General features: G+C 42.2%; 2 protein-coding genes, 2 non-coding genes and 1 pseudogene across 4 annotated transcripts; 1 reads left to right on the top strand and 4 right to left on the bottom strand.

Annotated features, from left to right (window-relative positions):
- Positions 1-12,395: 12,395 nt before the first annotated feature.
- panx1a (pannexin 1a) lies at positions 12,396-38,047 on the top strand. The gene is made up of 6 exons (XM_039694382.2): positions 12,396-12,889; positions 17,662-17,786; positions 21,157-21,365; positions 21,606-22,107; positions 26,368-26,524; positions 36,837-38,047. Exons 1-6 carry the CDS (start codon positions 12,706-12,708, stop codon positions 36,911-36,913), a joined length of 1,254 nt encoding a protein of 417 aa, XP_039550316.2. The 5' UTR covers positions 12,396-12,705; the 3' UTR covers positions 36,914-38,047.
- Positions 38,048-45,146: 7,099 nt separating this feature from the next.
- Positions 45,147-45,749, bottom strand: LOC148973288 (uncharacterized). The gene has a single exon (XM_089120859.1). The coding sequence runs from the start codon at positions 45,747-45,749 to the stop codon at positions 45,147-45,149; it is 603 nt and encodes a 200-aa protein (XP_088976985.1).
- A 3,351-nt stretch (positions 45,750-49,100) lies between these two features.
- On the bottom strand, positions 49,101-50,026 carry LOC148973287 (uncharacterized; annotated as a pseudogene).
- Positions 50,027-57,124: 7,098 nt separating this feature from the next.
- On the bottom strand, positions 57,125-57,198 carry trnat-ugu (transfer RNA threonine (anticodon UGU)). The gene has a single exon. It is a non-coding gene; the product is annotated as a tRNA-Thr (tRNA).
- Positions 57,199-57,371: 173 nt separating this feature from the next.
- trnat-agu (transfer RNA threonine (anticodon AGU)) lies at positions 57,372-57,445 on the bottom strand. The gene has a single exon. It is a non-coding gene; the product is annotated as a tRNA-Thr (tRNA).
- Positions 57,446-71,233: the final 13,788 nt, after the last annotated feature.

Here is a 71,233-nt window from a genome sequence, read left to right as displayed (position 1 = left end):
TGGCACCTTGGTTATCTTCAAAGATTTGTCCTGGCTCAAACAGACAATCATTTTCCATGCATTCCATGCATTCTATGTACTTGGGGGCAAAAACAAAAGTGTTGCGTTTATAATTTTATTCTGTGTATTTATCAGAATCCCAGAAACGTTCAATGTGTTGGACCTTCTTGACGTGCATGACCCCCTTGCCCCCACCCCCACCCAAAATTGAAAGTGACTGTGATAGTGATGGCTCAGATAGGGAGTCCCAAGGTGAAACGGCCCATTTGCCAGGTAGACTATTGAATGGCGATGCAGAGGTGAACTCTGGAGGATTGTGCAGATGTTCATGAGAACCAAATGGTGTGCCCCACACATGACCACAAACAACCCTTTCTACAACATTCAGCCCATGTTCAATGCACTGAAAGAGTGCGCACACACATCGACCTGAAACTGGCCTAGGACAGGGCCCAAGTGTAGACATGGTCTAGCCCATAGGGGTCTAGCCGAACAAGCAGAGGTTCCTCCAGGATGTAACTTTGTACATGACAACCTTTTCACCTCACTAAGCCTTCTTCACGAAATGACAAAACGAGATATTGGAGGTCTTGTAATGAATTGTGTCAATAGGTCTAATTGAAGAATTTGAATGAATTCTGACTATGTTGTTTCCCACCGGTCACTATTGTGACCAGGTATAAAACCTAATATTTCACTAACTTAAACAATATGCCTTTTTTGATTTTATGTTGGTTGAGTGTTAGGGAGGTCGAAGGAGTAAAATGCATGTACTCAAGTTGCAAGAAAAAAATGGTGTTGATTGTGTTATAACATAATGAATAATTGGCCTGAAGCACTGAGAATGTAAATTCAGAGTTAAGCATTATATCTTATTGCAGCACTGTTGTTGAGGAATATGTCTTTTCTATTAAATCCAAATTATCAAATCAATTACAAAAAAACCCAACTTAAAAATATTTCAGATACAGACATCAAGAATAAGGCTATGATTCTCAACAATGGTGACAAAAAGATTAACTCTGAACATAAGCTCATTAGTTATTCATACAGAAATGCATGATGGGAGCCATGAATGAGGTTTGATTTAGGGCTGGGCGATTTATCGCACGATATTGTTATGCGCATCTAATCAGTAAAGCAGGTTCCTTGATTAGTAGTAAATCACCTTCACCTGCTTTCAGATGGAGCGGCATTTACTACAAAGAGCCGTAGTTCACTGACAAGCTTATATAATATAATAATATCGAGGATGTATCCCAGCGATAATTAATGCGATATGGCTCAGCTTGTCAGTTAACTACGGCTCTTTGTCACGATAAAATCTCCCGTGTTAAACTAACACACCTGGGAGGATGGCTAGAGGCCAGGGTGATTAAATCATGGGGTAATTTAAATTTTTGGGTTAACTATCCCTTTAAAGGTATAGTTCACCCACAAATTATATTTGTCATCACTTACTCACCCTCATGTTGTTCCCAACCTGTATGAGTTTCATACCGTTTTTATTCTGCTGAACACAAAATAGGTCTTTTAAAGAATGTCGGTAACAAAACAGCTGACAGTAGCCATTGACTTCAATAGTATTTTGTTTTCCTATATATTTTCCAAATAACTATATGATACTATTATAATATAAAATTATCATTATTAGTTACTATTTAGAAAATTACAATAATATTTAGCAGTAATGTATCAATATATATTACAGCACAATGCCGTATAATTGATTACAGTAGTAATCAAATTGCGAAATTATGAAATACAGTAAAAATACAGTAAAGTACTATTTTGTAGTTTGCATTACTGATCGTGTGCACTGTAAATTGAATTACACTAGTTACTGGAAATCGAAATACAGTGACTTGCTGGCAACCATCCTGCCAGTACTGTAAAAATACAAGAAAACACAGGATGCACACCGGAAATGACTCTAACATGAATGCATTGATTGATTCCTAGGTTTATTTTGTTATGAATAAACAAATGTGCAATATATAAAGGAAAAACCTTACGATTAAAGTTGTAATGTTATAATGTTCAAGTTTTTGATCTAAAAAAAGAAAGATGCACACAGAAAATGACTCCAATATGACCAGATTGATTGATTCGAAGATATTTAGTTTGTTACAATGTGCAATCTGTAAAACAAAAACCTCAAAATTATAGTTGAAATGGGATACTGCTGGAATTTTTTTGACCTTGAGAAAAAGCTTAAAGTATAGACCAACCAATTTTATGTTTATTAATTTATTTTATGTTGGTACATTTTTGGGAAGTACACCTGTTTTGACCTGATGTCCATTGGAATGGACAAAAAAAATCACAATGAAAGCCATCATATATAAAAAAAAAATTCATTTGTTTTCATTTATAGAAGCCTCATGAGCTGGGAAAATGTACTTTTATATTTTTCAGAAACTTGAAACATAATTCAGGTCTGAAGGGGTTAAACACATTTGTCTTATGGGTTTAACAATCCCTCTGACCATGTGCCGCCTATCTGTCTCTCCTGGTCTCTCTTAGATTTGGTCTGGCCTTGTCCCAAGGTAATTGAAATGTCCATGAACTGTGCTGCTGAAGTGGTGGAGGAAACTGTGAGTCCGAAAAGCCTTCTAATGCAGACACTGGTGTCAGAGTCAATGTGATCATGTCGGACGCTACAGAGTCCCTTTCCTCATTGTTCCGTTGCCCTGTATTATCTAAATTAAATTAAAGAAAAAACCCACAAAAGTACAGCCCTTCCACAGACAACTAAGGAAGCGTGGTGAAGTAACTATAACTTTCGATTTCATTACAATAACACCATTTAGTACATTTATATCTATTTGTATCTATATCTAGCCATTATCATATTTAAAGAATGCTTTGTCTGCCGGCTGCAGAGCATGGGTGGTGTGTGGAGGGTAACACATGATGTGGACGATAAGGCTGAGGAATTGTAGATTATAAACATTACCTCTGTGCTCAACACCTTGACTTTGTGTGCCAAAACTTTGACAGAAGGTGGGGCCAGGGATCGTCATTTGGGAGTACCTGGAGGAACATCTGACCCCACTCCAAAAAAGGTCAGCATTTATTCATCCATTCTCAGATAGAAAGCGTATATGTGAAGGGTTGTCCTCGATGTCGACTTCCTTCAATAATATTTCACATTGATGTAACCATTAGCTCAACACTTGCTCATTTAGTCCTGCAGCTCTTGCAGCTGAAAGCGCTTCTGGCTTTCTCAAGCTTAGATTTGCATTGTGTTTCAAGAAGTTTTGGAAGCAATAGTAACCTGCCTTGCTGGTTTTCTGTAAAAACCCACTGATGTTATTCTCTTTGGCGTACTGGAAGGCTAGCTACTGGACATCCTTTTTGGTACATATATGAACACTCTCTCGGACATTAGCTTCAGCATTGTGGCAAGCTCTTTTTCAGTTGGTTCTAGGAGAATTGGTTTTTGACGAAAAGCATGGTCTATGCTAGCGATATTTCAGCGATATACTGTACGCCTTTGCAGCGTGGCTTGTGGGATATCCCAAGGTCCCGCAAGAAAGCGTACATTTGCTAAATGTCAAGTACTGTTAACAGTTTGAAATTCTTTGCATGCATTGGCTGTTAACATTTAAAGAGATAAGACACTCAAAACTTAAAGGTGCTCTAAGTGATGTCACGTGACGTGGCTTCTTGTTGACAAAATGGAGGCTAGCTTGACCCTCCCCCCTCCTCATCCGCGCACTAACCCCCCAAATCCTTCTTGTCGGTTATTGACTGGAACAGTTTGTTATGTTTCGTGGTGCGGGTTAGCCCAGTTTGTTTTTGTGTCCGTTTGTGGAGCCTGGGGTGTCTGTAGAGCCCGCGTTTTTTTTTTTTTTTTTTTTTTTACAGTGTTCAGGGGACAGCAGCTAGCGGATAGTGAGGAGATGTTTTCTGTATGTGACAAAAAAATGTTTTGGAAAAAATTAAATAATGTTCCTATAAAAACACGTAACATCGCTTAGAGCACCTTTAAATTGCCAATTTTACTTGATGGCCCAATTTCCCTTAAATCACCCCATATCTTTCCACCTGTAGTCCCCAATTGTATAATATGTTTGGCATTGCAGAAAACCATGCCAAGAACATTTTGACTAAATTTTTATTAGTTTCAGTGACATTTTTTCATTTATTGTCAGGTTTTAATTAATATTACTTGTTTTTCTGAAGGTTACAACTTTGGCGTTCAACACATTGTTTCAGAAATGCAAACAATTAAAGATATTGAAATGACAACTTAATTTGGTTTTATGTTGTTTAAGTTAAGTACTTCCGGCTATGTCGCCCGTGTCCTTTTGAACGTAATTACGTTCGTTTTAACCGAACGAAATAACCGATCGTTTTGTATGATAAGACCCTTATTCATCGTCTGGTGTCGTTTAAAGACATTTGAAGCTGCATCTGAAACTGTTATTAACTGTCGTTTGGACCTTGGACCGTCTGGTTCCCATGTAAGTCCATTATATGGAGAAAAATCCTGGAATGTTTTCATCAAAAACCTTAATTTCTTTTCGACTGAGGAAAGAAAGACATGGACATCTTGGATGACATGGGGGTGAGTAAATTATCAGCAAAAGTTTTTTCAAAAGTGAACTAGTCCTTTAAGAAAAGAAATATGCCTTCCGTATTTGTAAAAGGAAATTTGATTATTAAATTAGTTTTTAAAAGAGGTCAATAATCTTTAAAATTTCACATTGAATCAGATTCATTTGTATAGTCAGTTTACACCCAGATGGTACAACTTACCCACTGACTCGGAGCAACTTACCCCTAACCTGGGGTAAATTGAGCCAAACAAAAACTTTTTTAAATAATAACGAATCGGTTACCTAACGTAACCTCGGTTCTCTCTAGATGAGGGAACGAGTATTGCGTAAGCTAGCTTACGCTACGGGAAAGATTCATCTTTGCTGAGAAGTTGAAGCCAAAAAATTATTCCATAATTTTGTAATCATTGTCAACGCAGTCTCTTCTGAGGCAGACCATGAGCGGGCTAGCTAGCGGCTCATTGGTTCGCTCAGAGAGAATACACGAACCTATGGGAGAGCGCCGCTGAGTCCGCGCCCAATGAGCGGACGGCGCTCACTCACTGCGTCACAGCCCGCCAAAAGGGGCGTGGCTACAGTGTATAAAGGTCGCTCTCCCAGCTAGTTCGTCGATTTTGTAGCATGAAGCGAAACGCTAGTGGCGCAAGCACGGCCGGGAACGCAATACTCGTTCCCTCATCTAGAGAGAACCGAGGTTACGTTAGGTAACCGATTCGTTCTCTTACGAGAGGTTCTCTCGTATTGCGTAAGCTAGCTTACGCTACGGGAACACCTGGTCAACGCCGTGCGCACTAAGTAACCACTAAGCATCCCAGGGGGGAAACACCGGGGGAATCTTTAAGTGGATGAAGATAATAAGGCGGCCAGCATAGCGGCCGTTATCATCTAGTGCAAAACGCCCTAAGGCGGCCGGCGAAGCGGGCCGTGATGTGTAATGCATAAGCACATAGGGGAACACAAGGGGTGAGCCGGTTGTGATAGAACTCCCAATAGTGCGGCTTTCTATAGGAGAACTGTGAGTACTAGACCGCCAGAATTTTAGCCTGTAAGGCTGGAACTTCCAAGTTATAAAATCTGACAAATGTGGAGGGGGAGGCCCATCCCGCAGCCACGCAAATGTCGTGAATGGAAATTCCGCAGGACCATGCCCACGATGAGGCCATGCCTCTGGTGGAATGAGCCCTGATGCCCAGAGGGCAAGGCAGGTCTTTAGCGGCATAAGCAGAGGCAATCGCGTCTACTATCCACCTGGATAGAGTCTGTTTCGAGGCGGCTAATCCCTTGGTGCGGCCACCGAACGACACAAACAGCTGCTCTGAGCGTCTGAACGCGGCAACGCTTGTAGTATACACTCTGAGAGCCCGAACCGGGCAGAGGCGGTCAGCGTCACGTTCGCTATCGGATGCAGGCAGCGCCGATAGAGAGATGACTTGCGCCCTGAAAGGGGTACCAATCGCTTTCGGAACATAACCGTGTCTAGGTTTCAGAATGACTATGGAGTCAGTTGGTCCAAACTCCAGGCACGCGGCGCTCGAAGAAAGCGCGTGAATGTCCCCCACTCGTTTTACTGAGGCGAGTGCCGTCAGAAGAACGCTTTTTAGCGAGAGGTATTTTAGCTCCACGGACTCAAGTGGTTCAAACGGTGGGGCTTTCAGAGCTTCTAGAACTATAGAAAGATCCCAGACCGGCACCGTAGGGGGGCGAGGGGGGTTCATCCTTCTGGCTCCCCTGAGGAAGTGGATGATAAGCTCGTCTTTGCCCAGAGACTGGGCGCGCCGGGGTTCAACGAACGCCGCGACGGCTGCCACGTAAACCTTAAGAGTGGATGGGGACCTGCCCTTATCCAGCATCTCCTGAAGGAACACGAGCAAAGACGAAACCTCGCACGTCCGTGGGTCCAAATTTTTGTCGGTGCACCATTTGGAGAACACAGACCATTTTGCAGCATAGAGCTTTCTGGTAGAATCCGCTCTGGCGTGTTTGATCGTGTTCAGAACCCCTTCTGGCAATTCGACGCGTAGTCGTTGGTCACCCATGCATGAAGCGCCCAGCGCTGTGGATGGGGATGCCAGATCGAGCCGCGGGCTTGAGTGAGGAGATCTGCTCTGCTCTGATTAGAATGGGCCACGGGGCTGTCTGTGACAGCCGCGAAAGCTCCGGGAACCAAATCTGATTCTCCCAGCGCGGGGCTATGAGGAGCACCGAGTGGCGTGAGTCCCTGATTCTCTGAATGACCTGCGGTAGCAGAGAAATCGGGGGAAAAGCATAGAGCGGGCGGCGGGGCCAATCCTGGGCTAGCGCGTCCTCGCTCTTTGAGAAGAATATTGGGCAGTGAGCGTTCTCTTCTGACGCGAAAAGATCTATCTCCGCTCTGCCGAATAGGCGCCACAGCGTTTGGACTGTTTGAGTGTGCAGAGACCATTCTCCGGGGGAGACCTGGTTCCTGGACAGCATGTCTGGGCCGTCGTTCAAATGGCCCGGTACGTGCGTCGCTCTGAGCGAGAGCAGGTGACTCTGGGACCACAATAGGATGCGGCGTGTCAGATGAAAGAGATTCTTGGATCTGACGCCGCCCTGACGGTTGATGTATGATACCACGGCCATATTGTCGGAGCGAATCAGGACGTGGTGACCGTGTATGCGCGGGAGGAAAAACAGCAGCACGTTCTCGACCGCGATCATTTCCAGACAGTTTATGTGTAGGGAACTCTCGTGGCCCCAACCCGAGTTGGATGCGTCTGTCGAGATGACTTTCCGGCGAGAAAAAGTCCCCATGGTAACGCCCCTCTAAAAACCACTCGATTACTGACCATGGCTGCAGTGCAGTGATACATGTCTGAGTAATCTTGATCATCTGGCGACCCGTCGTCCACTCGCGGTGGGATACGCGGCTCTTTAGCCAGAGTTGAAGGGGGCGCATGTGCAGAAGACCCAGCTGTAGCACAGCGGAGGCTGAAGCCATATAACCCAGCATCCTCTAAAACGATTTCAGGGATGTATGGGTACCCATCTGAAAAGAGGCGGCTAGGCGCTGAACACGGCGCGCGCGCTGTGTGGATAAGCGAGCCGTCATAGTGACAGAGTTCAAATCTATTCAATCTATCAATCGTCCAGATAATTCAGTATGCGCAGCCCCTGACTTCGCAGGGGGGCGAGCGCTGTATCCATGCACTTCGTGAATGTACGGGGTGCTAAGGATAGTCCGAACGGGAGAACGGCATACTGGTAAACTTGACCCTCGAAGGCGAAACGTAGGAATGGCCTGTGATGAGGGTGTATCTGGATCTGAAAATAGGCGTCTTTCAGGTCTAGAGAGATGAACCAGTCCCCCTGGCGGACGTGCGCGAGGAGTTTCTTGACTGTGAGCATTTTGAACGGTCTCTTCATGAGCGCTTTGTTCAAAGCCCTGAGATCTAAGATCGGCCTGAGCCCGCCGTCTTTCTTGGGAACCAGAAAATAACGGCCGTAAAACCCCGACTCGGTCATAGATGGCGGGACTCTCTCTATAGCGCCCTTCTGCAGTAGCTTGGCTATTTCTAAGCGAAGCGTGTTCATAGCAGCCGGGCTGACAGCGGATTCGAGCTGCACGCGCGAGAGTGGCGGGCGGCGACGAAACTGTAATCGATAGCCATTCTTTATTATGCTTAAAACCCACGGGGAGATGCCGGGGATGGCTTCCCACGCTTCGAAGCGAGCGGCTAGCGGCTGAATGGCGATTTCGCCCTGATTGCTGCACATAGCGGGACTTACACTCAGAGAGGAGTTTATGGGCCGTGTGACAGAGCGGGCAGAGGGGGGACACGCGCACGGGCTCGTGGGCGTGCTTATGTTCTCTGCTACTGGAGCGGATAGAGCTCGCTCCGCGGGAATGGGCTCTGTGAAAGACCCTGGGCATGTGGTGCTTGTGTGTGTAAGTGAGCACATGCTTGTGGGCACATTTTTTACACTTGAGGCTTTTATGCTCTTTTTGTGAACTCTCTGGGTAGCCGTGAAAACGGCTTTTAGTCGCTCGCAAGCGGGCAGGGAAACCGGCTTGATTATGGCGTTGAACACTACTGTAGTCGGCGGTGAGACGGGGACTAACAGTGGGCGAAACTTTGACGGCGGTCCGGCCGCGGCGGGAGAGAGCCGTCTCTTTCTCAGCTGTGCTAGGCAGACTTCTGCTGATCGGGCTTCAGCGCGATCTTGGGTCGTGGCCCCCGGGGAGGAGGCTGTCTGCGGCGGCTGTCAGAGCGAGAGCGAGGGCGGCCGCCCTGTCTACGCTGGGGCTGCTGAGCTTGCTGAGGCGGGCGCTGCTGTGGGGTTCTGGCAGGAGGCTCCTGAGAGCGGCCTGTCGAAGAACTAGAGCGGCGGGGCAGGAACAGATTCATGGCCTGAGTCGCTTTCTGTACCTCGGAGAAGCGGTCAACGATGCCCGTGACGGCAGATCTGAAGAGCCCGGTAGGAGATATAGGCGCGTTGAGGAACACGGCGCGTTCTGAATCTCCCATCTCAGTGAGCGTGAGCCACAAGTGTCTCTCAGCGACAACGAGGGCGGCCATGCATTTCCCCAGGGCTTGTGCGGCGGCTTTAGTGGCGCGAAGGGAAAGATCCGTAGCGCTTCTCGGATCCGAAAGGATGGGCGGGTTCCTACCGCTGTTCGCCATCTCGCACAAGATATCGGTCTGGAGCACCTGGAGGACTGACATGGAATGCAGCGCTGAGGCGGCCTGTCCGGCGGCGGCATAGGCGCGGGCATGGAAGTTGGAGGTCGCTCTGCACGCTTTCGAAGGAAGCGTATGAGAAGACCGCCATCTGGCAGAGGGCGGGCAAAGATGAGCGGCGACCGAGTCCTCGACGGGCGGCATGGCGGTGTATCCCTTCTTGGCGGCTCCGTCCACTGAGCGCAGCGAAGCGGACACATCGGAGCGGTTACGAGCCGAAAGAGGGGCATTCTAGGATTTCGTGAGCTCGTTGTGGAGCTCAGGCAGGAATGGTGCAGCCCGGCTGCAGGCGGGGGTCGGGCGCCGGTGCAGGAACTTCCCGTCCATGCGGTTCGGTGGTTGCTCGGGGGGAGGAGACCACTCGAGACCCAGGCGGTTGACGGCCTGCGAAAGGAGGCGCGTTAGTTCCTCCTCGATGCCGGCGCGGGTCCCCGCAGACTCTCTCGTCGATGAGCCGATCGACGACCAATCCTCGCTGTCAGAAGCGTGTAGCGACCAAGAGTCCTTCTCATCCGCGGTGTCATCGGAGGCGACAGAGCGGCCACTCGGCGGCAACTGTAAGTCCGGCAGGGGCGGAGAGGGAGAGCGGTCGGTGGGCGGCGGCGGCGGCCCACATGGATCCGCAGGGGGCTCCGGCGGCCTCTGGGAGCGGCGTTTCTTTTTCCGCGGCGAAGTGAGAGGCGGCGCGGGAGCAGTTTTGACTGCCTGCAGTCGAGCCCGCAGGGAAGACAGAGGCAGGTCTTCGCAGTGGTCACATCCTCCGTTGGCGAGGGCGAGCTCTGCTTGTTCCACTCCGAGACAGAGAACGCAGATGGGGTGGCGGTCTCCTTCCTCGAGTGAAGAGCGGCAAGAGCCGCAGGAAATTCGAGGCATCTTTAAAAAGACGCTCGGCTCTTTTAGGGAATGGAATAAAAGGATACGCGTCGGATGGCGCTAGCTTGCTGGGCGGCTGAAGGTGGCAGACGGCCGGCTTCCTCAGACTCCGGAGCTCGCTAGAAGGTGCCTTCTCGACGACGGCGGCTTCTTCCCAGGACAGCGGATGCGTGTAGCTCGCTGAATGAAAAAGAATCGACGAACTAGCTGGGAGAGCGACCTTTATGCACTGTAGCCACGCCCCTTTTGGCGGGCTGTGACGCAGTGAGTGAGCGCCGTCCGCTCATTGGGCGCGGACTCAGCGCCGCTCTCCCATAGGTTCGTGCATTCTCTCTGAGCGAACCAATGAGCCGCTAGCTAGCCCGCTCATGGTCTGCCTCAGAAGAGACTGCGTTGACAATGATTACAAAATTATGGAATAATTTTTTGGCTTCAACTTCTCAGCAAAGATGAATCTTTCCTGTAGCGTAAGCTAGCTTACGCATTACGAGAGAACCTCTCGTAAGAGAACCCATATTTTTAGCACCCTTTGTCATAGATGCATTCTCATCATTTAAAATGATACAAAACATCCTGAAATTACTTCTTGTAAGTTGTACTTCTGCCTAATTTTCTCTTATCTTGAGGACCACATAAGTAAAAAATGGCTCATCTTACCCCACTCTTCCATACTAAATGACCGCGAAAAACTACCACACACCACCTCAAGCAACAGCTCTCGGTAACAGACTCATCATGAAGATGAACGCCCACATAAGTATGGTAGGTTATCTTTTTTTTTTTTTGTGGACTTTTTAAATTGCTTTATATATTTTATTCTGACGTTATTTGCAATATCTAAAGCTATGTTTTAGTTAATACGTGTCATGTGCAAGTGTTTATTTTCTGGCGTTTTCCTCCCGCAGTGTCGTGAAGATAATCCTTTAATCCCCTAATTTGTTTTATACAAATGTCATTTGCAAGGTACACATCGGTTTGTGTTAATATATCTGTAAGAACATTGGAGCGGTATTTGGTAGCCTGAATACACATACTTTTATTACGTTTAGAGACTTTCCGCGGTCGAAAAACACTGATTGGTCGATATTACAGTATTCATACATTTCGACTGCATCTCTCAACACACTCCTATTGATCATTTGAGTTTATTTACTAACTAGGCTAGTAAAGAGAGATGATCGGATCACGTGCCATTTGAACTGAGGTGCTATTTACAGCCTTATTTTTGTTAGAATTTCGTAATAAAATTGACAGAATCTGAGAGCTGGGAATTTGTTCCATATCATATTCTCTGTCTAGACTGTCGTGTCCTCTTTGCTCCGCAATTTTTCTCTGCGTGGCGTGAGCCTGTGTGAAAAGGGTCAATGTTGGCACCTCGCATTATGTAGCTGTAAAATTAATAAAATAATAACAGTATAATGCTGTACTTTATTTTAACAATAGGCCTATGCTTAAAAGTACAGTAGTTAGTTTTACAGTAACTTTATGTGGGTATAAAATACAGAAGCTTGCTGGCTATTTGTTGCCAGTAATCATAGACCAAAGAAGACCAAACTCAAATAAAAATATTTTATAAATAAAAATTAAAATATTCAATTAAAATATTTTGTATAATATTCAAAGCTCTGTTGGTTTTGAAAGGGAAATGAAGAAAGGGTTATCTATCTTGTCAGAAAAAATAGGACACACAGGAGACTTCACACACAAGACACTTTATTTAGCCTATTAAGATAGACTAGACATACACATGTCATGTGCATACATAGCAACTACAATCAAACAGAGGAATTAAAGTGATTCGTTTAAAGTGAAAACTAAACTTCACTTCAAAAAAACATCCTTGGAGCAGCATTGAGAAAATACACATTTAATTAAACTTTTGAAAGAAACAGGCATGATGGAGCAAGTATAAAAGTTTATGGTTAACAATTGTTATTATTTTAATTATTATTATTTCCCCCTATCCCGCTCCGGCCAGTCGCGTGTAGGTGTAGAGCGCTGCCAGCCAATAGGAACGCAGGAAATTTCAGGGAGGCGGGCCAGAAAAAAATACACAAAATTAAAGGTTCGAGTCCAGTCTCGTCTCGACCACAAATATCATATATTGTATCTAGATTAAAAAATGATTACAAATTCATGTCAAGTACGATTTACATATAATAAACTAAATTTTTGCTGAAAACAGAATAAAACTTTTTCCCATCTTCTGATCCACACTCCTGTCCAGTAGATGACAGTAAAGCGCCTTTAAGCTGGTTTGCCATCCGCCAAGAAAACCCAAGAAGATAAAGAGGAAGAAATAGAAAACGAAGAACAACAACAACACGAAAACAACAAAGAAATGCTTTCGGAAATAGTAGTGTCGTTGTTTGCGTTTTCACATCTAAGTTAAATCCAATTACTGTATCCGTTCATACAACTTAAAGCTTTTTACCATTCAATTCCGGTTCAGGGGATGATTACCTTTTGAACAGTGACCCGCTTTCTTCTTCAGTCAATCGAAAGTTTGGCTCCTTATGTATGTTTGTGATTAGCTGGATGGATGATAACAGAGGGAAGTCATGGCTATAGCGCACGCCGCCACAGAGTACGTGTTCTCGGATTTCGTGCTAAAGGAGCCCGCGTCCGAGAACAAGTATAAAGGCATCAGGTTAGAGCTGGCTCTGGATAAGATGGTCACCTGTATCGCGGTGGGTCTTCCCCTGCTTCTCATCTCTCTAGCCTTCGCTCAGGAAGTGTCTGTCGGTAAGTGATTCCCAAACAATCATCAGAGATCGTATGCCATGTTTTGCTAGTTGTCTTCTGAGTTTCTTTTTGAAACTGTTACAATTTCCAACTGTTGATGCCGATCTATCAGTGTTAAGTGCCGTAAATATGACCTAAACTGCATTTTGTATTTTTTCCCATATTTTATCCTATGCTTTTGTTTTATACAATGTTGTAGGCTATAGCATAAGTAATGACATGTGTTTCCACATTGACTAAATTGAACTGCAAAGGTAAACACCCCATTCCTGAGGGTAAAGTTAAAGAAAAACAGGTTAAGTGACTTGTATGAATCTGAATAAGTATAATAAAACTGTTCTTTAGAGGTATTTGGCACATACATTTTGTTATGTTATAACAGCAAGTCATCTCACACATCTGTATTCAAAAGTTTTAACGTATTTTTATATAATCTCTAATATGTCAAGTTCTGAAAGTATGGAATGAAGATTAAACATTGATTGAAATTTACAGCCCAGAACAGCCCAGCAGGTGATGTACACATGTAAATCTTAAAAATGCAAATGCTGCTGTTAAAGGGATACTCCACCTTTTTGGGAAATAGGCTCAATTTACAACTCCCCCAGAGTTAAACAGTTGGGTTTTACCATTTTCAAACGCACTTAACCAATTTTCTGATATTTAGAAGAATATCAATAACCGGACAGTTTCTGGTCCCATTGACTTCCATAGTACATATTTTTCCTAATATGGAAGTCAATGGGACCAGTGAGACCAAACCCTCACTGGTTTTTATGGGAGCTCAAGCGGGTTTGCGTCACATCAAAACAAAGTGTCATGCACCTAAAGTTACAATTGAATACAGTTTTTACAAAGCTTTTTATTAACACTCACGCAATAAGTGACACAATTCAAATCTAAAGTTTAGTTGTCATTTTATTACCAATTTTATTTCTCAGTTTTAGTTTTCGTTTTCAATTTCAAAGACAACCTGTATGCAAAGTATATGTTAATTAGTGGGCATTGGCCAAACATCAGATTTGAAATATCTGACATGTAACATCATCTGAAATTGCCAATTACATCTAATTCTAGCCATTATGTTGTGTGAAAGTAGATCAATTTGATTCATTACATGTACAATCTCCATAATTTAATGGAGCCTACATCCAATTATTCCTCACAAGCACGACCTTTTTCATGCAAATGATCAGTGCATCGCATTAAAAGCAAAAGAAACCATTATAAATTGATGATACTATAGGTGTTGAGCTTCGGTCAACAATTGGTCAATCAATTTTTAAGTGTAAATAATTTGCCTTAATTAAATATGTTCATTATATAAAGCAACTGTTTACTTAATTGTATTACTATCTAACAAGAGCACAGAAATAGCACCCGCCCGAGTAAAGCGCACAAGTGCACTATTTTGAGAAATCAAGATTAATTACAAAACTACTCAAAAGACGATACCTAGAAAACCCAAAAGTGTATGTATTTTCTACTCTGAGGTGAATATCTCCGGACCGTAACTACAATTACAGTAGATGACATTCAGAATAACAGTTGTGAATGCAGGAACCTTTTGTTATTGTGACAAGCGGAACAAAATACAGATATTTATCTTGATTTCTTGAAATTGTGCTCTTGTGCTGTGTAATTGTCTCATGAATGCGCAGCTGTGCACAACAGACAGATAATAATACTAATGTAATACAAATGCTATTATTACTAGGGCTGTCACAGTGACTAAAAATGCAGACGGATAGGGTTGGGTATCGAGAATCGAGTATCGATTGGAACCGGGACTAACTTTTCGTTTTTCCCGGAATCGTTCAAAAGTTCAAATTTCGATTCCTAGTTTCAATATTCACAGTCCGCCGAGTGGAAGAAGAAACCGCTGAACAACACCAACGAAGAAGCGTCTACCGGAAGTGTTGGTATAACCGCGCGAGTCGAACATGAGTAGCTTACGTCGGCGGTCCAAAGTGTGGCTTCACTTTTCTAAAAATAACGAAATCTCGGCAAAATGCAAAATTTGTGACAAAATAAATATTTGTGACAGAAGGAGTATTTCCTTCAGAAAGGCCGTTGGTTAGCATGGTTAGCTAAACTTTTTTGACCCTGCCTCTTAAAAAAATCGGAATCGAGAATCGTTAGGAACCGGAATCGAAACAAGGAATCGGAATCAGAATCGTTCAAATTCAATTGATACCCAACCCTAGTGACGGAATTTCGATATACGATATTATTACCATTTTTTATTTGTTTTAAGCTTTTTTTTCCTATATAAATAAGTATTTCGATGTGGTCGATGGGGGGGATTTATCAACAAGAGAAGCTTTATTAATTATCCAAACACTATCCAGACGCAAGAGAACAACGCAAACCACACAGTGCATAAACGAGAACTGACTCCGAACAACTGAAACACAGGGCAATATGAAAAGGCAAGAACAAAGGAAAGTAAACTAGACTAAACAAACAACGACCTAATCAGTAACCAGTGAAACCAAAACTAAACAGAGCGAGGAAACAACTGATGGTCAAAATAAGGTTCCTCATAACGGAACATAAACCTGACAATAGGCTTGTTGGGCTATTGTTTGTGTAACAGTCAGGCTATTTCACCAGGCTGTCAGGAATTGCATTGTTACACCACTTAGTGGCGGTAAGGGATTGGCTTTGAGTGTGTCCTTAACCATTCCTTCAATAATACATATATTCAAAAATGCTGATTCATTCATGAATGTGCAGTTTTTTTTACAATCACTTTTACTATTTTCAGATCCTTGATGTCATTTTTCACAACTCTAGACACAAAACTCACAACCAATGATCAAAATGCACATTTTCAAAACTCTAACCCTTTTCTCAATTGCTTGGATATACAATACACATAAAACTTAGATCATTTGTTCATTCAACAAAAATCACCTGTTCCATATGGCACAACATCAAAGTACGACTATTTCAAATGGCAATTCACACATTAAATTTCAATTCATTTCCTTACAATGATCTAACTATCAATTGATACAACTGCTCAAAAATGATAAGTAACTGTTGCATTACTCTTAATGCATAGACATAACCCAGACAGCAAACTGACATTGAATCAACTTGGAAACGACGTCTCTCATGACATTGAAACAACGTTGATTTTGCTCATCAAATTAACGTTGAACCAACGTCAGACGCGGCATTCTTCAAAGCTAAATGAAAATCGAAAATTGGTTTGCTTTCATAACGTTGAAACAACGCGTTGATTTCAAGTTGATTTTCCGTTAGTTTTGAAAGAATGACGCGTCTGACGTTGGTTCAACGTTAATTCCATGAGCAAAACAATGTCAGATCAACGTTGTTTCGATGTCATTCTGCTATCTGGGAATCTTCCATGTTTACTGTAAATCATGAAAGTGTCAAGATAAGAGATTCATTGTCACCAATATTAGCGTGGAGCATGAACCAATTAGACTACAATATCCATGGATGTAGCATAATATTATATATTTTTGCTTTGATTCCAATAAACCTCTGTTGTGATTGTACTGTAGTGTTTTACATCAATATATCACACACTTTGTTCAATGATTCCACTATGTCTGCCTTCTCTCTAATACTGCAGTTTACAGATATGTATATTTACTGTACATGTAGTACCATAATGAAACTTGTATCACCTATTTTGTTCTACAATATTTAATTGTACGAACAATGACAGAGAAACTATCGGTTGCTTGTGTGTGATCTATAGTTACTGTATGTTTCAATGGTATTTCACAGTAAATTTGTTTTTTTGAACCAATGATTGTGCAAGACAAGTGCAAGATTTCTTTATAGATGTGAATGCACAATTTTAGACAGCCTGTGTTAAAAGTGATAACCGTTTTGTCTCTAGAGTTTTGAAAAATGACATCAAGGTTCTGGAAATAGTAGCAAACTGCTTGTAAAAAAACTGTAAAAAATTGTTGAAATGATTTTAACATTGAGCTATTTTTATAAGATAAAAGGATGTTTGCATGAGAAATGCTAAGCGTATAGTGATTAGGTTATTCTAAATGCTACAAACAACACTAATCATATGACCAAAATCTACATTAGATTACAATCGTAAGTTATTACAAGCACAGTTTTGAGTATGGGTTGTATTAATATCATAAATTGTCACGAGTAGCTTGATTCTAACTGTAGCTATAATAAGAAAAAAAAAAGTTTTCTAGAAGGATTTTTGATAATAGGTGTGTACGTATATAGGAATGTGGATGGTCAAACCGTGTAATCCCAGAGTGAAGTAATGCCACAACTTGCATTTGACAATGATGACCCAGATCTATTCTCCTTTCATAATCAAAGTAATGGCAATAAATCCAGCTGCTAAATGTAAGCTTTTCTAGGGGTCAAGCTAGTCTGCTGCAATGGTGACGTCACATGCACGCACAAGTCTTGAATGTTACGAAAATGAATCTATGTATTGGTGGATTTCAAATCAGTAGGGGTTGAGGCAACAACAATAATGTTGTACTTGTAACAAGCTATTTTATGGATGGTAACTGTAGTATTATTACTGAAATCGTAATTGTTTATACTACTTGTTACTGCAAAAAGTAATATTATCACTGTAATGTGTTACTATTAACACATTACTGCCTAACACTGATGAAGATCAATATTTCATATTGAGCTCCTGCTGATAATGCACCCAATGCGTTTCTGTCTCACTCTCAAAACACAAACACACACACTTAGTCTCCATCTACTGTAAAACCGTTGATTCTCTTTTTTTCTAGGTACTCAGATTAGTTGTTTCCCCCCTACAAAGTTCTCGTGGCGTCAGGCTGGTTATGTGGATTCATACTGCTGGGCGGCGGTGCAAACGCAGGACACGGGAGGCCTGCCACTGTGGCTGCACAAGGTAAAGCCAGAAGAACATGTTCTCACAGCTTTTACCAAGTTGTCCTTAGTGTTGTAGTCTACGGCGGTCATGATTAATCGAAAAAAAAAAATCCTACATTACCTGTGTGGAGTAATCGTAAAATTCCATAAGCGATGTATTTCACTGGCATTTATGGCTCGTTTCCACTGAGCGGTACAGTACAGTACGGGTTGGGTCGGTAAACCATGATCCGGCTTGCATTTCCACCGCCAACTGTACCCTTACTTGGTAGGCCTGGTGTTTGCCGGAAAGAAGCGATCAACATCATTTTCGCGTGGAAAAAGCGTACTAAACAACAATGGATGACATACAGCAAATCTTGTTCTTGCTTCCCGGCATGTTTGTCACAAGAAACAAGCGCTGACATTAGGCGTTTCTCAATAATACCAAGTAGCCTATGCAAAGCCCGACTCAGGAGAATGATCCCGAGGATGCGAGTCCAGTAATTCTGCTAATTGAACAGCGCGTTCTTGAATGTGCCACTCAGCTTGCACTGCTACTCCGGTTATCTCTGTATGTACATTTTAGGCAGCAATAAAATGAAGTATGTTATAAAACACCACTCTGCTTCTTTTCAATTTCAATTCAATCAATTCAGTTGAGCTTTATTGGCATGACTGTGTAAAATAGCACAATATTGCCAAAGCAATAGTAATATACAAACAAATATGTAGATAAATAAAAGTGAAAAAAAATAAATAAACAACAACAACAAAAAAAACATTTCAATATTATGCATAAATATATCACAATAAAAAAATTAAAAAAGATGTATACAATAAGTACAGAGAGCAGTTAAAGGGTTAGTTCACCCAAAAATGAAAATTAAGTCATAAATTACTCACCCCCATGCTGTCCCAACCCTGTAAGACCTTCGTTCATCTTCGGAACACAAATAAAGATATATTTTTGATTGAATCTGAGGGCTGGATCAGTCCTACATAGACTGGCTCTTGACGGCCCATAAAGTCATTAAAGAAAAGGTTTAAATATTCCATGTGCCTACAGCGGCTCAATTATAAGTTTATCAAGCGACGAGACTACTTTTTGTGCGAAAAAACATAAATAACGACTTTATTCATGCGCGAGAACTGAGACGAGGACGTTCTCATTCGTCTACTTCTTGTTACCGGCTGCTCCGCTTAGGAGTTTTACCGCCACCTACCGTATAAAATGATGATCCATATATAAGGCGCTCCGGATTATAAGGAACACTGTCGTTTTTTGAGAAGATTAAAGGCTTTTAAATGCACCTTGTAGTGCGGAAAATACGCTAATTGAAAAGCGTATGTACAGCGCGCATCTTCCTCTGCTTGTAAACGGAAAGTTTTGCGCTTCCAGCTATATCAGCACATCATCTTATACGGTAGGGGGCGGTAAAACTCCTAAGCGGAGAGCAGCCGGTAACAAGAAGTAGACGAATGAGAACGTCCTCGTCTCAGTTCTCGCGCATGCGCCCATAAGGAAGTAATAGAATAGTTGAATAAAGTCGTTATTTATGTTTTTTTCGCACAAAAAGTATTCTCGTCGCTTGATAAACTTATAATTGAGCCGCTGTAGGCTCATGGAATATTTAAACCTTTTCTTTAATGACTTTATGGGCCGTCAAGACAAGAGCCAGTCCCTTAGGCAGTCTATGTAGGACTGATCTAGCCCTCAGATTCAATCAAAAATATCTTTATTTGTGTTCCGAAGATGAACGAAGGTCTTACGGGGTTGGAACAGCATGGGGGTGAGTAATTAATGACTTAATTTTCATTTTTGGGTGAACTAACCCTTTAATGGAAAAGAGGGTTCAGCCCTTCTCCCTCAAATGATGGCCGGAGGACACGTACTGTGCTGCCAGGTGAATACACTCTTCTTTCTCTCCCAAAATGTAAGACAGTTTGTTTATGGGGCTCGCTTGTTGGAATTGAGGTACAATCGATTTCATTTAAATACATTTTTAACGCATAGTCTATTGATTATATTCACTGCATGTATGTACGGTATATATTTATAACAAAACTACATATAATTCCCAACCCTGCCTCTTTTCGTTTAAATTTAAAAATATTCAACATATTCCAGGCAAAACTGCATATTGCATTGGTACAAATGTTGCAATAAACAACATTACAGATGATCTTGTGATAAAATGAAAAATGACAAAACTATCTCTTTTTGTTGAATTTCAGTTTTATCAATAATGGCCATAATAAAAGTATAAGTAAAGGTACAAAAAGATATACAGTAAAGCTTTAATAACATAAAGCAAACAATTCAGTCAAATATACAAATTCATCGCACAAATATATGAAACTTCACTTAGCCTTCTGCCAAAACTATTGGCCAGGGAACGAATTATAGATTCACAAGATCAAAGATCGCCTGTTGGGTTTATACAAGACGAATTACATCTCATGTTTAACCACTACAGAGACGTCAAGAGTCAGCGGCAAACATCAGAACGACTCGCCGAGGAAAGGCTGTTACAGGAGGGGGACACGAGGGCCGATTGATCGCCCAGTGATTGCTTGGAATGGATCTCAGTCAAATTATCATAAATCGATAAATAAACCACAGATTTAAGCTTTAAAAAAAACTACATTCTCGCCCGAAAACTCTTAAAACTACATTTTGTGACACAATAACGGTAGTATTATATTTCAACCGTATGCTTCTAATGCCCTTGTAGCACGCGCGAGTGACGATACTCTGTCAACCAATTACCGTTCTGCAGTGAGTCTAGCTTCACCTTTTAGTACTGAACCACTGTGCTAGGTACTTCAACGGAGGGGTACCCAAAAACTTTTGACTGTGGAAACGCAAATAATTGCGTACTGTACCATACCGTACCGCTCAGTGGAAATGAGCCATTACATGCAGTGATTAATGTGATTGTGAAATCAGAATGGCTGTGGTTTAATTCAAAATATATGCTGCGTGTTTGAGAGTGAAGTGCAGCACTGTGTTCATTTACACTTGTACAACACACTGTGCATTTGGACATGCAACTAATGAGAAGCATTTATAAGTTTTCCATTAAAAAAGAAGCTTGATTGTTTAACATAAAAAAGAAGAAATTTTTATGGTAACGCTTTATTTTGATGTTCCCCTTAAAAACAATCCTTCATTTTTCTTGTTGATTTGGAATTTGTGCGTTACTCGAGTAAATTGATAAAATAAGGGTTTTCTCAACATACAGAAGTATAAAGAGATTAGTCATAAAATCCACCTTCACCTCATAATAATAATAAGTATTCACATTATAATAAAGAAAAATGAAATCATGATGATCAAAATGATCATTAATGTGTTTTAGGACAAATGAGCTTTTCAAATGTAACCCCTCTCCCTCTCTCTGCAGTTTTTTCCTTATATCCTGTTGCTGGTGGCAATATCAGTTTACTTGCCAGCGTTGTTCTGGCGGTTCACAGGAGCCCCTGTGCTTTCTTCTGATCTGACCTTTATAATGGAAGAACTGGACCGTTCCTACAACAGAGCCATTAAACTGGCCAAAGGCCTTCACACTGCAGGAAAGCAGGACTCGCTGTCAGCCCGTGTGGGCTCATACAGGTGAAAGAGCAGAGAAAATGCCTGGTGGTCCGTCGTGACGGTTCAGGGTGTTGGGTTTACACTGACAGGTGTCACACGGCTTCACTCCGCGAGAGTTATCGGCACGCATACACAAACTAACCTTCTATCAGTAACTTTCTATAAATATCTCTGCCACTAACATAACCCCTCACCAATCATTCCTCTTACATTCCTGTAACATTTAAACACTGTAATGCTTGCATGTTTTTTTGTCTTTAGCTCCGTGATAGACGTTACCGAGAGCTGCTTTAAATATCCTCTGGTGGAACAATACTTGAGGACCAAACGCTTCTCTCGAGGATTACTGATCCGATACCTCCTCTGCCGCGCCATCACTTTCTTGGCCCTCATGTTAGCCTGCGTCTACCTTTGCTATTACATCCGTCTGTCCATCACAGATGAGTTTCAATGTGACATTCGATCCGGCGTGATGATCAACGACTCCTCGGTCCCTCCGGCCATGCAGTGCAAGCTGGTTGCCGTGGGCATCTTTCAGCTCCTGAGCTACATAAATCTGTGTGTGTATTTGCTGCTGTTGCCCTTGTGCTTGTACGCCATGTTGGTTCCATTCAGGAGGACCATGGGGTTCTTGAAGCCTTACGAGATGTTGCCCACATTAGGGGTAATGCAGTTTGGACAGGCGACCTGGGATGATCTTGCGTTATACCTGCTGTTTCTGGAAGAGAACCTCAGTGAGCTGAAGAGCTATAAGTGCCTGAAGGTGTGTCGATCAGTTTTGCTCTATTGTGTAGACTCTGGATACGGGCTGTTCATTTAAATGAACTTTTAATTGATCGATTAATCTCAGACTCATTTTTATTAAAGGATTAGTTCACTTTTGAAAAAACTTTTGCTGATAATTTACTCACCCCCATGTCATCCAAGATGTCCATGTCTTTCTTTCCTCGGTCGAAAAGATATTAAGGTTTTTTGATGAAAACATTCCAGGATTTTTCTCCATATAATGGACTTGCATGGGAGCCAGACGGTCCAAGGTCCAAAAGACAGTTAATAACAGTTTCAGATGCAGCTTCAAATGTCTTTAAACGACACCAGACGATGAATAAGGGTCTTATCATGCGAAACGATCGGTTATTTCAAAGCTTATTCCAAAAATGTAACTTTTCTAAGGACAAATGCTAGCTTTGCTCCATTCTGTGAGGCGCGTTTGTAACGTCACGTAATACGTAATTACGTTCAAAAAGTCACGGGCGACGTAGCCGGAAGTACAGAGTCAGTGTTTACAAGTTGAACGTGCAAACTAACTCAAACGGCGTTTACAAAAAAACGAATTAAAAGGTAAAACAACGATGTCGGACGATTTTGATTCTGTACTTTTGGCTACGTCGCCCGTGACCTTTTGAACGTAATTACGTATTATGTGACTTTACAAATGCGCCTCACAGAATAGAGCAAGGCTAGCATTTGTCCTTAGAAAAGTTACACTTTGGAATAAGTTTTGAAATAACCGATCGTTTCGCATGATAAGACCCTTATTCATCGTCTGGTGTCGTTTAAAGACATTTGAAGCTGCACTGATACTCTCATTTGGACCTTGGACCGTCTGGTTCCCATGTAAGTCCACTATATGGAGAAAAATCCTGGAATGTTTTCATCAAAAACCTTCATTTCTTTTCGACTGAGGAAAGAAAGACATGGACATCTTGGATGACATGGGGGTGAGTAAATTATCAGCAAAAGTTTTCTCAAAAGTGAACTAGTCCTTTAAGTCATTTGTTTCAAATTTGTAATAATTACATAGAAAAGTGTCAGGCTAAAGGGCCTTTCACACTGAGCACGATTAAGCGATGCAAATGTACGTCATGATGATGCCCTTGAATCAAAGCAATAGTTCCCTATGAAGCTGTTCACGCTGGCCCGGATCATTCGCAGCGTGACCAGTGTTGACAACTGTTTTCAAAGAAAAGTAGCTAAAGCCTGCCCAAAAAGTCGCTAAATGTCGCTAGATGGCATTATGTGTCAATTAGCATATTGATGACGTCATCACGCAACTCTTGCGTTCGGCCTGCCTAATCTGTTTTCTTGCCTAATCCTAGCTCACATACTGTATTTTAATGTAATACAATATGTAAGGAATAATTGACTTCAGGCCGTTGAATTATTAGAAAGAAAAAAAAAAGCGGAGTGGCCGTTACACCTTGGGTGTGCATTATTTTTCGAATAATTCAACGGCCTGAAGTCAATTATTCCGCTTATACTACAGTTACCACACCTCAAAACATTGTTCAGATGATGCATTTCTAGACATTGGTCAAGTTTTTGTCATTAAAACGCTCTAAGGACTAATTTCTTACGCCTATGATCCAATGCCTCTGTTGCTAATCCCAAAATGTCATTTTAGAGGTAGTAACGGAGGTTTGAGCCACTGATAGCAGACTAATGATGGGGACACACTTACGACTCGCTGAAATATTCGAAGACCGACTGTTTCCATCGACTGAAGCAGGTCTTGAACACCAACTGTGAACACAGACTTAACACGCTGAACACGCGTTTGGGCATGATCAGTCAAGTATCAAATTACATTCATAATTGGCCTTAGTCGACCTAAGTGTGTCCTGGCTTTATGCAGTTATTAATGCAGTTAATAGAGAGGAAGAGAGAGAGATGTTGATGTTGACAGAAAAGCATGTGCGTCAATATTATTATTTATATATTAATTAAATTAGTTTTAATAATTCGCTCATTAATATTTTCTATAATTGACAGTAGATAACCCAATAAATGAAACACACAAAGCCCTTTTAACAAAGTAGGCCTATCAATAATTATTTATTTGTTATATTATCTGGAATAATTACGAAAATCCGTGCAGCAGGACTATCAGTTTATTTTATAGGCTATTCAGTTTAATTTTCTATTTAGCCTATTATAGATAGGACTACATACTTTATTTATTAAAATTAAACTGTATGCCCATTGATTGTGAAGATAGACGTCGAAAATTTTCAAACCTGTCTGAAACTACTTTAGCCGTGCGTTTCCCTGAAAAATAATTGCACACCTTTAGAACGTTCTCAACCAATCAGAATCAAGCATTCAACGGCCCTGTAGTATAACATAATATAATATAGCCAAATGTCCAATAAAGCTGTTCTCATTTCCTATATGTTTTATTTGTACAATAGAACAAGGATGAAGAGAATGACTGACTACGTTTTGTATGTGTAAATTTATCTGAATTGAGAGAGTTTTCAAACTGGATGAACTAAAGCTCTTTGATAGTGGGTAATACAAGAGAAGAATGGAAATTTTAGAATTTTATTTGAATATAAAACAAAGGAGAAGCAAATAAGTCCATCACATCTGCCAGCACTGTCAGCTAGATTTGCCGCCAGGCGCTTTTTTTGAGAAAAAAAAAAAAAATTCAAATTCAAATTAGCTTTATTGGCATGAATGTGTAAAATAGCACAATATTGCCATAGCAATAGACACATACAAACATATAGATAAATACAAGTGAACAGTAATAATAATAATAAAAAGCAAACAATCAAAATAATTATTATTTGAAAATTTGTACAATTATTTATCCATCTGAGGTTCCACTGGTTGTCCTCATTTCATGTCATGAGGAGATATATTTTGCAGCAATTATTTCACATTTGCGCTTTTCTCCCAGTAAATACAGTCAAGCAAGATTTTTTTGACCAGTGTGTCTATTCTTTTCTTCATCACCCCACAATGAAATGAATCGTGCAATTCGATTTGAGCTTTCCAGATTGTAATTGGTGTCTGAGAACAGATTTAATCTTACATGCTCTTAATACAAAATATCATTTTCTGTTCATTTTTCACGAGTCAGAGAGCTCATTTGCTTCATATTATGTGATCATAACTCCTACCCTTCCGAAAGACCAGGCTGTGTTCATTTCTGATTCCCGCACGGTTCATAAACAACTGAGAAAAACGTTTCTGAACTTGAAACATAAAGGCAGATAATGTTCTGTATGTGTTTTTCATGCGGTGTTTTTATACCAATAAAGAACGAGAAATGCTTCCATAAGAAATGCTAAGGATGTGTGGCATTCAGTTTGTTGTAAACCACTACAATGAATGTACTTCTGCCCATTATCAGAAGTACATTGTGATTACACACACTCAGTGATGGTTTCTGTGTAGTACCAAACTTGATCTTAATTTACTGTTATATGTTGTGCAGCGGACGAGGTTAAAGCCAAATGGGGAAACCTACGAGATAAATACATGAGGACACATGTATTCTCGGTCAGCGCCCTCTATCGTGAAGGCAATCGGTCGGTTCACGTTCAGTGAGAAAGCTCTGTTCTCTGTTCTGTCTGCGATTCGCTTAGCTTTATCGCATCGTGCTCAGTGTGACTATCAGCTCTGAACATCTGCATAATTGAAACTTCGGTAACACTTTATTTTGATGGTCCCTTTTGAACATTTTGTTGACTGTACATGTCAACTAACTCTTATTAGAGTATTAGTAGACTGTCTAAATATCTGCCAACTCTTTATTGTGATGGCCCTCAACATTATACTGACTAAAGTAACTACATTAGTCAACTTATTCTATCCCTAACCCTACCAGTCTACTAATACTCTACTAACACTCTAATGAGACATGTATGTGCAACGTTATATAGTCAACAGAAGGGACCATCGAAATAAAATGAAACTGAAACCTCAAATTGAGCTCCATTTAGCGAGGAGGTCAAATGCTTCATCAATTTGCACATTTGTTCAACTGTTACTTAATTTACAGATTTATTATAGTGCATTTGTGTTCCTGGATTTATAAGTAATTTCAACTTGAAGTGAATATAGTTAAGAAGTTAATTAAAGCATTGGTAAATTGTATTAATGCATTTGTTAATTTATATCGACTATTATTCTGGATATTTTAAAAGCTGACTGAATGAATCTGATTGTTTGACTATCAGAATTTTTGGTTTCCTAGAGAACGTCTTGTAATATGTGTGCTCTATGTTTGCAGGTGTTAGAGCTGTTAAAAGAAGGGGGAGACGAGTCTTTTGACACCATGCTGCTGTTGCAGACGCTGGGACAGGTAAAAACAGATGTGGTGGACGGCAGATTGCAAGAAAAGGACAGGAAAATCTCCAGCACCAACAATGGTGACACAGAGATGAAAGGTATGTGTTTTTGCTGATTACTGTTACTTTTCGATTTACATATAAATTCACTAATTTAGACAGGCATTGTCTCTCTGAAGATGCTTGCGTTACCGAAAAAGGAGCGCTTAGGAACTGTTTCTTATGTGGCAAAAAAAAAAATAGGGCTCACAAGGCATTTAAGAGGGCAGCACATACTAGTGAAGTGTTCTCAAAGAAAATAGAAAGTGTATTATATATTAATTAACTGTCACTGTCCCACAGGTGGGACGTTTGCCACTATATTTTTAAAACAATAATATCTTAGAAAATACCTTAAATAATATTGACAAACTATATATCATTTGAAAGCTTACAATCTCTAGTTTCCATATTTGGTGAGTGACTGATTTTCAAAATATATTACAGAGGAGCCATAATTTATCAATACGCAACAAGAATATTTTCATACTCATAAGGCGTGTTCAGACCTTTATTTTAAAATAGTAGTAAACATGAAAAATCATGAACAAAATGCAGTTTGTTTTCATGCCAAAAGTTCAAAAGATAGAATCCATTCGATTATTTTGGGGAAAAAAAAAGGTCTGAAAAGTTTGAAATATCAAGAAAAAAATAATAAATTCACCATTTGTGACGTGGCAGCTAGCTATGACTTACATGCGTGTTCTTTGTATGTGTTTCTTAGAGGTTCAATTCATTTCAAAATCTGCCAAACTTCCCATACTACTTCTGAATAGGATCTTTACTTCAGAAATTGTATGAAAATTGTGAAAATAATGGTTCAGATCACTCAAAACACGAATGGAAATGCAGGCGCCCTTATATGGGCAGTAATGGAGTCTGATTGTGCCCTAGTGAAAAAGTTGGGTACTGCACCCAAACAAAATCTTACTGAAAGCTCATTTTTTGAGATATCAACCTAAAATTTGAAACACAACTTGTTCAGATTTTTGGCTTTGATCTTTCTGCCGTTTTAGAGTAGCCCAGGTTTTGAAAATATATATTTTATGTAAAATATGAATAATTAATATTTTTACATTGTACATTTCCATAAACTCAAACTTCTATAACTTTTTTTCTGTCTCACTTTCTTAATTTATTTCACTTCTACAAAAATCTGCCAAATGTCTTCTTTAAAACAAGACCAATCATATGTCTATATTCCAAAGCATTCTTGAATTACAACCATTTAAGTTCGAAATGTGCATTTTCATGTCTATTCAAAAAAGGGGGGGGGGGTGACAGTTAAGAGGTTAAAGTGCAATCAATGTTGGATGTCCACTTTGTATGCTCTTTTGCTTCAAATCACGCTCTTTCAGTCAAATACTTTAAATTTAAAATGAAAAGACAATTTATTAGGATTTTTGCTGTTAATCTGGTCAGGTTTATTGCTGTGTATTATTGTGATTATGGTGTTGTTTGTCCACTGAATTAAGTATATGCTACAGCAGCTTCTCAAACCCCCCACTACTGCACACTTTGTAGGTCTCCCTCATTGGTCACACACTATTGTGAGATGGAGACATCCAACATGTGGTGGTGGGGGATTTGAGAAGCACTGTGCTACAGGAAGATGATGCCCTGAGAGATGTAGCCAAAACAATGTTGTTTCATTCACCTTGAAAATATTTTAATGAATTATGTGAGATTTCTAACCGTCCAAGCAACTACCACTGACTCTTCAAAAAGTTCATTAAAGGTGCTCTTTGCACTTTTTAGCGGCCTCTAGTGGTGATGTTACTTTCAACGCAAGACTTTCAACGCAACGGCGAAATAATCACACAACATGCTGGAAACTAATGTAAACTCCCACTGCAGTTACAATAATAGCCTACTTTTATCAGCTTGTGCTCGTACCATGATAACGTTCCAATAAACTGCATTTAGCCGACATGTGATGTTATATAGCATAAGCCATTTCACGAACTATTCGTGTATCTTTCACAATCCGCAATGTCAACATAGGTGAATGTATAATATGATAATGAAAACGGTTAGTGAACTAGACTGAACAATTTCAGTGTATCAGTAAGCTCGTAGGAAGTGACATTACTGTAACTAAACGTGTCTGGAAATGTGTATATGGTAGTAGTGGGATGAGTGGCGTTAGTCAGTAGATCTAGTAAATAAAATAAAAGTTACATCCTAAAGGCCTGTTCACACCGGGACGAATTTCGTGCGCGTTATTCGTCGACGTTTAACGCCTCGTGACTAAACAATGGGCGCCAATGTGAGTGTTCACACCGACGCGAAAAACGCCATGCGTAAAAGCGTCATTTTAAAAAAAACGCCTCGGGTTCATTTTTTTGGTTTGACGCGCCGCGTCAAAACCTATCCGGCCAACGAGATTGGCGGGTTTGCTCACGTGTCTGGTACTTCTGAAGTTACAGTAAAACACAAGTTGAGGGCGCTCAAACACAAAACGGTCTTGCCGAGCACACATACGGCGAAGAAGAGATAAGATATGGGCAAGATGAATGTTGTTGAGCTGCTGGTCTCGGAGCATAAAGAGCTATAAGATAATATTTATAATTAGTGTTGTCAAAAAACTCGGTACTTCGGTACCAAGTCGGTACTAAAAAAAAAAAATGTTACGGTACCAGCTTTTCTAGGTACCGAATACCAGGTTAATCCAGTTCTAGACGCGCTGTCTGAAAGGTGCACAGTTGCGTCCTCTTCATAACGCTGATATGGCTCTCTCTCTGAATCCACTGTTGACACGAAAGGAGGAAAGAGCCACATATGGAAATATTTTGGATTAGGCTAATGTCACGTTGCCATTAGAGGCCGATTACATGCAAATTCGCAATTTCAAATATAGGCGCGAGGCAAGCGCGCTCATAATAAAAACTCGTTGCATAGCAACGACAGACGCCGCGTGAGAGCAAGCGCTTTGGAAAGAATAAGCACGCGCAAAAATATAATAAAAAAAAAAAACACGCGCGATATGTGAACGGACTCTAAAGTGCTTTCGGGGTAGTTTTACGAGTACATGAGCACAGTAGTATCCAACCGACACCAGAGTACTGGTATTAGTATCGATGCATCCCTATTTATGTCATTTAATGTCAGTGCCAGTTCTAGGCGTATTCTTGCCTTTATAACTCGGCAGGTTTAAAAAGCCTTTTCAAAATTAAATATGAATGCAGTTTTAGATTAAATAAAAGTACAGTCAAATCAAATAAAACATGTTTTTTCTCCTGTAGCCTATAGTTTGGTAACGCTACAATAAGATACCATTTATCAACATTAGCTACTTCACATCAACACATTGAGTGAACAATATATTTTTACAACATTAATTAATGTTTGTAAATGTTATTTAATAGAAAAACTTGATTGTTCATGTTTGTTCACTTCATTCATTGTGCATTAAATAAATGTTAACGGATTAGAACTACACAAACAACTTTAAAAATGTGTTAGTGCATACTATTGTTTATTTTAGGTCATTTTATCTAATTTTTTTCTAAAGTGTTTATAATACAAATGTACAGTTTCCATACTTGTAACCGTGATAAACACTTAAATATATGTAAATTTAAACTAAGCTTTGGTACCGAAATTGGTACCGATAACCGTGAATTTTTACTGGTATTGGTACCGAATACTGAAATTTTGGTACCGTGACAACACTATTTATAATAGTATTTCTGTAAGAATAGTATATAGGGTGACCAAGAGTCCTGTTTTCCCAGGGACATGTGTAAAACGGTCACTTTGTGCTTTACAGAAATCTGAGTTGAGATGAGAACTGCATAATGTCAGTTAGATTTTGACAAGTGAGGAGAGAACCGCTCTGCCGACTCTTTGTATTCTTTCTTTTATTTTATTTTTCTATTGTGACCAGATTTTTGTTTGTGTTTTTTTTTCTCGCTCGATCCCCGTGTATGAGGAGGACGAGTGTGACGTTTGAGTGGTTTTATTAAACGCGGGGAAATACGACAACTCTCGTCTCTCGTGCATCTGTTCATCCGACAACTGCTATGTTTTGATCTCTGGGCAACATCTCAACTTTGCGTTACACATGTCCTGTTTCCACGTCCTGTCCTGACTGTTTTTAAGTGATGAAAATGTCCTGGTTTTCAAACAAAAACTGCTGGGAAAGATCAGTTCTACAGCAAAATATAGATGGGCAAACAAGGTGGATGAGGAAGAAAAACAAGATAAAGAGGACGAAAACTAAAGATATAAATAGATTTTGTTAGTTCGTTTTTGTAAGTTTGTGAGAGCTTTTTTTTGTTACATTTGGAGGCATTTCTTTTAGTTATTTATTATTTATATATTTATTTTTCTAATACAGAAGACATTATTTCTATCATTATTTCATTTGTTTTTTTTCTATCTGTCATAATAAAACATTGAGACATGAATATGATCACCCTAGTATAGTATTCTATTATTATTTCTGTTTTACATTAAGCGCCATCTAATGTCAGGGAATGAATTTGCATGTTCACTCGGCTCATCGTCAGCGAAAACGCTTGGGTGTGAACACAAAAAACGCGTTGAAAAACGCTGACGAGTAACGCGCGCTGATATTCGTCCCGGTGTGTACGGGCCTTAAAGCACCTACTTTTTGTTATCCTGGAACATTCTTTTGTATTCATTTCATGTTTCATGTCGTTTACCTTGCTATTTCACTAGAGTTTACTAATATGTTGTACTAATATGTTGCCGATGTTGATCCGCGTTTTCGTCCGGAGTCGATAAGATTCACGTTTTGCCTGACGAGCTTCAGCAGACACAACTTTTTTTTGTTTTTTAGATTTTTTTGGAGTTTGTGTTGGAGTTTGTGTTGTGCTGGAGGCAGGACGTTTTGGGGGTGTTATAGACTGTAAGGATAGAGAGGCTCGGGAGCGCGCATGCACGTCACATCTGACCCGGAGACCTCACATATAAATATTAATATATTGGCCTTCAGAGGTAATAGCAAAACTCGAAAAGTGGATCATTGCAATGTGTGATTACAACCCCATTCACACTCAGGCAAGAAAAAAAGGATTTATTTTATAAAAAAAGTTACATATAGGACCTTTAAGGGATTGTAAAACTAGTCCATATGAATTGAGCGGTTTAGTCTAAATAGTTTGAAGAGACACGATTGCTTTATATGAAAAACAGGAAACTTTGAACCTTTGATGTAAACAAATGTAAATTTTAGAAGTGTAACAAATACACTCATGTCACGATTCGATACAAATCACAATAATTAAAATAATATTTTTGTTATTATATTATTTTCAGGGCTCACAAATATTCCCCAATTGCATTATTATACATTATATTCAACATTACTAGTTAGGGATGCAAATGATTGATTAATTCATTAATCATTAGTTGATCAACCTTATCGATCGATTAACGATTAACTGATAAGCGCCTATTTTCCTGAGAATGTAAATTTCTCACAGTATCAATTTAACATAAAGAGCAAAATATTGCTTATACTGAATAAAAATGCATGTCATATTGCTTGATGTTTTATTGTGACAGTTGGGATATGTCACAGAATAATGGCATTTATGTAGTTTAACAAAATAAATTATGCACAGAAAATTAAAATATATAGAAAATAATTGTGCACTGCCTCACCTGTTCAATCAATTTTAAATAAAAATCTATATGGGTAGGCTTATCCTATCTACACTTATAATAAGCCTACATATAATAACCTATCTGGTAAACTACCTATATAAAAAACTTGAAACATTAGCAGCAGGACTTATAATATAGGCTGAGGGGGAAGTCAAATGTACAACTTCTAACAGTGGAAATAAGCTGTGGCCCCTTTAAGAGCTGCGCACTCCCTGTTGAACTATCGGCAGTATTGTATTGTATGTGCTGTGCGCCTCGAACACCCATTTTGCTGTCTATGCGAAGTGAACACACCATGTATGAAAGTGTGACTGACAGTTAGACTAGTTTCCCGGTAAAAATAACAAACCGGGAAGGGTCCGGGAGATAGGGCTAAAATTAAAACGTGAGAAACCCGGGAAAACAGGAGTGTTGACCGGTATGAGCTAAGTTATTGTTCGAATACAGCTGGATTTTCGAGGTTAGCACGCTGTATAGCCGGTAGTCAATATCGATGCACTCCACTCCGGTTTGACCACCTCAAGTTTGTGTCGGCTTTCTCGCGTGAGAACATCGTGTCACGTTCACAATGTTCAGTTAGCCGGCAATTAATTTATTTTAATCGAGTAAATTCTTGTCGACAATGAATCAATAATCGATTAACCGTTTGGATCGCTAATAGTAGTTTAATGTAGTAATGTCACTGAACAGTCCCTCCAGAAAAACGCGATTATGCGATCGCTGAATTCAATGCAAAATCAGCCAAAGTCCGCATATTTTATGCAGGGGCCGCATTTTTCCGAATAAGCCGCACTTTCGCCGCATAAAATGCAGATTTCCATGCAAAATATGCGGGGCTTGCATGATTTCATAATCCTCGCATTTTCGTTGCAAAAAAAAGTCACATATATCTTCGCAGAAAGTTGAAAAATGTTGCGTTTGCTTCATACAAGAGCAGCCATTTCCTCCTGTTTCCATGGGAACGTTATGAAGTGACGCAATTACGCGACGGGATAGCTCACAGCTGAAGTTATTGCAGAGGCCAGAAAGACTCACGGAGGCGATTGACATCTTACAAATCGAACTCGTATAACTGTCTGTCACACGTTCTACCATCACATCGTTACTTAATAAACAAAATAAGATAAAAGAATAAGCATCAAACAGAAATTACCCGCACATATGGGGTGTTTGAGGCGCACACACTGCAGACAGCAGTGCAGCACGCAGCGCGCAGCTCTTAAAGGGGCCACACCTTATTTACACTCGTTACAGTCTGAAATAAAACATTGCTGATTTTGTAATTGTGAGTCTATTGTGCACTTATTGTTTGAATGTCCCTATTTTTCAATCTTTTGGAATGAGATGTCTCAATTTCTAGGTTTTAAAATGAATTGCAACCTTGTCTTAAATTTGTCATCTTCATACAAATGATTTTGACTTTCCTATAAGAAAAATGTATGTTATCGATTTTTTCTATTATTAGGAAAATTTCATATTCATCAAACTAAGTGGAGTAACTCAAAACCCAACTTTGCTCATTTCAAAACAGCCTTTAAAATGTATTTTGAGTCTTTAAAATTAAAAAAAAAAATCGAAAAGCCCAAAAGATCTGTATCTCTGCTAAAGGAATTTAATGTCTGTGATGCCCTCTATCTTTGTTTTTTTTTTTTTTTTCCAAATTATTGTTTCATGTTTTAGGCTACTTCTCAGATGTTATACTTATCAGAAAATGATGCCCTCTATCTTTTTTTTTTTTTTTTTTTCCAAATTTTTGTTTCATGTTTTAGGCTACTTCTCAAATGTTATACTTATCAGAAAACTTATCAGAAAAGAAATGTCAAGAACTTGATATCAAACTCTGTGATTTTGAAAATTTAATAAAAATAAAACAAGATGAGAAATTAAATATTCCCAGCACTTTCTATGATGTAGTATGCTTGCTACATCATAGAAAGTAATAAGAAATGACTCTTTACATTAAGGTAGTAGCCATAGTGAGAACAGGGTGTTGGGGGAATCACTTTTTTTCTCTTTTTCATCAAGCCGCAGTTTTTGCAAGTTCCCGCAATTTTTGCAAGTTCCCGCAATTTTTGCAAGTTCCCGCAATTTCATCGCATAAAATTGCATAAATATCCCGCATATTCCATCGCATTTTTAAAGAAAACGGGCCGCGTAATCAAGGATTTTTGCCCGCAACAATCACAAAAAAACTCTGCGTTTTTCTGGAAGGACTGACTGAAACTCCGTAAACATACATTTTGTTCCTCACACAGTACACTCGCGCTTTCAATGCAGGCATTCATTGAATCTGTCAAGGTTTGACAAGTGTGCGCTTCAGATGGTCAGTGCAATCCATCACAGTTCTAATCGCAAGAAAGCATGTAAAAATCTCTATTCCCGAACTGTAAATAAATGGTTAGTTCATAAAAAATTTAATTCTGCATTTACTCACTCTCATGTTGTTTTTGCCCATCACACAAGCATTCGAACGACCAAGTTTACCACAGTATGGGCTTCGTTATAAATCTGTTCATCATATAAAGCCAACGTGTCTCTTCAGAGTAGGGCTGCAACTAACGACTATTTTAATAGTCGACTAGTCACCGACTATTGAAACGATTAGTCGACTAATCGGATAATTATTACATTTTTCTAAAATTTAGCATGAATTTCTTTAATTCTGTGGAAAATGATGGTAAACACAAGAAAGAAGGGGGTACTTCAATGAAAAATGCATATTTTATTCAACTTTGCTGCTGATAGGCCGATTCATACTAAAAGTATATAAAAACTGCCCTGTCTAAAACCAATTAGGCAGAGTGCTTGGTCAGTATAGACATAAATATATAAATAGAGAAACTCTATAATTTTTATAAAGGCCAGGCACATTTGTTTTACAAGAAAACATAAATTAAAATCAAGTAAACATTTTCTTCCTGTAAACCAGGGGCAGGCACTTTGGCAGCAATAAAACAGTAAACAAAAATATTAAGTGCATTTTGTGAGATACATTCAGTGGTCAATCTGTTGCAAAATAACTTTACTACTCGTGATCCAAAACAAAACGTATTGGCTTCCATGTTATTTGCCCTATTTTCCGTACCTAAAGTATTAGTTCACTTTTGAAAAAACTTTTGCTGATAATTTACTCACCCCCATGTCATCCAAGATGTCCATGTCTTTCTTTCCTCAGTCGAAAAGAAATTTAGGTTTTTGATGAAAACATTCCAGGATTTTTCCTCCATATAATGGACTTCAATGGGAACCGGATGGTTCAAGTATCAAAAGACGGTTAATGACAGTTTCAGATGCAGCTTCAAATGTCTTTAAACGACACCAGACGATGAATAAGGGTCTTATCATGCGAAACGATCGGTTATTTCAAAACTTATTCCAAAAATGTAACTTTTCTAAGGACAAATGCTAGCTTTGCTCTATTCTGTGAGGCGCGTTTGTAACGTCACGTAATACGTAATTACGTTCAAAAGGTCACGGGCGACGTAGCCGGAAGTACAGAATCAAAATCGTCCGACATCGTTGTTTTTCCTTTTAATTCCTTTTTTTTGTAAACGGTGTTTGAGCTAGTTTGCACGTTCAACCTATGCGTTCAACTTGTAAACAGTGACTCTGTACTTTCGGCTACGTCGCCCGTGACCTTTTGAGCGTAATTACGTAATACGTGACGTTGCAAACGCGCCTCACAGAATAGAGCAAGGCTAGCATTTGTCCTTATAAAAGTTACATTTTTGGAATAAGTTTTGAAATAACCGATCGTTTCGCATGATAAGACCCTTATTCATCGTCTGGTGTCGTTTAAAGACATTTGAAGCTGCATCTGAAACTGTTATTAACACTATCTTTTGGACCTGAACCATCCGGTTCCCATTGAAGTCCATTATATGGAGAAAAATCCTGGAATGTTTTCATCAAAAACCTAAATTTCTTTTCGACTGAGGAAAGAAAGACATGGACATCTTGGATGACATGGGGGTGAGTAAATTATCAGCAAAAGTTTATTCAAAAGTGAACTAATCCTTTAAGGCGCACCTTCAATGAATGACGTATTTTAGAACATTTTTCATATATAGGGCGCATCGGATTATGAGGCGCATAAGATACTGCAGTCACACGTTTGACTGGGTTTGCGACCTTCGCCGTATCCAGGCTAAAATGCTCTCAAACTTTAGATGTTTTGGTATGTGCAGTGCAGCTGCTGCGTTGGACAACGCCATTTCTTCATGTTATCGCTCAGCAGAGAAGCGAATGTGCTCGGTCGGAAAAAAACAAAACATGTCTGGCGACAATTCGACAATGAAATTCATTGTCGACTATTTCTATTATCGATTTTTGTCGACAACGTCGACGAATCGTTTGCAGCCCTACTTCAGAGGACATGGATTTGGATTAGGCTGCACTCAGTTGATTATTTTTACAATGCCTTTATGATGTTAATTGGATCTTTTAAGTTTTAGAGGACTTTAAATGGAGGTACAGTAATCTCTCAGGTTTCATAAAAATATCTGCATTTGGGTTTGGAAGTTTAACGAATATCTTACAGGTTTATATGAATTTACATTTACATTTATGGGTGAATTATGCCTTATAAATACAGTAAGCTAAGCCTTGGATAAAACTAACTCAGTATTGCAAATCATATCATTTACATTAACAATAGATATTGTCGCATTGTTAAATAGCAAATTAAATCGTTAAACCCCTAGTAAAGAAATGTTGTATCCATGTGTTTCCTCAGAGATGTCTCCACTGCTGCAGGGTGACTGCTTGAAGAAAGATGAAGATGAGAAGGTTGTGCGCCAGAGGGTGATCTGAATTGCCCATTTACAGTCTGTGGAGACGGCATCCATCATACTGAGGCTCATCACTTCTGGAAAGCATGGAGGAACACAATTTGGGCTAAAGGAGGGAAACTCAGGAAGTCTAGTCTTTTCATAAATGCATAACTAAGATCCACTAAGATTGCAGGCAAATTCTATTTTGGTTCTTGTTGTGGGGCTGATGTGCTAACTGTTTTATATTCATTTAGTTTTACACTTTCGATTTTATAGTACCAATTGCAGTAATGGTAATCTGGTGGAACAGTTATTCTGTTATTATTGCTGTAACAACAATTTAGGCTAGGCTGATCTGGTGAAATTTATATACACTGCCCAGCCAAAAAAAAATAGTCACTGTTTGGCTTTTAAATGGGCAAATGCTTAAGAGTCTTTGATTGGATCATTATTACAGTGAGTATTATCTTGCATTGTCAATACAAGATCATGACAAAAAAAAACTATTGCTCACATTTTTGGTCCAGATCTTGAATGGACAATGCAAGAGTCCAGCAATCTGTAAAGTCTCCTCCAGCACATCCCAAAAACTTTCAATGAATTTAAGGTCTGGACACTCAACCATTCTTTTACACTTTGAGCTTGATGAATCTTAAATTTGACATCCTGGAATATGGCCGTGATGTGTCTTCTTGTTACCAAACATATAGCATGCTAGAAACATAGTAATCACTGCAATAATGATCCAATCATAGACTCTTAAGCATGTTCCTTTTTAAATCTAAACAGCTGCTTTTTTTCTTCTTCTTCTTTTTTTTTTTTTGGCCAGGCAGTGCATTTCGTGCACAGTGCGTACATCGTCACCCATATTTGCAACTCAAAATAATCAGTTGAAGCAGTCTGAAGAGCACTGGCTCTTTCTTTCAGTCTAAGGTAATGGGGAAAAAATAAATAAACTGAAAGAAAATGTTAATCTACCGAGCTTCTATTTGAAATATGATTTATGAAAAGAGATATAAATTGAAATATTAGACCATTGCCATCTGCAGTTTCTGCCAAAGATTTATAACTGACATTTTGTTAGCCTCTCTGAATTTAATTTTGTTTTGTTTTTTTAAATACAAGATTTATATTATCTCTGCTCTGGAAATAAAGTTGATCCATTTTTACACTAGTTTTGGAATTCTTTCATCATTTACTTTCCTCATGTACAGTTTACATACTGTACATCTTACAGAATCTGTCAAATGTTTAAAATAAAAATAAGAGGGGTTATAAAAATTGCTGCTTGTTTATTTAGTACTGGCCTGGATGAACACTTTCACATAATAGATGATTAAATATAGTCCACAAGAGAAAATAGAAATATAAAATTATAAAAAGGAACCTGTTCAAAAATGGACATACGCTTTAAATCATTATGTTGTGTTATTTGAATGATTAGAATTGTGATTACTTGTCCTAAAGCAGTTATACCACCACATGCGTCCTACACATTATTTGTTTTTGTTTTTCAGCATTTTTTGCTTATTTGAACTTCTGACAGTGACCTTATGATTTTACGGAAGCCCTGAACCGCAACCTAAAAAAATATATATATGTAAAAAAAAAAAAAATGTAGCATTTCGAGATTAAAGTCGAAACATTTCGAGAGACGAGAGTACGAGAATACAGTCTTCCGTAGAAGCTGTGCATGTGTGATTGCCATTGCCTCACATTGCCGCACACACAGGCATTCATAATGGCATAGTTTCACACTGTGTGTGTGTGCGTGTGTGTTTTGTTTCATCAAAGGAAATTCAACAGGTGCCAATTTACTAGCTTTAGGCTACCATTATAGGACGTTATAAAATATACTGCGCCGGAACAGACTTTAGCCTATAGAAAAACCAACACGGAAACACTTTTCAGACTGGATGGAGAAATCCAGCTTTATGAATGAACGAATGAATGGGGCATTTATATAGCGCTTTCATGTCTACTAGGCCTACACTCAAAGCGCTTTACAATCAGACAATCTCTCCTCAACCATTAGTGGTTATTAAATCTGAGGAAATCACAGGATCCGGCCAAATGGATACAGAATGATGCATTTAAAATATAGGCTATCCAGAGCATATTTACGGTGAAGAGATAGTGTTGACTAGACGAGCACGAAAACACCTCAGAAACATTGCCACTAGTGCGTATGACGTGTGTAGAATTTTGTTGAAAGCCCAGATAAAAGTAAAAAGCTACTATTTTGTGTTTATCTATGGCAGTTCGACTTCACACAAACACACACACGCGCGCTCTGAGCCAGTGGACGCGCACTGTTATGAATGCACACAGTTCAATGGAAGACTATATTGTCTTAATGTTTCAACTTTATTTTTAGGGCCCGAGCACTAACAGTGCGAGGACCCTTTTGAAACTGTTAGGATTATTATTATTTATTTATTTTATTTTTATTTTTTTTTCTGCAAAGTAAGTGCCATTTTCGGGGCCGCAACATGCTCAAAAACTCACCAAATTTTGCACGCATGTCAGGACTGGTGAAAAATTTCGTATTTTGTGGGTTTCGCAGATGGGCGGGGCAAAATGGCACGCTAGCGCCACCTAGAAAATTGGAAAAAATTAGCCCCTCGTCCACGTTCAACCTACATGCACGAAATTTGGTGGGGACGTGTATCATAACAAGACGCACAAAAAAGCCTCAAGAACCCATACCCTAAACTCGACAGGAGGTCCGCCATTTTGAATTTGGCGGCCATTTTTGGACGATTTACAGACTCCGTACTTTAACGAACTCCTCCTAGGGATTTAGTCGGATCGACTTAAAATTTCTGCTGTGCCTTCTAAAGGCATTGACGATGTAAAGTTGTGCTATCTGCGCGTTTTCGTCGATGGGCGTGTCCGTGGCGTCGATGATTCGCCATGAAACAGGAAGTTGTAGTAACTTGGCTGTAAATGCCCAGATCTGCACGAAATTTTACACATTTGACAAGAGTCACACCCTGAACAAATCTACATGCCGACATTCACCCACAGTCATAGCGCCACCTGCTGGCAACAGGAAGTGACCTTTAACGAAGCAGCCCCCGCCGCTTGTTTGACCGACATGTACGAAATTTCTGTGGTACATCTACCATGACCAGACGCACAAAAAAGCCTCAAGAACCCATACCCTAAACTCGACAGGAAGTCCACCATTTTGAATTCGGCGACCGATTTGGGACGATTTACACACTCCGTACTTTAACGAACTCCTCCTAGGGATTTAGTCGGATCAACTTCAAATTTCTGCTGTACCTTCTAAAGGCATTGACGATGTAAAGTTGTGCTATCTGCGCGTTTTCGTCGATGGGCGTGTCCGTGGCGTCGATGATTCGCCATGAAACAGGAAGTTGTAGTAACTTGGCTGTAAATGCCCAGATCTACACGAAATTTTACACATTTGACAAGAGTCCCGCCCTGAACAAATCTACATGCCGACATTCACCCACATTCATAGCGCCACCTAGTGGCAAGAGGAAGTGACATTTAACGAAGCAGCCCCCGTCGCATGTTTGACCGACATGTACGAAATTTCTGTGGTACATCTACCATGTCCAGACGCACAGAAAAGTCTCTTGGAGCGATGCCCTAAACTCAACAGGAAGTCGGCCATTTCTAATTTTACCGCCATTTTTGGATGATTTACTCATTACGTACTTTAACTAACTCCTCCTAGGGCTTTTGTCGGATCGCCTTCAAATTTCTGCTGTGCCTTCTAAAGGCATTGACGATGAAAAGTTGTGCTATCTGCGCGTTTTCGTCGATGGGTGTGTCCGTGGCGTTGAAGATTCGCCATGAAACAGGAAGTTGTAGTAACTTGGCTGTAAATGCCCAGATCTGCACGAAATTTAACACATTTGACAAGAGTCCCGCCCTGATCAAATCTACATGCCGACATTCACCCACAGTCATAGCGCCACCTGCTGGCAACAGGAAGTGGCCTTTAACGAAGCAGTGTGGCAAATGCACAGCCGCACTGGCTGAGCTGCAGAAAATGAAACGCGGCCGCCTCAGACCCCGACGTGCTACAGGTGCGAGGGCCCGCCCATCGCTGCTTGCAGCTTTAATTTTTCAGGGTTTTTTAAATTTTTTTTTTATGTTGCATTTCAGGGCTTCCGTATGATTTTGAGGTCCATCTTGTCACACCGAACCCGTACATAACTATTATAAAACATTCACTGCAAATTAAAAAGGTCATTGAATGCTCAAAATGAATCTCTTGTGGACACCTTCAGTATGCTGAGACAACCGAATGCATAAGTTAGTAAAGTCATTGAACTCCAAGTTTATGTCTGTGGCTGGAGCATGGCGACAACGGTCAGGGGTTTGAAGATTCATCAAGGGAAAATGAAATGCTGGATGGAGAAGGGACAATGGCCTCGCATTGATCAGTACTTCTTACGAAGTCAGTCGAATTAAATCCATGTGACAGGAAACAAACCAGCACCCCTGTCATAGAGGAGAGGAGGGTTTGCACAGTTAGTGATAAACATTGATACTTGTGAACCTGGTCAGACTAACCAGCATAAGAGAGAAAAAAACCTCATCGAACATAGGCCTGGAGTTAGATGGCCAAGAGCTTGTGAGAAAACTGCATGGGACACGGTAAACACAGATCCATGCTTTGCATTGGAAAGATTAACTGTTACAGTTAAAAAGAACCTGGATAACATTGGGGACATAATTTATGTATATGGAAGTGAGATGTTTGGTGTGGAATAAAGGAAGGAAAAAGTACAAACTGCTCCTGGAATGTCTAGACCGTACCGTGCAGAAAATTGAAGGGTTATGCCGAGTTCAGACTGCATGATTTTAGCCACGATTTTGGCTCGCCGACAGGTTTTGAGAAATCGCCGACAAATGCCCGAAATCACAGGCAAATCGGCGCTCGTTCACGCGAGTGACAATCACGCAGTGTGAATGAACAAAGACGCGAACTGAGAGAATCACCGACGAGTCGCCGACGCCCGTGAGATATTTGGCATGCTAAATATCTGGACCTGTCGGCGATTCAAAATCCTGCTGTGTGAAAAGTGTTTTGACTGAAAACTACATCGGCGATCACCGGCAGCCAGTGAGAGAGCAAGATACAGAGCAGCAGGGAGTTCGGGGAGGAGTTATAGATCACATATCAACATGATATGGCATTGTTTCAACAAAAAAAGCTTCTTCTCGGTCTATTTGGACACAATAAATGGAAGAAAAATTAGTAGAAATTTGGCAGGAGCACTCGTGTCTGTTTCACCAGCTGTACCACAACCGGGTCGAAAAAAAAAGTCTCACGTGAGAACTCCGGTCTTGCACGTGTGGTGTCGCGCGTTGTTTCCTTTTCATATCTCACGCGTCTTTGTTGTGAAATGTAGTTTGCGTGCAGCGTGCTAGACAGAGTCTGTCGGCGATTTTTCTAAAGTCATGCAGTGTGAAACCTTCTGTCGCCGATCCATCGTCCAGTGTGAACACAGCAGCGACTGAATGCTGGCCAAGATAGTCATGCCGTGTGAAAAGAGCAGCGACCTGACTACTTTGAAAATCGTGCAGTCTGAAAGAGCCATTAGTTAGAGAAAGGAGACAGCTGATGAAGCAATGGAAAATAGCAAAGCAAAGTCAGAAGAAAGGACTCAATCTCTTACAAAGGGCCAAAGATAAGCTGGCAACATTACACAGAGCTGAGCGCCTACAGAAACGGCACAAAAAAGAACGTGCGAGGGCTAATTCCTATAAAGACCCATTCAAATTCGTATTAAACTTTGAAGGTAAGATTTTCTTCAGCATTATTGCCCAGAGATTGTCCACTTACCTATTAAAGAATGGCTTCATTGACACTTCAGTTCAAAAAGCGGGCATTCCAGGGTTCTCAGGATGCTTATGTCACAGGTCGGGATGGCCCCCCCTGTTACAGACCACCCCTATGAGCGTACCACCTCGAGGAGTTACCCAGAAACACCACGACCACAAACAAGGTATCAAATGTAAAAGGATTTTATTGAATTAAAATTTCATAAACTAAAACTGGATGTTTCTTCTTCTTGGCTGCTAGGGGTAAGTATAGAGCAGATACTGTTCTGGAATTCACACGGCAGTTCCTCTTTGGGCAACCAGGGGTAAGTATAGAGCAGATGCTATTCTGGAATTCACACGGCAGTTCCTCTTCAGGCAGCCAGGGGTAAATATAGAGCAGATGCTGTTCTGGAACTCACACGGCAGTTCCTCTTTGGGCAGCCAGGGGTAAGTATAGAGCAGATGCTATTCTGGAATTCACACGGCAGTTCCTCTTCAGACAGCCAGGGGTAAGTATAGAGCAGATGCTATTCTGGAATTCACACGGCAGTTCCTCTTCAGACAGCCAGGTGTAAGTATAGAGCAGATACTGTTCTGGAATTCACACGGCAGTTCCTCTTCGGACAGCCAGGGGTAAGTATAGAGCAGATGCTGTTCTGGAACTCACACGGCAGTTCCTCTTCAGACAGCCAGGAGTAAGTATAGAGCAGATGCTATTCTGGAATTCACACGGCAGTTCCTCTTCAGACAGCCAGGGGTAAGTATAGAGAAGATGCTATTCTGGAATTCACACGGCAGTTCCTCTTCGGACAGCCAGGGGTAAGTATAGAGCAGATGCTGTTCTGGAATTCACACGGCAGTTCCTCTTCAGACAGCCAGCGGTAAGTATAGAGCAGATGCTATTCTGGAATTCACACGCCAGTTCCTCTTCAGACAGCCAGCGGTAAGTATAGAGCAGATGCTGGTTCTTATTTAGGACAGGGAAGTCAAACAACAGTGCATAAACATTCCACAATTCATCTTCAAGTCAATAATATGTACGTACTCACAGCAGATGGCTGGCTTCAGCATGAGAGACTCGGTGGACAGATTCAGGCTTTCAATATGAGAGGCTCAATGGAAAGATGCTGGTTCTTATTTAGGACAGGGAAGTCAGACAGCAGTGCATAAACATTTCACAAGTCATCTTCAAGTCAATAGTTTGTACGTACTCACAGCAGGTGGCTGGCTTCAGCATGAGAGACTCGGTGGACAGATTCAGGCTTTCAATATGAGAGGCTCAATGGACAGATGCTGATTCTCATTTAGGACAGGAAAGTCAGACAGCAGTGCATAAACATTTCACAAGTCATCTTCAAGTCAATAGTTTGTATGTACTCACAGCAGGTGGCTGGCTTCAGCATGAGAGACTCGGTGGACAGATTCAGGCTTTCAAGATGAGAGGCTCAATGGACAGATGCTGATTCTCATTTAGGACAGGAAAGTCAAACACTAGTGCATAAACATTTCACAAGTCATCTTCAAGTCAATAGTTTGTATGTACTCACAGCAGGTGGCTGGCTTCAGCATGAGAGACTCGGTGGACAGATTCAGGCTTTCAAGATGAGAGGCTCAATGGACAGATGCTGATTCTCATTTAGGACAGGAAAGTCAAACACTAGTGCATAAACATCTCACGACTCCTCTTCACACTGGATAGACCGGAGGCACACTCCTGCACAGTGCATACTCAACGCACACAGTAAGGGGTTATTTCTGGAATAGGACGGCTGGGGGCACGAACAGACACAACAATCCTCACCTCAGTGCAACCGTCAATGACTTCAAATAATCATATGTGATCACTCCACAATAGTCACTTCACACTAGGCACAGCAACTCACACCACTCGCAGTGAATAAGATCTCCACTCGTGATCCCAGCCAGCCCACTCCTCTCGTGCCGATGGAACAGCGTGTCCACACTGTATGAGGAGTATACTACGCACACACCACTGCCATAAAAAGGTTTCCACAAGATCAAACAGAAAACCTCAATAGGCAACCTCAGAATACACCAAGGTCCAGGGCATATTCGCTGATCATTGATATACGGTATGAGACCAGGGTCAGATAATGAGGATCTCCAATGGCACTTAACTGTTACTGCTGTCCCTCCTTCTCTATCCGGGGTTAAACTGCTGTGTTCAGGCTCCTTCCCTGCCGTGGGTTCCTCTGTCCCCTGCCGTGCTCTGCTCTTCACTCAAACATCCGCTTTTATGATCCCCCTCGTGAACGCGATGATTCAATCTCCGCCCATCTCACAGCTGCCGCTCGTTTCTCCTTTGCGGAATCCAGCCGAACTGTTTTTCATGGGGTAACCGGCGGGGTGTTACATTAAATTAGCTCCCCATGGAAACAACACCGCGTTCATGGTTCCTCACTTCGTCACCTGGTGACATCCTCCCCCACCAGTCCGTTCTAGTCCCTAGAACCAGTTCTCGAGACCCAGTCCCCATACCTCTCCGGGGGTTGTCCTCGGTTTTCCCGTTGAGATCGTCTCGGAGGGGAGGCAGGACCTACCCCCCTTGGCTCAATAGTTGGAGCTCTCGGAACAACTGCCCAGCCTACTAAGGGTGGCTGGGATGCCACCGGGTCGGAGGGAGCCTCCACCAAAGGTTTTGGATAGTTCGGGCAGGGGCGGATTAGATTCCGATGTATGACCCGCTCTGGGCCAGACTTCCCCTCTGGACGAATGGTGTACACCGGCTGGTCGAGACGTTGCTGGCGTTGCACCACATAAGGCTGAGCCTCCCACCGGTCGCTCAGCTTGCCCTTTCCTTGGCGCCGATTGTCCCGCAGCAAAACTCTCTCCCCGGGCAACAGCGGGGCCTCTCGTGATGTCCGGTCATATAAACGCTTATTCTTAGCAGCAGCTGTGTTTATTCTCTTAGTGACCTCTTCGTATGCCGAATGAAGTCGCTGATGGTGCTTGCCGGCCCAATCAGTCAGGCTCTTAACTTCCCCTGCCGCTGCCGTCCCAAGCAGCAAATCCGTGGGCAAGCATACATGTCTCCCAAACATCAAGTACGTCGGTGCGTACCCAGTTGTACTGTGAACACTATTGTTATAAGCCTGAACCAGAGCGGGAAGATTATCCACCCAGTTACTCTGACAGTCTGTGTCCAGTGTTCCCAATAAGCCCAACAGGGTCTGGTTGAACCGCTCACATCCCCCGTTACCTTGAGGGTGGTACGGCGTGGTGTGGGTCTTCTTACACCCATAGAGCTGGCACAGTTCCTGAATAACCTTAGATTCAAAGTTCGGCCCTTGATCCGAATGAAGGGTCTCTGGGCACCCAAATGGCTGGAATACTGTCTTCCACAAGGCATTTGCGGTGATGACGGCAGTCTGGTCCAAAGTTGGAATGGCCCAAGCGTATTTTGTAAACAGGTCAGTTACCACCAGGATATTCTGAATACGGTCCGCCGGTCGACTCAGTGTCAAGTAGTCCATAGCCACGATGTGCAGAGGGGCTTTGGCTCGTATCGGGACCAGTGGGGCTCTCACCTCTTTCCTTGTTTTGAAGAGCGTGCAGCGTGGGCAGTCCCGGATGAATGAGTTGACTGACGCCTCCATCCCTGGCCAATGGAAATGCCTTCGCAGCAAAGATAGCGTCCTCTCTTGGCCTTGGTGTCCCAACTGAGTGTGGTAAGCTTGCAGAAGAGCCTGAAACTGGCCCTCTGGTACAACCACCTGGCAGACTGCTTCGCCCCGCTCGGCATCTTGGATGGTCCGGCAGACCACCCCATCCCGCAGATAGAGCCTCTCCCACTGCCCCAAGAGTTTTCTCACCGCCCACGTCTGGGCCCGGCGTTCTGTCCTCTCCGGCTGCAGCCCCTGTGTCAACCAGGACCGTATTGCCAGCAGCCCAGCGTCTGCCACCTGCCGTCCCTTCCACCGCTCGGGGTCCCAGCCCCAACTAGCGGGGGCTTCCTCTGGCTGGAGGCCCGGTGCTTCCACAATTCCTACCATGAGTCCCTCCTCACGCTCCTCCCTGGTCTCCATTGGGACGCTCCGGCCTTCGGCCCCTGGAAGTCTGGACATTACATCAGCATTAGTGTGCTCCCGCCCCGGCCGATACTGAAGTTCGTAATCATAATTAACCAGTTGCGCTACCCAGCGCTGTTCGACTGCCCCCAATTTGGCTGTCCGCAAGTGGACTAGTGGGTTATTATCCGTTATCACCAGTACCTTTGCTCCCCATAGATAGTCTTTGAATTTCTCGCTCATTGCCCACTTCATAGCCAGCAATTCGATTTTAAATGAGCTGTAGTTGGAATCATTTCGCTCAGCGGGGTGAAGGCTTCGGCTTGCGTAGGCAATGACTCGTTCCACTCCCTGCTGCCGCTGGGCCAGCACTGCTCCTAAGCCGAGGTTACTAGCATCTGTATATAGGATAAACGGCTGGGTGAAGTCCGCATAGGCCAGAATGGGGGCCTGAAGCAGCTCCTGTTTGAGCCTCCGAAAGGCCACATCGCAGGCGGAGTCCCAAGCAACAGGAGGGGACCCGCGACCACAGGGACGGCCTGTACCCGCAAGGAGCTGATTTAATGGTCTAGCGGTCTTAGAGAAACCCTTAATGTACCGCCGATAATACCCCACGAAACCTAAGAAGGACCTCACTTGTCGCACTGTCTTTGGTACACCCCACTCCTGTACAACGGACACTTTTTCTGGGTCCACTGAGACTCCAGAGGCACTTACACAGTGGCCCAGAAATTTCACTTCCTTACGAAATAGCTGGCATTTATCTGGTTGCAACTTCAGTCCGTACTTCTCCATGGCCTGAAATGCTCGTTCCAAGTGCTGAAGATGGGATGCGAAATCAGGAGAGTAAATAATGACATCATCTAGATATACCAACGTGGAATCTACTAACTGGCCCCCCAGACACCGTTGCATCAGCCTTTGGAAGGTAGCTGGAGTGTTGCAAAGGCCAAACGGCATCCGGTCCCACTCGAAGAGCCCGAAAGGGGTAGTGAATGCAGTCTTTTCTCGGTCTTCCTCCTCCACCTGTACCTGCCAATATCCACTGGCCAGATCTAAGGTGGAATACCACGCGGCTTGTGTCAGGCTGGTTAGTGAGTCCTCGATCCGCGGTAGTGGAAAGGCATCCTTCTTGGTGACTTGGTTCAGTCTGTGGTAATCCACGCAGAACCTCCAAGCTCCGGTCTTCTTTCGCACCAAGACGATCGGAGCCGCCCAAGGGCTACTGCTCTCCCGGATGACCCCTTTCTCCAGCATCCCTGTCAACAAGGTACGAACCTTGGAATAGAGGGTTGGTGGCACAGGACGGTACCGCTCCCGGCTTGGTGCGGCATCACCAGTAGGGATCTGATGTTTCACGATGGCGGTGCGGCCATAATCCTCATCATGTGTAGAAAATACGTGTGCCCACTTCGCCAAGAGCTCCTGGAGTTGTTGTGTCTGACTGTCTTCCAGCCCTTCCCCTCGCAGGGACTCCCCCAGAAGATGGGCCTCTCTCCTAGCAGTTCCACCGGCTGATTCACTCGTGCCAGGGCCACCTCAACTACAGTGGGACTCACTTGGCTAAAGCTCACTCCCCCACCTTCCCTCACTTGTTGGGGACTCACCAAAGTAACCCGGGCCAGTCGCTGCTGGCGGTACAGGTGGACTGGGTAGAGATTCTCATTCCGTACCTTCACAGGGACTCGGCCTCGCCTGGCCGCAGCCAGCCCTCGGGCCACGTCAACAATCTGACAGTCCAAGTGGGGTTCAATAAGCACCCACTCTTCTGGCCCATATGCTTGGACGGGTAACCGAGCCCAGATAACGGCCTCACTCCGAGCCGGGATAGACAGGGCATATCGACACGCAACCCGGGCAGTGCACTCACGGCCCCCCTGGGAACTGGCGCGTGGACCCGGCGACAGTCTGCAACAATTCGTTCCCATTCCCGTTCTTCAGCTGGAGGAATAGTCTGAAGAGGACGAGTCTGGAACACTTCCTCCCAACAATCTGCAATTACATTCATACCGAGGAGGGCTCGATGCATACCCAGACAATGGTCCCGGACGACCACAACTCCCTTCTGTTGTACAGTGACCCCACGAATCTCCAGGTCTGTAACCAGGTAACCGATGTACGGAATGTCCAGACCGTTTTCCCCTCGTAAGGTAAGCCAGGGGGCCTCTGCCTCCTGTAGACATGGGGCACTGAACAGTTCTTTAGACAGGCTTTCAGAGAATAGGGTGACTTGGGATCCGGTGTCAACCAGGCACCGGACGTTGATGCCATTCACCTGGATCTCCACAAGGGGGCAATGCCCGACTAGCCGATCTCTAGGGGAAGCAGGTAAAGAAGGGTCACTTAAGGGGGTCCCGACCACTTGACCCACAGTGGCCGGTGACTCTAAAAACCCCCTTGTGAGCTGCGGCGAGTGCCACACTGGCGACGGTAATGTCCAGACTCTCCACAGTTATTGCAAATTGGACGACCCTGGTCATCCCACTGGAACCTAGGCCCCGCAGGCCGGGATAGACGTCTCCCTCTATCTCGACTCGCGTCGGAGTAAGAACGCTCTCGAGGCAAGGGCAATGGACTTGGCCGGTCTCGACGGAACTCCTCCAAAAGAGTCTTGGACAGCTCGGTCATTTGTTCCCGGACGTCTTTCATGAGTTCATCCCGAAAGGTCTGCTTCCAATCGGATGGCCCAGCAGAGACTGAATCCCGGGCCCCACCGACAGCCATACAAACAGAGGGGTCCACCGCTTCCGCATGGTCCAGTTCCAAAGCCAGCGCCTCTCTCCGCAACTCCTCGAACGTCAATTCGGGATTTCGGCGGAGCTGTATCCGTAAACTCTGACGAATGGGGCCTTCCCTAAGTCCCAGGAGGAATTGATCGCGCAACAGGGTCTCTTCCCCTCCCAGACCATGGTCGCGCCTCCCCTTCAGCCTGGTATACTATGCAGAGCATAGGCCCGTAGGGTTTGCCGGGGTCCTTGTTTACAATTAAAGAACTGAGTCCGGAGGACGGCTACAGGAGTAACATCGCCATACTGTCCAGTCAAGAAATCGAAGACCGCCTGTGCCATAGCCCGAGTCTCTTCTGGCGCAGCCTGTACTTCCCTCCGGGCCTCTCCCTCAAGTGAATTTAGGACAAACTGCAATGTCTGGGAGGCACTTAGCCCCTGGAGCCCTGCCAGATATTCAACTTGGACTTTCCACTCTGACAAGCTCAGCTCTGACCCTGATCCTCCATACCTTCGTGCCCATGGGGCTCCCATAAAAATGGGCGTGACTTGAGGCCGGGCCGCTGGCAACTCTTCATCTGCCATCGGGTGTCTCTGGTCGCTCAACCCGAGGTGGTTACCCTGCCGACTGCGCCAATTCTGTCACAGGTCGGGATGGCCCCCCCTGTTACAGACCACCCCTATGAGCGTACCACCTCGAGGAGTTACCCAGAAACACCACGACCACAAACAAGGTATCAAATGTAAAAGGATTTTATTGAATTAAAATTTCATAAACTAAAACTGGATGTTTCTTCTTCTTGGCTGCTAGGGGTAAATATAGAGCGGATGCTGATCTAGAATTCACACGGCAGTTCCTCTTCAGACAGCCAGGGGTAAGTATGGAGCAGATACTGTTCTGGAATTCACACGGCAGTTCCTCTTCAGACAGCCAGGGGTAAGTATAGAGCAGATGCTATTCTGGAATTCACACGGCAGTTCCTCTTCAGACAGCCAGGGGTAAGTATAGAGCAGATGCTATTCTGGAATTCACACGGCAGTTCCTCTTCAGACAGCCAGGGGTAAATATAGAGCAGATGCTATTCTGGAATTCACACGCCAGTTCCTCTTCAGACAGCCAGGGGTAAATATAGAGCAGATGCTGTTCTGGAACTCACACGGCAGTTCCTCTTTGGGCAGCCAGGGGTAAGTATAGAGCAGATGCTATTCTGGAATTCACACGGCAGTTCCTCTTCAGACAGCCAGGAGTAAGTATAGAGCAGATACTGTTCTGGAATTCACACGGCAGTTCCTCTTCGGACAGCCAGGGGTAAGTATAGAGCAGATGCTATTCTGGAATTCACACGGCAGTTCCTCTTCAGACAGCCAGGGGTAAGTATAGAGAAGATGCTATTCTGGAATTCACACGGCAGTTCCTCTTCGGACAGCCAGGGGTAAGTATAGAGCAGATGCTGTTCTGGAATTTACACGGCAGTCCCTCTTCAGACAGCCAGCGGTAAGTATAGAGCAGATGCTGGTTCTTATTTAGGACTGGGAAGTCAAACAACAGTACATAAACATTCCACAATTCATCTTCAAGTCAATAGTATGTACGTACTCACAGCAGATGGCTGGCTTCAGCATGAGAGACACGGTGGACAGATTCAGGCTTTCAATATGAGAGGCTCAATGGAAAGATGCTGGTTCTTATTTAGGACAGGGAAGTCAGACAGCAGTGCATAAACATTTCACAAGTCATCTTCAAGTCAATGGTTTGTACGTACTCACAGCAGGTGGCTGGCTTCAGCATGAGAGACTCGGTGGACAGATTCAGGCTTTCAATATGAGAGGCTCAATGGACAGATGCTGATTCTCATTTAGGACAGGAAAGTCAGACAGCAGTGCATAAACATTTCACAAGTCATCTTCAAGTCAATAGTTTGTACGTACTCACAGCAGGTGGCTGGCTTCAGCATGAGAGACTCGGTGGACAGATTCAGGCTTTCAAGATGAGAGGCTCAATGGACAGATGCTGATTCTCATTTAGGACAGGAAAGTCAAACACTAGTGCATAAACATCTCACGACTCCTCTTCACACTGGATAGACCGGAGGCACACTCCTGCACAGTGCATTCTCAACGCACACAGTAAGGGGTTAATTCTGGAATAGGACGGCTGGGGGCACGAACAGACACAACAATCCTCACCTCAGTGCAACCGTCAATCACTTCAAATAATCATATGTGATCACTCCACAATAGTCACTTCACACTAGGCACAGCAACTCACACCACTCGCAGTGAATAAGATCTCCACTCGTGATCCCAGCCAGCCCACTCCTCTCGTGCCGATGGAACAGCGTGTCCACACTGTATGAGGAGTATACTACGCACACACCACTGCCATAAAAAGGTTTCCACAAGATCAAACAGAAGACCTCAATAGGCAACCTCAGAATACACCAAGGTCCAGGGCATATTCGCTGATCATTGATATACGGTATGAGACCAGGGTCAGATAATGAGGATCTCCAATGGCACTTAACTGTTACTGCTGTCCCTCCTTCTCTATCCGGGGTTAAACTGCTGTGTTCAGGCTCCTTCCCTGCCGTGGGTTCCTCTGTCCCCTGCCGCGCTCTGCTCTTCACTCAAACATCCGCATTTATGATCCCCCTCGTGAACGCGATGATTCAATCTCCGCCCATCTCACAGCTGCCGCTCGTTTCTCCTTTGCGGAATCCAGCCGAACTGTTTTTCATGGGGCAACCGGCGGGGTGTTACATTAAATTAGCTCCCCATGAAAACAACACCGTGTTCATGGTTCCTCACTTCGTCACCTGGTGACACTTAGAACACATCAATGTTATCTGGCAACAAATTCAATAAGCTAAAAAGAAGAGGAGGGAGCTCCATGTGACATTCCTGGATCTGGCTAATGCATATGGTTCATTGCCACATGAGCTTCTTTGGGTAGCATTTGATTTTTTTAAAGTACGTAGTAATGTCAATAACAAATTTAGTGAAAGCCTATTTTGGAGATTTGCAATTTAGTTTCTCCAGAATTCAGCACTACATAGCAATGCTTAGAGGTTGGAATAATGGCAGGATGCACCATTTCTTAACTGGCTTTTACCATGGCGATGGAAGTAATCATTAGGCCATCAAGATGGGTAGTAGGAGGAGAGCGCGTTTGGCTTCTGGGATACCACCAATCAGAGCATACATGGATGACTTGACAACCATGACTACAACAGTAGCCTGCACTAATCGGTTGGGGAAGTTAACAGATAATATTGAATGGGTACAAATGCAATTCAAGGCCTCTAAATCAAGGAGCATCTCGATAGTTAAAGTCCCTGTGAAGTCAAAATTTAGTATGTGTTCTGAGTTTGTCACACCACAGAAAAATGTGTTATTAGCCACCCAGCCAAATTTGAATGATAAAAAAAGCCGGCAAGTACATAAAATAAGCTATCAAAATCTTGAAAAATGAGCAGTTTTCTCTGCTCTCAAATGCTGGGGGCGTGTCCACAGCTACTCTGAAACCACGCCCATTCACAGGACAGCTGCCTATGGTGATATTAGGTGATACTGCTTTCGGGACGGGAGGATGAACGCTGAGGCGGGAGATAGTCGTTTCGGACCCGTTCACCAGTAACGGGATTATCAGTGAATCCCTGTTGTCTCTGAGGAAAGTTTATAAAACGATCCTGTGTAAAATGATCACTACAGAGGCGGGTGTTGGCGGTGATCCTCAGCTCTTCATCAAGGTTGGCTCTCCACAAAATTAATCCACCTCTTCTTGATGTGATAGTTTTTAGGAAATTTAAATAAAGACACCGATCTGTTTTATACATGATCGCATCCAGGTAGTAGCATATGCATTTCTGTGTCGAAGGCATAGCTAGCTAGCATACTGTAGGCTGTAGTAACTAATAGTACTGACAGTAAAGCCTGTTTTATGCTTCTGCGTCGAATCGACGACGTACCCCCGCAGACACCTATCCGTCGACGCGAACCCCTCTCCGACCCCTCCGCCGTAGCTCGACGTGCACCTCCAAAAATTTGTAACTACGCGTCGAGGCGACGCAGACAGCAAGGGCTTTGATTGGTCAGATTAATCATAATTTCAGGAGTGTAGCTTTTACGATTTCCCCCTCCTTTTATAGCGCTATTTTTAACATTTGCACCCTCGTTCTTTTAATTATAACACTCTTAAAGAAAGTAACGTTAAATAAAGAATTAAACTAAAAATAAACTGTTTTTTTATTTCATTGTTAATATATGTCTATATTCTTTTCTTTCTTTCTCGCAATAAACTTCAATCAATCAATAAATCAACGTTTGTTTTGAAACACAGTTTGTTGTTTATTTTCAATACAATGTTCACGGTTGAATCATTGATAATACAGTACTAACCAAGTCTGCCACGGGGCACATTATCCTGCCATAGCACAGTTCCATGTGGAGACTGAAAAAATCCTTCAAGTCATTCCGAACAGCTATCGTTATGGCAGCTCGGGTGGAACCTTTATTTTACTGTCTATGGGTGGAACGGGCCCTGGACATCCGTGTTGATTCTGTGGGGATAAAGTTTTGTGTCGTCTTGTTATTCAACGTCGATTAGCTCCAGCTGGCAGCTGCAACAACATTATCTCTCTTTCGCTCGCGGTGCACGGAACCAAAGAGATTCGCGAACCCCCCTAGCGTTCTGGCGGCGAAATGCACCGCGGAGCACCACAAAATCACGCAGAAGTATAAAACGGCCACGACGCCGTAGGACGCCGTGGAGTTGACGCAGAAGCATAATGAGGCCTTAACTCGCGATTGAGCGGCGAATGCGAATGTGCTCTATTGTTAGGGGAGAGATCAGCCTCAGTGCGTCATCAAGTAGGGGCGTGTCCATGAGCTCAGGGGCTCCAGTGCGTCATCAAGCCCTGTTTTAGCCCCGCCAAAAAAATACTCTTCAACCCTTCCACTGTTTGTCGTCTAACTTCTCCCACTCGAACTGTGTCCCTTAGATCCCCATTGTACCACCTCCCAAGACTCTTCACTGGCTTCTCAGAAAGCACATGAGTTTCAAGAATCCAAGAATTTGGTGATTTCAAGAATCTGAGAAACCAGTGAAGAGTCTTGGGAGATGGTACGATGGGGATCTAAAGGGCACAGTTCGAGTGGGAGAAGTTAGATGACAAGCAGTGGAAGGGTTGAAGAGCATAAACAGCTGTGTTCTACCTGGCAAACTAAAACTCTGTTGCTTTCAGTTTGGTCTACTGCCGAGGTTGCTGTGGCCACTGACTGTGTACGACATGTCTTTGACAACAGTGGATAAGATGGAAGCGTTGATAAGTTCATACATCAGGAAATGGTTGGGAGTTCCACGTTGCCTCAGCAGAGTGGGACTTTATAGTAAAGGAATATTGCAGCTGCCAGTCTCTGCTTTAACCAAGGAGTTTAAGTGCGCCAAGGTCAGACTGGAAATGGCCTTAATAGAGTCACAAGACAAATGTGTAAGGGAGGCAGCACCTGTGGTAAAAACTGGTAGATAAATAAAACTGATTTATTGAAAGATGAATCATCATTTGGTGCTACCAGAGGAAGGCGTCCGTTTAAGTCATGATGGAGAAGGAAGTAACCCTGTCACTGAGCCCATGCCAGCAACAGAGCAAGGTGGGTCGATACTTTGCCTATAGGCCAGGGGTTGGCAACCTTTTCGTTATAAAGTGCCATTTTAAGTTTCCAGATTTATCACTGTGCCACAACCCATATATATGTAGTATAACTTGTAGTAGGCCTATTTATTAAAGAGGTCATTTAATGGTACATGCACTTTTACAAGTTGATTGTACTGCAATGTGTGTCAGCACAGCAGTGCCTGCACACAACCATCATTTTGATAAAAATCCATCCAGTGTTTTTGTTTCTCCTTATATGTATTGCCCTGTCCCAAATCGAGCCGTTTCACCTAGTGATATCACAAGGTGCGTGACACCCCTCCCACGGTTTTTGATTGACAGCAGTGTTTCAACACAGACCAGCCCTGAGCGAGCTGTCATCATAGTCCGTCATTGTTGATACGCTGGATCGGAAAGGCCTGTTTTATGGTTCTGCGCCAAATCGACGGCGTACGAATGCTAGCTCATTTAAGTTTTGTAAGCTCAAATGGTCGACTTGCTCAGTTCTGTGATGTGCGTTCATGACTCCTGTTCGAACTCGTTTATCAAAATGAACGAATCTTTTTTCGTGTCATTTGGTTCATTCAACAAGCGAAATGAACAAATTGACTCTGGAAAAGATTCGTTCATTTTGATTTTATTTGGATGGCATAAAATAGTTTGTTGACAACTGCGTGGGGGGTGGCCAGCCAGCCTCTGTGATTATTGGCCAACCATGTTCAGCAGGACTCCTAGAACCTTCGTCAAACATGTTTATGGAGCTCCATTCACAAGAGTTGCAAAGACTATCTAAGCAGCGGGAAGAGAAAGGAAGTCTGGCACCACTCCCCGTTGACTTTTCTCTTTGGGATCGTTCTGGGACAGAGAGCCTTGAGACTTTGAATCGAGTTATAAATTGTGCAGAGGCTAGAGCACCTCCACAAAATTAATCCACCTCTTCTTGATGTGATAGTTTTTAGGAAATTTAAATAAAGACACCGATCTGTTTTATACATGATTGCATCCAGGTAGTAGCCTATGCATTTCTGTGTCGAAGGCATAGCTAGCTAGCATACTGTAGGCTGTAGTAACTAATAGTACTGACAGTAACTCGCGATTGAGCGGCGAATGCGAATGTGCTCTATTGTTAGGGAGAGATCAGCCTCAGTGCGTCATCAAGTAGGGGCGTGTCCACGAGCTCAGGGGCTCCAGTGCGTCATCAAGCCCTGTTTTAGCCCCGCCCAAAAAATGCTCTTCAACCCTTCCACTGCTTGTCGTCTAACTTCTCCCACTCGAACCTGAGAATCTGAGAAGCCAGTGAAGAGTCTTGGGAGATGGTACGATGGGGATCTAAAGGACACAGTTCGAGTGGGAGAAGTTAGATGACAAGCAGTGGAAGGGTTGAAGAGCATAAACAGTTGTGCTCTACCTGGCAAACTAAAACTCTGGTGCTTTCAGTTTGGTCTACTGCCGAGGTTGCTGTGGCCACTGACTGTGTACGACATTTCTTTGACAACAGTGGATAAGACTGAAGCGTTGATAAGTTCATACATCAGGAAATGGTTGGGAGTTCCATGTTGCCTCAGCAGAGTGGGACTTTATAGTAAAGGAATATTGCAGCTGCCAGTCTCTGCTTTAACCAAGGAGTTTAAGTGTTTAAATAATGTCTTTTCTGCCCGCAGAGTGTAAAGCATTACAGTGTTGGAAATGGCCAAATCAAAAACCATCACGTGGCCCGGCCAAACAATCACGTGGGCACTGTGGTGCAATAGATAGTGTGTCAGACTTCTAGTTTGCAAAATGAGGCCATTCAAAGTTGTGGGTTTGAGTCCCACCAGAGTTGAGCTTTGTGCCATTTTGTCAAGCCCATGCAGTACAGTGTTGCCCTCAGGTAACAGAAAGCTTTTGAGGCCTCTTGTTCTCAACGTGTTCATTTCAAATAATGTCAAAGTACTGAAAAGGCTTCAAAATGTTGTCTGTTTTGTTTAATACTACATTTGCTTACCAAAACCTCTTGGCTCTTGCACACAAGGACTGGCCGTCACCAGAGAGGCACCGCTGGGATTCAAACCTAGGATCTCCTGTTTACAAGACAGGCGCTTTGACCAGCTAAGCCACGGTGTCTTGTTGCTAAGACTTGTTAGCTTGGGACACTGTCCTTCAACAACAGCTCAGGGATGGTTTGCAAATGGATGCAACTGCAAAGGAAACCTCAGTTTCACCGTTTGTGGTCAGTTCTCAGAAAAGCAAACAATTGCAAGAGTTCAAGGCCTTGTGACACAGAAGGGCATCGTCAAAGGCACCACTTGGATTCGAACCCAGGATGTCCTGTTTACTAGACAGGCGCTTTAACCAACTAAGCCACGGCGCCTGCCTGCCTAGAGAAAAAAAAGATGCAAATCGTGGACCAGGCATTGGATAGCATGAACTAGTTTGTTGACAACTGCGTGGGGGGTGGCCAGCCAGCCTCTGTGATTATTGGCCAACCATGTTCAGCTGGACTCCTAGAACCCACATCAAACATGTTTATGGAGCTCCATTCACAAGAGCTGCAAAGACCATCTAAGCAGCGTTCTGCCAGTCCTTGTGTGCAAGAGCCAAGAGGTTTTGGTAAGCAAATGTAGTAGTAAACAAAACAGACTACATTTTGAAGCCTTTCGACTACATTGACAATATTTGAAATGAACACGTTGAGAACAAGAGGCCTCAAAAGCTTTCTGTTAACTGAGGGCAACACTGTACAGTATGGGGTTGACAAAACGGCAAAAGGTACAACTCTGGTGGGACTCACACCCACAACCTTTGATTGGCCTCGTTTCGCAGTCTAGAAGTCCAATGCGCTATCCATTGTGCCAAGGACGGCGCGCATACGTCTATCAACGCTATCACGAGTTGACCGAAATTGACCCAAAGATCGCAGGATCGAATCCCGCTCGTCCAAACTTTTACGACTAATGTTAATTATTAGGATAAATGTTATTTAACTGCACATTTAAGTCCAGATAATTCTGTCATGTGTAGAAATTAACATTTGTAACATTGGCTGGGCGATATATCGCACGATATTGTTATGCGCGTCTAATCAGTAAGCCGGTTCCTTGATTAGTAGTAAATCACCTTCACATGCTTTCAAATGGACGATATGAGTGTTAAATTAAAAGTTAATGAGATAATTAAGTGATTAATTTAGTGATGATTGAGAATTATTGAAGACACCCTATGATAACAAGCAGAATCGCTGAAGGACAAAATCACAAATTATAAGTCACCGTTAGATCAGTGTCTGCTTTAGTTGGGCTCTTGACACTTTTACTTTCACTTTAAATTTTGTTTGTTTGCTGCTATTGATTTATAGCAGTCAAATAAGACATCTGTGGTCTGATAGTGTTGATTATGTTATGACAAAATCATGCTTGATTTCTATTGAGGTGATTTGCTTCAATTTGTTAGCAACAGTTTTGTGGTTGTATTGGATATCTGTATTTGTCTTATAACTTAAATTTTTTAATATATATTCTGATCAAATCACTGTCATCTTTATTTAGAAACACAGATATCAATAATCAGCCTGTGTATCTCAATTGTGGTGAAAAAATTAATCCTTGTTGCCACCAATCACAACTCATTAATGGCTCCCATCATCGGGGGTGTAAAGTAACGAATTACAAATACTCACGTTACTGTAAATAAGTAGTTTTTTTTTAGAAATTGTACTTTTTTGAGTAAGTTTAAAATTGTGTAATTTTACTTTTACTTGAGTACATTGTGATGTATCGGTACTTTTTCTCCGCTATTTTCCTTCTGTTTGTGGCCGTTACTCGTTACATGCTTGTTTTTTTTAGATTTATATCTATCAACGTGATTGGATCGAGTAATCGGTCTCGTGACTGTCATCAATTCAAATTAAGCATAGAAAACTTACCGCCTATTCCTGCTGTTACTCGTGACTGCTGTGGATGTGCATTCATCACGCATCGATTCAATATCAGCGTCTTCTTCTAATATGCTAAGGTACATTTCACATTTCTGCTTAATATGATATTTATATAGGCTGGCCTGTCTACATGGCCTAACATTTGGTCTGAGGTTGGGGGAATTGCGAGACGAGTTCATAATGCGGTGAATTCCCGCTCCCATTTACTTCACAATCATAGAGACGCGCGTCACGATCTGTGCACTGCCGCGTCTCGCGCTCGCCATGCCGCCAGATTCAGAATCAGTGCACATGCCGTTAACTTGAACTGCATTACTTAATAAGAAATTAGCTCGTTAATAAACAGCGTTTTTTGATTGATCCATTATATGACCCGTCTTCATTTGGAAAGTGCACTTGCGCAAAAACATTTTTCATGCTGAACTTTTTTTCTTTTTTTTTTGGATGCATGCTGCTGATAAAACAGACAAAGTGTGTTTGTTTCTTTTGTAGAAGTTTCCTGGATATGACTTCCCTATTTAATGCACGATTTTCCTTACAAATTATATTATCAGCATTAATGTGAGTAAATGTAGCCGTGTAAAATGTAAGGGATGATGCCACCCTTCTAGAACAATGCATTTACGTTTAAATTGTAACATATTTAATAGCATGGAATAAAAGTGTGTAATTAGTGTTAGCTCACTATCTTAGCCTTTTTCAGTGCATTAGTTGAGGTAATATGATAATATTAGTGATTCTCATTTATCAAAACACTAACATTGGTACCGTTTTGGAGAGAAATTGGGTATTTTTTAATTTTATTTAACCCATCTCTTGGTGTGTAATGCTGAACTATCATATGAGTTTCTAAAGGTTTTTGAATTCTTTGCACAGTTATGAATATTGATATTTTATGTGCAACAATAACATGCTCAGGCCCAGTGGCTTTTTGCCTAATTTTAAATGCTTTTCCCCCCAAATAATATGATTTAAATGGTGATGAGTGTACTGATTTGATGCATTTTAAAAAGATGGATGATAGATATTCTTCAATCTTTCTTACAAAGAACAAATGTGAATTCCAGTATGTGCATTTTTTTTAATTTATAAATTGTAGTGTACAGTGTTTATTGTAAGGGTTAGAATCCGCACCTCAGTACTCACTACTCTTGAGTACTTTTAAAAAAGCTACTTTTTTACTCTTACTCAAGTAGTTTTTTGGACAAGTACTTTTTACTCTACTCACACTACATTTTTTGGAATGTAATGGTACTTTTACTTGAGTATGTTTTTTCAGTACTCTTTCCACCACCGCCCATCATGCATTGTGGTTTGAATAAATTATGATCTGAATTGTCTATGTAATTTACTTTTCATACTTGAATATTCTACTCGTCACCGTTGTTGAGAAGCATTGACTGAATCTTGAGGTCTGTGTGTGTCTAAAGGAAAGATTTTTTTTTTAAACAACTTTCGAGAAATCTGTCAATTATATTTAACATTCTGGACATTTATGCAGAATCTCAGTTATACACTAAGCATCAGAATAAATTATAGACATAAATATCGAATGATGAATGTCACTATATGATCAGCAGCATTTTATTATTGTATATTTTTGTTCATCTGACAGATATAACTCAGATGCAAAAGCAAATTAAAATATAAAATTTATATTATAAGGGTCAAGAGCCCAACTAAAGCAAACACTCATCTCCATAACGGTGGCTTAAAATTTTAGATTTTTTTTCTTGTGATTCTGCTTTAGGTGTCTTCAATAATGCTCAATCATCACTCATCTAATCACTTAATTATCTCATTAACTTGAACACTCTTGAGTGTGGACTCATATACACTCCCAGGTGTGTTAGTTTAACACGAGGTTTTGTTGTGACGAAGAGACGTAGTTCACTGACCAGCTGAGCCATATCGCATTAAATATCGCTGGCGATATGTGTTGTGTTCTCTGAAGTGGGGTTTATAAATGCATTGAGTTAATGTTCAGTGATGCATAGAGTTTGATTGGGCTGAATCATTTGGTTCTGTCTGAGGAATGGATGTGTTCATCTACTTGGGTCTAGACAGACAGTGTTATGGAAGTAAAGCTGACGATAAGTTGATACGACTCTCTGTGTCAGTGTGGTCATTATCAAACGCAACATTTGGCGACGAGGATGGGATATATTGCACTGCCACCGCCTGCTCCTTTCCTCGCGCTACCTGGTGAGCCTCCGATTCCCTGGACTCGCTGGTTGCAGTCTTTCGAGACTTTCATCTTGGCAGTGGGGCTGACGGATGTGAGCACAGCCCGCAAAAAGGCGCTGTTACTACACTGCTTGGGAGCTGACGGTCATCGTGTGCTGGGAACTCTTGAGTCGGGCGCCACAAGCGATTATGACACGGCCGTGGAACTGCTTACCGCACACTTCACGCCTACGCAGAGCGCGCTCTTGCGCCGTTTTCTGTTCCGCCAAAGAAAACAGCTGCCCGGTGAGTCAGTGCAACAGTACGTAGCCAACTTGCGGGGATTGGCCAGCACATGCAAGTTCGGTGCGTTGCAGGACGAAATGATTCGCGACCAGTTAATTGAACATACCAACAATGCAAAAGTACGTGAAACTCTGCTATTAGAACCGGATGATTTATCACTGCCCCGAGCGATCACGATTGCATTACAAATAGAGAGTGCAGCTGCATGTGCGTCAGCATTGACTAAACAGCAAACAATCACGGACTACCCAGCCCCCTCCCCCATGCCCACATCTATATTACAGCCCAATCAGAACGACGCATCGGCTGCAGCAGATTCCTCTGCAGTTATGCTACTGAGACGCCCGCAGCGGTCTCGGCCACGCCCACAAACACCAGCGTCGCGGCCCTGTGATAATTGTGGATCTTCATCTCATCAGTCTAGAGCGCAGAGCTGCCCAGCTCGTGGTCAAACGTGTCGTAACTGTGGCAAACGCAACCATTTTGCTTCAGTCTGCCGTTCTGCTCCAGCTGAGTCGCCCACTATCATTCACAATGTCTACTCTGGGCCAGTCTCATTTAAAGCATGCTCAGTGCGCCTAAATGATGTGTGTATCCCACTGCTTTTGGATACTGGTGCCAGTGTGTCTCTCTTGAACATGCACACATACGGTTGTTTTTTGGAGCACTGCCACTGTCGCCACCCTCTGCCTCACTCTGTGGCTATGGCGACTCAAAAATTGACCTAGTGGGTTCCCTGCAAGTGACTGTTGGGTATGGCACCAAATTGGTACCCAGTTTTACCTTCCATGTTGCCCGTCGTGGGGCCAATCTGATGGGTCTGGATTTGTTCTCGGCTCTGGGGTTCTCCCTGGTGGACACAAAGGGAGCTGCGATCCTGACAGTCTCTACGTCTTGGCAACAAAAATGGCCGTCTCTGTTTGAAGGCTTGGGGTGCCTCACTGCTTTTGCCCACCAACCTCTCTTGAACCCGGCTGTTACACCAGTCATTCAACCACTTCGCCGCATTCCTCTGGCTTTCCGTGATGGTGTCTCAGTTGAACTTAAGCTACTACTGGACTCTGGCATTATCGAACCAGTGGATGCATCGCTCTGGGTCTCAAACCTGGTGGTGGCTCAGAAGAAATCAGGGGCACTACGAGTGTGTGTCGACCTGCGAGCAGTGAATAAGGCAGTGATCCCGGACAAGTTTCCACTCCCTACCTCAGAAGAGCTCACTGCTCAGTTCCATGGCTCAACCGTGTTCTCCAAACTGGATCTCAGACAGGGCTACTTACAAGTGCCCCTCCACCCCAGCAGCAGGAATCTCACAGCCTTCGTGACCCATGAAGGTGTGTTTCGTTACACGCGCATGCCGTTTGGACTTAGCTCCGCCCCCAGCTGCTTTCAAAAAATCATGGTGTCGGTATTGGCTGGTATACCGGGGGTGGCCATATACCTGGACGATGTGGTTATCCATGGGCCTTCTACAGCGAGTCATGACGAACGCCTCAGCAGAGTTTTCGCAGCCCTAGCGGAACACAAACTAACCCTCAATGCTGAAAAATGTGTGTTCTCCTCACCGTCCATTGAGTATGTGGGTTTCCGACTGTCGGCGGATGGCGTCACACAGCTTCAGTCAAATGTAGACGCTATACTGGCAATTCCCGAACCCACCTCAGCTGCACAGGTTGCCTCCTTCTTGGGCATGACGGGTTACTATTTAAAGTTCCTCCCACATTATTCTGCTACCACCGCCCCACTACGGCATCTGCTGCGTAAGGATGAGCCCTGGATATGGTCACAGGCATGCTCTGAGGCGGTGCAGGCGCTCAAGGTGCAGCTCACTACAGCTCCAGTGTTGGCTCATTTCGATATCTCTAGCCCCACTTTGGTGACCTGCGATGCGTCGGCTACAGCCGTAGGAGCAGTGCTGTCACAGACTCAGCAGGGCGTCGAGAAGCCCATTGCCTTTGCATCACGGGCCCTCAATCAGACGGAGCAGCGGTACTCGGTGGGGGAACGTGAAGCATTAGCCTGCATCTGGGCTTGCGAGCGGTGGCACTTGTACCTCTATGGCCGCGCTTTCACCCTGAGGACAGATCACCAGGCCCTGACCGCACTGCTTTCTACATCTGGGACAGGCCACAGACCACTGCGACTACACCGCTGGTCCGACCGACTTCGCCAGTATAACTTTGACTTGAAGTTCACCCCAGGCAGAGACAATGTTGTGGCTGATCTTCTGTCCCGTGCTACTCCATCCCACCCTGTCATACACACAACCACCGACACGGACCAGGTGGAACGGGACATTGTTCAGATGTTACACGCACCCCTCCAGGCTGTCGTATCGTTACAAGAACTGAAGAATGCATCGGAACAGGACCCAATTCTCTCTCAGCTCCGTGTCTATATACTGAACGGTTGGCCTCATGAGATATCGGAGGAGCTTGCCGCATTTTCCAGAATAAAGCAGGAGTTGTCCTGCTGGAACGACACCTGTGTGGCACGCGGCCTCTGCACAGTCATCCCCAGCACCCTACGTGCACGGGTCTTGGCAATGGCTCACGAGGGCCACCTTGGTATTGTGAAGCTGAAACAGCGCTGCAGAGACCGGGTTTGGTGGCCGGGGATTGATAAAGACATAGAGGCCCTGGTGAAAGACTGTGCCGCCTGTCTTTTGAGCGGAAAGACAGGTCACCAGGCCCCCCCACCGTTACAAGCACTTGCTTGGCCATCACAGCCTTGGGATCACCTGCAGCTGGACATATGTGGTGAGATACAGGGAGTTCCTCATCACCAACGCTTCCTAGTGGTTGTCTATGACCTGCACTCGAAATGGCCTGAGCTTATTGCCACCGGCTCTGTGACCTCTTTGGTCATAATCAACTTTCTGGACTCTCTGTTCTCCCGCTGGGGCCTCCCAAATACTATCACTACGGACAATGGCCCGCAACTGATCTCGGCCGAGTTCACCACATACCTCAAAAACAAGGGTATTCGCCACATCCGCACGGCATACTATCATCCCCAAGCTAACGGTGGTGTTGAACGCTTTCACCAGTCCCTGAAAAACAGCCTCAGAGCACACCTGTTCCAGGGATGGACATTCTCACAGGCCATTCGCCACACACTGCTGCACTACAGGGCCACCCAACACTCTACAACGGGGGTCTCTCCAGCTTCCCTCATGCTTGGCCGTGAGCTCCACCTTCCCCTCGACAGGCTCAGCCCAGCACTGCCTCAGGGCCCACTACCACAGGTCAGGGCCTCAGTTGAACGCCAGCAGAGGCGGATGAAGCAGAAATTCGACCTCTCAGCACACGCAAAGGCCCCTGACATACAGGCTGCGGATTGGGTCAGGGTTCGCAGGCCCCACAGAGACCACAAACTCGCTTCATACTGGTCTTCCCCTCTCAAAGTTAGTCATCAGCTGGGCCCAGCCACCTTCTTGCTCAGTGATGGCACGCGGTGGCATGCAAGCCGTCTCCGCAAAGTACGGGCCCCGGCACATACGACAGGTGCCACATCTCAAGCCACACCCTCAGCTTGGCAGGACAACCCAGCGAGTCAGCCTAGACCTCAGATAGATCCTGCACAGGTTCCAAGCATCTCTATCAACCTCCCAGCTGAGATGTGTGCTTGCCCATCACAGGCTGCCCAGCCTCATCCTTGTCTTTCACCGCGGCCTGTTCGCACTCGTTCTCGGCCTGGGCACCTAAAGGACTTTGTGTCAACATTTCATGTTTGAAAACCTGTAGGAGGGGGGGAAATGTTGTGTTCTCTGAAGTGGGGTTTATAAATGCATTGAGTTAATGTTCAGTGATGCATAGAGTTTGATTGGGCTAAATCATTTGGTTCTGTCTGAGGAATGGATGTGTTCATCTACTTGGGTCTAGAAAGACAGTGTTATGGAAGTAAAGCTGACGATAAGTTGATACGACTCTCTGTGTCAGTGTGAATCAAACGCAACAATATGTCCTCGATATTAACGCGATATGGCTCAGCTTGTCAGTGATCTACGGCTCTTTGTAGTGAATGCCGCTCCATCTGAAAGCAGGTGAAGGAGATTTACTGCTAATCAAAGAACCGGCTTTACTGATTAGATGCGCCTAACAATATCGTGCGATATATCGCCCAGCCCTAATTTGTATATAATAATACAGTAAACAATAAAAATATTAATGATAAGAGGAAGAAGATTAAGAAGAAAAGAACAAAAACGTCCAAACCCATTATATTTTTTTATATAATCACAACAATTATTAAAACAGGTAATATTAATAATAATAGTAGTAATAACAATCCGCTACATAAATAACTTAAGGCATAACTAAACATAAATAAACTAAAATAAATGCTTCTCATCTATTATTATTTAATAGTAATAATGATGATATTAATGATAATTAGGTAAATAAATAACTTAAATGCTTCTCATCTATTATTATTATTTAATAGTAATAATGATATTAATGATAATCAGGTACATACATTACTCAAGGCTTAAGTTAACTTAATAAAATAACTAAAATAAACTGCAACCACCTGTTGCCCATAAATTAAAATGTGTATATAATTTTAGTGTAGTTGTTGTAGTCAATAATAATAATGAAAAGAGGAAGTAGATGAATAAGAAAAAACACAGAAACATCCAAACCCATTAAAATGTTTTAATATAATCACATTCCGGTACATAAATAACTTAAGGCATAGCTAAACATAAATAAACTAAAAAACAAAGGCTTCTCATCTATTATTATTATTATTATTATTATTATTATTAAAAATATATATAATAATAATAATAATTGTCACAGATAGCCTGTGACTTATGACTTTTATTTTGAAAGGACTGCTGAAGTACATGTACACCAATTAACAGTTTACATTATTATACAACCACACACAATCCAGATGCCGGCAAAATAACATCATATATATATATATATTGATGTGTGGTTATTTCTCTGTTTAGTTGGTGTAATAACCTCTGCTTTGTCCTACAGTTTTGTTTAAATAATTTTCTTTTCTTTTGTGGGTTGTTTTGTTACAATGCTTAATGTTTTCTCTTGTTTTGTTGTATGATTTAACATTCAAAGAAACCACACCAAATTCTTACAAATGTTAACAGTTTATTATAACAAACTAACATATACACATAAAATACCGTAGTACTCACATGGTGGGTCACTTCTCAACTGGCAAACCCATGTGCAGCGATGGCTGCCATTTTAAAGTCTTCATCTGCCCAGTAGGAAGGGCAATTCGGTGTGGTCAAAACAGCCCAAAACATCATTGGTGCTAAATTGCTAAGACATTTACTTTAAGCGATGCCTACGTAGGGCAAGATGCATTATTAAAGACACTTCTCATCCCATCAATGGACTATTTACTCTTCTCCCATCTGGGAGATGATATAGGAGCTTTCGCTGTCGTACGAGCAGATTTAGGAACAGTTTCTGCCCATCTGCGGTCAAGATGTTAAACACTACCTCTAATTTCTGAGACACTGCACTGAGCCCTGCAACTGCACTATTTATTTATATTTATATATTGTAATTATAACTTTTTATGTTTCTTTTAAATTATTACTACTGTTTGCACTTCTTTTTTTTTTATCCCTTTATTTTCAATTTTCATGAAGACAACCTACATGCACAATGCCACCAAACAGTAACTATACAGTAGTACGGCTAAATATATTTCTTAAGCAATATCATTGTACATGTTACATTTGGCTGAATACTTAACAGCTTTTTAGAATTAGAACAGCCCTCCCCCTCCCCCCACAATATTGCAATGATTGTAGAAGGTTTCTTCAAGTGCTCTACAAACAAAAACTTTTATAAATAGGCAAAGAATAAACATACACAGTTTTATCCAAGTGAATGGCAACAACGGGAATCAAAATAACATATAACGCTTGATCAATCCATCTGTAAAAATTTTCTTACTGGTTCCCAAATCTTAATGAAAATGGATAATTTGTCTTTTAATGTAAATCTCAGTTCTTCCAAGAACAGCATATTTCCCAATTCCCTAGCCCACATCTCAAAAGTGGGGACAGCATCAGCTTTCCACATTTGTAAAATAAGTTTTTTTGCCAACATCATACACAATGAAATGGCCTGTGTCTGATATTTATTACAAAAAGCATTCTCTGCTCCTAAAAGTCCAGTGCAAGGCTCAGGCTCCAACTCAATAGAATTTGCTTCAGAAATAAATTTAAATATACATTTCCAAAATTGCTGAATTTTACTACATGACCATAACGAATGAAACAGTGTGCCTTCTGCCATTTTACACTTATTGCATAGTGGAGAAATTGTGGGATATATTTTATGAAGTTTTGACTTTGAATAATGAAGCCTATGTATTACCTTGAACTGAATCAAATTGTGTCTAGCATTCACAGAACATGTATGTATGTTTCTCAAGCATTCATCCCACACATTTTCATGAATGCCAAGACCAATTTCCTCCTCCCAGTCATGTTTTATTTTCTCTGTGTTGCTATCCAGATTTTCTAACAGTAATTTGTAAAAGTTAGACACACTACCATTCGAACCAGGATGTACATTCACGATTCTCTCTAAGGTGGGATTCAAATTCAAAACTTCAAAGTTTGGAATGTGCTTTCTAACAAAGTCTCTAACTTGCAAATAACGGAAGAAGTGTGCAGAAACAAGAGCATAGTTCTGTTTTAACTGTTCAAAAGAGCTAAATGTGCCTTCTCTATAAAGATCTAGAATTGTTACTATACCCATGTGTTTCCATTGAAAAAAGAGCTTATCATGTAACCCCGGAGGAAAAGCATGATTATTACAAATTGGTATGTCCAGATATATATCTGGAATTTTCAAATATACCTTAATTTGTTTCCACACCTTAATTATATTAGAGATAACTATGTTTCCGTTGATACTTTTGGCGTCAATTTTAATGGGACTATTGAGCAGAGCCGTTAATGAAGTCTTATTACAACAAGCTTCTTCAATTGCTAACCATTCTGGCTTGTCACCTAACTCCACCAATCCAGATTTCCTCCACCATGCTAAAGAACATAAATTGGCTGCCCAATAGTAATATTTAAAATTAGGAAGCCCAAATCCACCTTGATCTTTAAGTTTGTTTAGATGTTTCTTATTAATCCTCGCAGTCTTGTTGGCCCATATGAAGCTAGTTATAATAGATTCTAGCTGTTTAAAATGATGAAGGGGGATAAAGAAAGGAATACATTGAAACACATACAAAAATCTTGGAAGTACAACCATTTTTACAGCATTTATTCTGCCTACCATGGACATGGGGAGTGTCTTCCAAAAAATTATATTCTCTTTAAGCTGATCAATTTTCTTTTTCCAATTAAATTTTAATAACATTTCGGGGTTTTTAGTGATCAACACACCCAAATATTTAAATGAGTTGTTTGCAATTTTAAATTTGGTACTAGCTAAATTTTTTTTATCTAGATCGTCAGAGACTGGCATTAATTCACTTTTTTCCCAATTTATCGTGAATCCAGAAAAACTGCTAAATTTTTCAATAAGCTCAAGTAATGGTGGAATAGACATTTCAGGGTTAGAAATGTACAATATAATATCATCTGCATACAGCGAAAGATGTTGGGGTCTGCCCTTGATCGTTATAGGTGCTATGTTAAGATGTTGCCTGATACTTGCTGCCAATGGTTCCATTGAAATGGCAAACAAAAAAGGAGATAGGGGGCATCCTTGTCGTGTGCCACGAGATAACTGAAATGGATTTGAAACGTCTTGGTTAGTTATAACTGAAGCTACTGGATGCGCATAAATCATTTCAATCCATTTAACAAATTCTGAACCGAATCCAAATTTCTTTAGTGCAGCATTCATATATTTCCACTCTATCTGGTCAAAGGCTCGTTGAGCGTCTAGTGAAATTACACATGTCTTTACGTTTTCTTTGTTATAAATTATGTTAAACAGTCGTCTCAAATTAAAATATATATGCCTATTGGGCATAAAACCTGTTTGGTCCTGATGAATTATTGAACAAATGTATTTTTTCAGCCTATTCGCAAGAATTTTGCTTATAATCTTAGATTCAATGGGAATAAGAGAAATCGGTCGATAGGAAGCCATCTGCTGTTTATCTCGTCCTGGTTTTGGAATTAATACTATACTCGCACGGTACATTGTTGGTGGAAATTTACATTGTGTTGTTGCATCTCTAATCAATCTTTGGATTATAGGAATAAGATTATTCCTGAATTTTTTAAAGAATTCAGCACTAAAGCCGTCAGGTCCGGCCGATTTATTATTGGGTAACTGTGATATTACTTCATTTATTTCTTCCAGTGTGATTTCTTTGTCTAAAAATTGTTTTGCTTCAGTGTTAAGAATGGGAAGGTCCAAACCAGAAAAAAAATCTTCTATTACTTCCGAGCTTGTTTCACATTTTGATTCATAGACTTCTCTATAGAAATCAGCAAAGCAACAATTAATTTCTTTAGGATCAACGATTATTTTCCCACTATCCGACTTTATTTTGTATATCGCACGAGTTGCCTGAGAATGCTTTAATTGGCGTGCAAGCAGTTTTTGGGGTTTATCACCTATTTCAAACTGCCTTTGCCTAATAGACACAAGTTGTCTTGAAATATTCTTAGAGAGAATTGAGTTATATTCGCTTCGCAGCGCAACTATTTTCTTGAGTATAGTCTCACAACTGGTTGATCTGTATTCCATCTCTAAATTTGTTATTTGTTTGTCAATATTATTCAATTTGGCTCTATTCTCTCTATTTTTTGCAGTTTGATATGCTATAATATCACCTCTGATAACTGCCTTCATTGCCTCCCACAGGACGGAGTCAGATACATCTCCTTTATCGTTGTTTTCTAAAAATAGTGTAAACTTGTTAGAAATATATTCACAAAATTTGACATCATTTAATAACACATTATCAAATTTCCAGGCATAATCTCCTTTACTAAATTGTATTCTTAAATTAAGAGAAACAGGGGCATGATCTGATAATAATCTATTATGATATTGAGTTGAAACTACGCATTGCAACAGTCTGGAATCTATTAGGAAAAAGTCAATTCTTGAGTATGCCTTATGGACTGAGGAGTAGAATGAAAAGTCATGATCCGTGGGATGCAAAGCTCTCCAGCAGTCGATTAGATTTAACTTTTGCATGTAATTGCTTAGTACCCCAGATGATTTACTAGTTGCGGTTCGGCGGGGATACGTGTCTAACCTAGCATTTAACACGCAATTGTAATCGCCTGCTATGATAACTCGTGAATGCATAAAGTCGGGTATGATTTTAAAGACATTTTCAAAAAATGAAGGGTCATCAAAGTTAGGACCATACACATTCACTAAAGTGATGGATAATGAGTTTATCTCCCCACACACAACTAAGTACCTGCCATTCCTATCCTTAATTGTCTGCTTATGTATAAAGGGGACCGATTTCTTAATGATAATTGCTACTCCTCTAGTTTTAGTAGAAAAATTTGACTGGTAGACCTGAGACATCCATGGAGCCTTAATGCTAAACTTCGCTGTACTTTTGATGTGCGTTTCTTGAAGAAAAACTATCTCCGCATCCAATTTCTTAAGATGCGCATAAACCTTTCCTCTTTTAACTGGACTATTAATTCCACGCACATTCCAACTTAATAAATTCAGTGTCCCATCACTGCAAGTTCTCACTCCGTTACTCAGTGTATTAAATAAAACGTGTTTTGCCTGAACACATTAAATAAAAACTGTA

Source organism: Pimephales promelas, chromosome 16 (genome assembly GCF_988280905.1).
Source record: "Pimephales promelas chromosome 16, fPimPro1.hap1.1, whole genome shotgun sequence".
Lineage (NCBI taxonomy): Eukaryota > Metazoa > Chordata > Actinopteri > Cypriniformes > Leuciscidae > Pimephales > Pimephales promelas.
Note: the sequence above shows the minus strand (reverse complement) of the source record. Positions and strands in the feature narration are given on the sequence as shown.

What these genes read in the sequence shown, in the direction of transcription:
- LOC148973288 (XM_089120859.1), bottom strand. Translation starts at nt 45,749, where the DNA reads ATGTTTGGGAGACATGTATGCTTGCCCACGGATTTGCTGCTTGGGACG.
- panx1a (XM_039694382.2), top strand. Translation starts at nt 12,706, where the DNA reads ATGGCTATAGCGCACGCCGCCACAGAGTACGTGTTCTCGGATTTCGTG. An exon ending in GCCCGTGTGGGCTCATACAG is followed by an intron (nt 21,366 to 21,605) that starts GTGAAAGAGCAG and finishes TTTTGTCTTTAG; the next exon opens with CTCCGTGATAGACGTTACCG. An exon ending in TGGTGACACAGAGATGAAAG is followed by an intron (nt 26,525 to 36,836) that starts GTATGTGTTTTT and finishes GTGTTTCCTCAG; the next exon opens with AGATGTCTCCACTGCTGCAG.